We start from the raw sequence: 71,715 nt of genomic DNA on the forward strand, positions 1-71,715 counted from the left end.
ATCTAGAGGCTAGCAAAATTTGTGGGACTATCTTTGTTTTGGACTGATGCTTTATTTATATGTTTAAGCTATGCAAGAACTCCATTGAAAAGATCAGCAGAGTGGTGCAAGGGTTAGAGTTTTAGAGAGAGAGAGAGAGAGAGACTCCATTGAAGAAAATCAGTTGGGTAGTGCAAGAGTTACTAGTTTCATAGGTCGAGTTGTGGCGATGGCGCTCTCTCAAGCTGCCCAGCCCAGCCCTTGCTTTCTTTCATGGCAGTTCCTACTCAGACAGTGGAGTGAAGCCCTCCCCTCTCTTTGTTTCAGGTACAATTTTCTATACCGATTGATCTCTCTCTCTCTCTCGCTACAGAATAACGCATACATGACACTGTTTCTTGGGTGATTTTTGACATTGTTGTGGCTTCATGTGTTTACTTGCTTTATTTAAAATTCATACTTTTGATGGGTTCAGTTTGTGTCAATAGTTAAGCATTTAAGCATTTTTTGCTTTTGTCCGTTATGACATCGGTTCAAAATATTAGTTGGTTTACCTCCTCTTAATTTAATGGCATGATGTGGATGTGGAGGCGCGACTGGTGCAACTGCTCCTACCTGAGTCCCGAACTCTTGGCCTGGGGTTCCTACTTGATGCACGTGGCATGGATTGCGGTCCAGTTTTTGCCCCTGCTCCTAGCTCTTATGGCTACTCTCTCTCTCTCTCTCTGTTCGTTATTTTTTTTTGTTTTGATGTGTCCCCTGTTTCTACTCTGGTTTTATGTGTATTAATTAATACATACTGGTTGTTGATGGGTGATCTCTCTCTCTCCCTCTCCTTTGTTCCTTGTTTTTTGAAGAGATGCTCTGCCTTTGTATAGTTCTTACTTTATCTGATTTAGTAGTTTTGATTGCCCCTCTCTCTCCATCAGATTGCATCTCTGTGTGTTTTCCATTATTTTTTATTCTTTATTTGATGAGTCCCTTGTTTCTACTCTAGTTCTATGTGTAATAATGAATGCTGGTTGTTGATGGGGTGATCTCTCTGTCTCCATTTAACTTGTTTCTTGACAGAGTCGCTGTATAGTTCTTACTTCTGATGAGATATGGTTAGTTCTAAGAGTGACATTGATTCTAACAGAAAATATGGTTAGTAGCACATGAAACAAGCATCTGATGAGGCACAGGAAACAAGCATCTAATGAGATAGTTGTGGCTCACACTTTGAATGCAATTCCTTTATGAGATTAAGGATCCAAACGGTTTCATAAAACAAAGCCTAACCGGTTATTGGATCCCCATTCTTCAATTTCAAAGGAATAACCTAACAGAAAGGCAACAAAATCAGACAGCTTATAAAAAACATATATGAAATTGCCAACAAAATAATAAAGTAATATTTATTCCCCGAAGGCCTGGGCTATATCTACTTCTATACTTCTCTTATCACTAAGAAGTTTGAAAGGTTTTCATCAGTGCAAGATGCTGCAGAAATCTCAGAACTATGTACATTCTCTTGTTTCTTCGTGAGGGTCACTATTGTTTACACTTGGGATGATGTTTACAGAAGAAACCAAGCTCATAAACTCCCTCAAACTCTGTAAAACTGCAATGCTCACTGTACAGGACTTCATACCTCCATTGAAGAATAAAATTAAAGTCATACACTGACACTAAACTTGATACTCTTATGCAATAACTGAAAGCTAAGCATCAATGGTTCCCAATAGAAAGACTCCTGGACATTATCCATGCACGATTTAGAAGGGATAGAAAAGCTAATTTCATGATTTTGAAAGATATCAAACCATAGTCGGTCATTAATACTCCAGTTACCTTAAAGGATGAAACCTTGAAAAGCATGTCTCTCAGCCATTCTTCTCACCAATAGTACATTCTAGTCAAGCGAGAGAGCCTAATGGGTTTTCTTGTTACCCAAGCAAACAAGCATAGCACTCTAAACCATGAACAATGCATTCCTTTGGACAGAGTTTGTAGTCAGCACTTTGTATGAAAACTCTCTCTCTCTCTCTCTCTCTCTCTCTGCATAACATACACACACATGCACAGAAAAAGAGAAAAAAACCATTTCTTTTCACCAAGAAGTTCGAATGGTTTCATCAGTGCAATTAGCCTTCTTGAGGGCCTCAAACTTTGTCTTCCTTACCTCTCGGAGCCCCTTATTGCTTCGGCCTCTAAATTTTCTCCTCCTCCTTGGAACTTTGCACACATTTTTGATGAGGTTCACTAATTTGCAGGGATAAGCGCACCTCATGGTGGCATATTTGGAGGGAAGGAAAATAGGCGGCGGACACTCTAGCTAAAGATGGAGCAGCTTTAGTTCACGCTTGATTTTTGGGATGGACACCTTTTTGATGGTTGCTTTGTTTTTGTCACTGTAACTACTAAAAAGATATTTTTTTTGGATTCTACTCTCTCTCACCCCCCTTTTCATAAGGGTTTTGCTAGCTTTTCGCCTGTGGAAAAGCACTTCTCTTCTTTTATCTGTACTCCCTTTTATAGTATATAAAAATCAACATTATCTAAAAAAAAAAAAGAGCTCATGAATGACTGCTGGTCTTGAAGTTCTGGAATTCTTGATGAACAGCTGGGTTAAGTGTTTTTTTTTTTTTTTTTTTTACTTTTCCCCCTATTTTTATTGAACTCATGAATGTGAACGGAGCAAGGCTCAATGCATATCATTACTGATTTTAAAAAGCTCTCTCTCAATTAATGTGGTTTGTCTCTACATTTTGCAATCTACTGAAATACAATTTTCTGAAATTGAGTATAATTGGAATTGTAGACAAGGAAAATTGTCTAGAGCTTTGTTGTTTGTTTCTTACATGACTGTATTCAGGAAAATTGGACCAAGGTTTGGAAGAAAATTATACGTTATCCTTGTTTGATAATTGCATGACTTGTTTTCTGTTTTGGGCATTCTAATTGTACCTTTAGCAGTGTGATGGGGTTCATATAATTTGCATCAAGTGGGGCCCATGCCATATATTTGTGGTGAGAAAATTGAAATTAAGCTTTTGTTGCTTACTTCATCCTATTTTGAAATCTAGAGGCTAGCAAAATTTGTGGGACTATCTTTGTTTTAGAGTGATGCTTTATTTATATGTTTCAAGCTATGCAGCAGCTCCATTGAAAAAATCAGCAGGGTGGTGCAAGAGTTAGAGTTTTAGAGAGAGAGAGAGTTTCAAGCTATGCAAGAACTCCATTGGAAAAATCAGCAGGGTGGTGCAAGAATTAGAGTTTTAGAGAGAGAGAGAGAGAGAGAGAGAGAGAGAGAGAGAGAGAGAGAGAGAGCTCCATTGAAGACAATCAGTTGAGTGGTGCAAGAGCTAGTGTACATAGGTCGAGTCATGGCGATGGCGCTCTCTCAAGCTGCCCCAGCCCTTGCTTTCTTCCATGGCTATTCCTACTTAGACAGTAGAGTGAAGCCCTCCCCTCTGTTGGTTTCAGGTGCAATTTTCTATACTGATCTCTCTCTCTCTCTCTCTCTCTCTCTCTCTCTCTCTCTCTCTCTCTCTCGCTCGCTCGCTCTAGGATAATGCATACATGACCCTGTTTCTTGGGTGATTTTTTACATTGTTGTGGCTTCATGTGTTTACTTGCTTTATTTAAAATTCATACTTTTGATGGGTTCAGTTTGTGTCAATGATTGAAATGTCGAGATCTTGAGATTTTAATAACTTTTGTTAAGCATTTAAGCGTTTTTGCTTTTGTGTGTTATGACAATAGTTGAAAATATCAGTTGCTTTACCTTCTCTTAATTTAATGGTAACATGGTTTGGAACCCTTGGCATGATGTGAATGTGGAGGCGCGACTGGTGCTACTGCTCCTACCTGAGTCCCGAACTCTTGGCCTTGAGTTTCTAGTTGATACACTTGGCATGGATTGCAGTCCAGTTTTTGCTCTTGCTTCTAGCTCTTATGGCTATTCTCTCTCTCTCTCTGTTCGTTATTGTATTTTGTTTTGATGGGTCTCTATCCCTCTCTCTCTCCTTTGTTCCTTTTTTTTGGAAGAGATGCTATGTCTTTGTATAGTTTTTACTTTAAGTTATCTGATGCAGTAGTTTTGATTGCCCCTCTCTCTCCATTAGATTGCATCTTTGTGTGTTTTCCATTATTTTTTATTCTTTATTTGATGAGTCCCTTGTTTCTACTCGAGTTCTATGTGTACTAATGAATGCTGGTTGTTGATGGGGTGATCTCTCTCTCTCCATTTTCCTTGTTTCTCTTTCTCTCTCTCTCTCTGCATAACATACTCACACATGCACAAAAACAGAGAAAAAAAACCTCTCTTTTCACCAAGAAGTTCGAAAGGTTTCATCAGTGCAAGTGGCCTTCTTGAAGGCCTCAAACTTTGCTTCCGTACCTCTCGGAGCGCCTTATTGCTTCGACCTCTAAATTTTCTCCTCCTCCTTGGAACTTGACACACATTTTTGATGAGGTTCACTATATTTGCAGGGATTTGCACGCCTCATGGCGGCATATTTGGAGGGAAGTAAAATAGGCAGCAGACTCTCTAGCTAAACATGGAGCAGCTTTAGTTCATGTTTGATTTTTGGGATCGACATCTTTTTGATGGTTGCTTTGTTTCTGTCACTATAACTACTAAAAAGATATGTTTTTTGGATTCTACTCTCTCACCCCTGTTAGCTTTCAGCCTGTGGAAAAGTACCTCTCCTTTCTCTATATTCCCCTTTATACTCTATAAAAGTCAACATTATCCAAAACAAAAAAGAGCTCATGAATGTGACTGCTGTGTAGTTCTTGAATTATTGATGAACCTGCTGGCTTAAGTGTTTTTTTTTTTTTTAACTTTCCCCCTATTTTTATTGAACTCATGAATGTGAACAGCCCACTCTGAGCAAGGCTAAATGCATAGCATTACTGATTTTAAAAAGCTCTCTATCAATTAATATGGTTTGTCTCTACATTTTGCAATCTACTGAAATACAATGTTATGAAATTAAGTATAATTGGAATTGTAGACAAGGAAAATTGTCTAGAGCTTTGTTGTTTGTTTCTTACGTGATTGTATTCAGCAAAAATGGACCAAGGTTTGTAAGCAAATTATACTTTATCCTTGTTTGATAATTGCATGACCTGTTTTCTGTTTTGGGCATTATGTCTGTGCCTTTTGCAGTGTGATGTGGTTCATATAATTTGCATCCAGTGGTACCCATGCCATATATTTGTGGTGAGAAAATTGAAATTAACCTTTTGTTGCTTACTTCATCCTCTTAAGAAATCTACAGGCTGGCAAAATTTGTGGGACAATCTTTCTTTTAGACTGATGCTTTATTTATATGTTTCAAGCTATACAAGAGCTGCATTGAAAAAATCAGCAGGGTGGTGCGAGAGAGAGAGAGAGAGAGAGAGAAAGAGAGCTCCATTGAAGAAAATCGATTGGGTGGTGCAAGAGCTAGTATTCATAGGTCGAGTCGTGGCAGCGCTCTCTCAAGCTGTCCCAGCCCTTGCTTTCTTCCATGGCAGTTCAACTCAGACAGTAGAGTGAAGCCCTCCCCTCTCTTGGTTTTAGGTGCATTTTTCTATCCTGATTGATCTCTCTCACTCTCTCTCTCTCTCTCCCGCTCTAGAATTACGCATATATGACCCTGTTTCTTAGGTGATTTTTGACATTGTCGTGGCTTCTTGTGTTTACTTGCTTTAATGGGTGAGTTTGTGTGTGTGTGATATAGGTATCCTTTATAGGCTTCTTGAATGTGGAAAACAACATCGGAGTGTCACTAAATATGGATGCTTAACTGAATTTAACCTCCACTGTGGTGTTTCCAACTTGGGATGATGCTGGGATGTGAATTTGAATGGTCATAGCTGATGTTTATTAAGCACTTGGTGGAAACCATGTCCTAGATTGCCACTATTCTGGAAATGGTCATATATGATTTGAATTTGACCTTTAAAACTTTGAATGGGTTATCATATTGACATGCTAACTTCTCTTACTGTTTTGTGCATTTATATGGCAATCTGCTAGAGGAACGGTGACATGGCACCTTGTCTGTTTGTGTCGGAGCCCCATTAAATTTGCTTTCGATTTTGTCCCGGCCTTCAACTCTCTTTGTACTAAATTTCTCCCCCTATCATTCTTCTGTTTTTATATGAAATTATGAAATCTAGACTACCACGTTGGTGCTGGTCTCATCAACACAAGGACCACCTGCTCTTACTGCCAAAATATTTAGAATTTAGATTTCAGAGAACTTCTCTTCCCACCCATCAAAGAAAAACACACACACACACACAGATGTTTCCAATTGGATGTCTATAGGAAACGATTCACAAAGGAAACTGCAGTTACAAATTGAGAAGCGTGTGAGGTACCTCCAAAAGATGGTCGATGAGCGACATATATGCTGTGAGAATCTAGTTAGAAGCCAGAATTTCTACATTCCTTGTTCAGAGAAACATCTCATAGATCTTGAAACATTGAATCAAGTTTAAATTATGAACTTTTGGACTGGACTCCATCGAGATTCAGTTTAGGAGATGACCAAGAGTCATGAATGAGCTGGTGGCAGTCTTAGACTGCATCCGGGTTGTGGCTCTTACTTTAGCATAAGACAATGTTGCCATCAGAGTTGGGTCGAGTCAATTCATCAATATATATTGTCTGGGGGTAAACTATCACAATTTACCACCAATTTTTCAATCTTATGCAGTATTTACCTCATGGTGTATATATTTTGTAATCATGTTCAATACCTATTGCTTTTTTCGCTTATGACAATGGATGAAATGTTGAGATATTGTGATTTTAATTACTTTTGTTAAGCATTTAGGCATTTTTGCTTTTGTTCCTTATGACAAAATATCAGTTGGTTTATCTTCTCGTAATTGAATGGTAACATGGTTTGGAACCCTTAGCATTACCACTGGTGCAACTCCTCCTACCTGAGTCCCGAACTCCTGGCCATCATCCATGGGGCTCCTAGTCGATATACCTGGCATGACTGCAGTCCAGTTTTTGCCTCAGCTCCTAGCTCTTGTGGCTACTCTCCCTCTCTCTCTCTCTCTCTCTCTCTCTCTCTCTCTCTTTCTCTCTCTCTCTCTCTCTCTGTGTTCGTTTTTTGTTTTTGTTTCAATGGGTCCCCTGTTTATACTCTGGTTCTGTGTAGTTGATGGGTGATCTCTCTCTCTCTCTCTGTTCATTATTATTTTTTGTTTTGATGGGTCCCCTCTTTCTACCCTGTTTCTGTGTATTAATGCATACTGGTTATTGATGGATGATCTCTCTCTCTCCTTTGTTCATTGTTTTCTGAAGAGATGCGCTGTCTCTGTATAGTTTTTACTTCTAAGTTATCTGACATGAATAATGTGAAGGCTAATAAATCTGCACACAAAGAGTCTGTTCGTGATTTGAGGTACGTGTTAGTGACTCTCTCTCTCTCAAAAAAAAGAGAACAGAATGTTAACTTTTGATCGATTAACTGTTAGTTGCAAGTAGGCAGGTATTTATTAATCTTTCATGGGCAATATATGGACTTATTCTTTTACACAGTTTCTCATGGATGGACTTGAAATTTTTCTCTTGCTCTGATGATGGTACTATTAAAGTATGGAACTTTGCTTGATGCCAAGAAGAGCAGACACTAGGCTTTGGAGAATCTGTAATTTTCTGTGTTTAACGTACTAAATTTTGGGAATGGGGTTGAGGTCGTGGTGGTAACACCATTTGAGCCTCCTCAGCTACTTGTCTAGGTTTCCATTCCCACTGATGCATTTGAAAACGGCTAATTATTTGTAAAAGTTGGTAGGGGCCTGTATTTTATGTGTTTTAACATACTAATACAGCGTCGCACAAAGCATTGCATGTACCAAGATCAATGAACTATGGAAAAATACGCAAATCAAAGCAATTAATAGTAAAATTTGAAAAATAATATGAACTAATGCAATAGGTTTTTGGTAGAGAAAACTTTCATTGTTAATGAGATTATATTCATTGTTGAAGCTGATATAATAAGCATCAATATACAAATAGATCAGGCTTTGATGAACGAAAATAAACTCATAGAACTCTGAAGTCTGAAGCTTTCAAAGATAAATCTACAGGAAAAGGTAGTCTAATCAAAGTACTCTATAGAAGAAAGTGGAGCAAAAAAACAAAGAAAAGCTAAGAAAAGCTAAAAAGGGTCTTCTGCACACTCATTGTTAAACCTGACAAAATGTTTAGACAAATTGATTATTTTCATGTAAATATTAGATTCATGTTATCATGTGCTATGGATAATCCCATTTGGGGATTCTTTTGTGTGTGTGTGTACCTGAACTCTACCTCTCTGTGTTGGGTATCTATCCTATATGCTCTGTCATATTAGGTCTCTCATATCCAACCCTTAACAGTGGCGTTATATATGATAATAGATAAAATAATGAAGGGATTGTGGCAAATAATACAATTGAGACCACGTGAGGTACTTGATCCCCTGGACTATGTAGTTCAATAAGACACATTTTTATTGAGCGGGATCAGCTAACTAATATGCCTTTGTAATGTATCGAAGCTAAAATTATATCCATTCATGGAGAATATTGGTCCGGATTGCAAGTTTAAGCATACCTTATTCTCATAAAACTACCCCAATATTGTGAGCGCACAAATGCTTCACTGGCCGCATCATTTCCTTCTGAACGGCTGATCCGGTCCTTCCCCGATGCCTGTAGGTCCCTTTTAATACATTATTTAAATCTACACATCATTCGTTTTCTCCTTGGGGCTTCACCTTACGGACTCAAGCCTTTATCCTTGTGAAATACCCAAAAGCCCCCAACTATGTATTAATCTCTACCCATACTCCTCCGTGAGAATCTATTAGCATATGGTTACTTCACATTTGGATGTTAGTTCTTTTTATGGCTCATTACTTAGTTATATACAATTATTTATCTATTGGAACTCTCTTTTGGCCACACTAGAAGATGCATGTGATGGGGTTTGGAGAACATCTCTCCTCCGATTCAAAACTACATCTTGATTGCTTTAGAGTTGCTATTTAGATTATTTATCCTGTTTATATCATTTATTCCATTGATATTCCTGTTGTTTAGCTTTCTTATAGCTCATTGCTTGGTTTAAAAAAACGCCGAGTCGAACTGCACTCGTCCGATTCGACTCGAGAATCACCATGGGGGGATCGAATCGGTTAAAAAAACGAGACGGCTCTAGAGAGAACCGGACGATTTTGTACAGTGACTCTCCGATTCACTGTACAGAATAGGCGAGTCCGTGAAGAACACGGGTTGCACAGTGTTCTTCACGGGATTCTTCGAAATTTGTCATTTGTGATCATTTTTCTTGTTTTTTTTGGCATGTGATCTAATTTGTAGGCTGTAAACAGCTTTATTCAGCTTTTACACGGATTAAATAGTTGAAAAATTTAGTGTTTTTGGATCACGAAACTTGCATTTTTAGGGTTTCCACCTTTCCTTGTGTTTCATGCCAAATACGGCATGAATCTTTCAAAATTTGCAGGCATTTTGATCGTAAAGTTGTGCATCAAAACCTTTTGTTACTAATTTGTGATAATCGTTGAGAAAAACAGAGTTTTTTGGAAATTGAAGGCTTCGGTTCACAAAATCAGGTAAGAAGTTTGGGTTTTTTTTTTTTTCCGCCATATGATTTATTTCACGACATATTTTAAAGATAATGAGTTCAATAATTAGGGTTTTTAATCTTTATTGTGTCTATTATGATTTAAAATTTTCAATTTTATGTAATTTGGTTAATTACAGTATGAAATTTGAGATGAACACAGAGATGTCTACGGAACCAAAATTCCGCTGTTTTTTTTTTTTTTTTTCACCTTTTGATTTTTTTTTCATGATATATTAGAAATAATGTGTTAAAAATTTAGGGTTTTGATTCCTTATATTGTTGTTTATCAGAAAATATAATCAATTGGATGTAATTTATTCACTTAGAAGTGGATTTTTGAGTTAAAATGGCTTATGTAAAATGACTCTTTGAAGAACATAATTTTTTTTTTTTTGTTGTAATCCATGATCGAATGTTTTGTAATACTTGATCGATTTTTTTGTAATCCATGATCGAATTGTTTTTTTTGTTTTTTTTAATCCATGGTCGTGATTTTTTATTCTTTTTTTTTTTTTTGTAACCCATGATAGAATTTTTTGTAATCCATGATCGAATTTTTTGTAATCCATGATCGAAATGTTTGTTTTTTTTTCTTGTAATCCATGAGCGAATTTTTTTATTTTTTATTTATCTTTGTAACCCATGATAGAATTTTTTGTAATCCATGATTGAATGTTTTGTAATCCATGATCAAAATGTTTGTTTTTTTTTTTGTAATCCATGATCGAAATGTTTTTTTTTTTTTTTGTAATCCATGATCGAATTTTTTGTTTTTTGTTTTTTTTGTAACCCATGATAGAGTTTTTTGTAATCCTTGATTGAATTTTTTGTAATCCATGATCTAATTGTTTTTTTCTGTTTTTTTAATCCACGATCGAATTTTTTGTTTTTTTATGTTTTTTTTTTTTTTGCAATCCATGATCGAATTTTATGTAATCCATGATCGAATTTTATGTAATCCATGATCGAATTTTATGTAATCCATGATCGAATTTTTTGTAATCCATGATCGAATTTTTTGTAATCCATGATTGAATTTTTTGAAAATTTGTGATTTTTGTTTTTAATCTATGATCGAATTTTTTTTTGTAATCCATGATCGAATTTTTTGAAAATTTGTGATTTTTTTTTTTTTAATCCATGATCGAACTTTTTGAAAATTTGTTAATTTTTTTTTTTAATCCATGATCAAATTTTTTTTTGTAATCCATGATCGAATTTTTTGAAAATTTGTTGTACTTTTTTTTTTAATTTCTTTTTATCCATGATCGAATTTTTTGATTTTCCGAAAAGATGTGAAAATCGTGATAAGGTTTTGATTATCTATGATGTATTAAACCTAATTTTTAATTTTTATTGTTCGAGTATGCTGTACTTTTTTTTTTTTTTTTTTTCCATGATCGAATTTTTTGAAAAATGATAATTTTCCGAAAAGATGTGAAAATCGTGACAAGGTTTTAATTGTCATGAGGTATTAAACCATATTTTAAATTTTTATTGTTAAAGTTTTTGTTGAAAAAATTGTATGTTGATAGATTATTTATGCAAAAAAATGCATGTTATTATATTTTTAATGCAAAACTGTGTTTTTTTTATCTGTTGTTCATGGATTTTTTAGTTGGACTGACTGATGTTAGCTGGCTCTGTGAAGAATTGTTTTTATTATTAATTTTTTAATGCAAAAAATGTATGTTCTTGATAATTGAGTTGTAGCCATATTTGGAGCTTGCATTTTGTATTATATTATCCTGAATGTTTGTAATTGATATGTACGAAAATATTATTGTCAATAAATGTATTTTGCAATAACAAATAACAACAAATATGACTACATGAACTACCGTAACATATTATCACTACACATGGTGATTATTTTTCTTTTTGAACTGTCAGGTTAATTTTATGCTTTTTACATCTTAAAACAGTTGAATCATGTCAAGATCTGCAGAAGACCCTGCATGGCAACATGGGGTTAGACTTGATCCCAACAAGAAAGACAAAATTATTTGTAATTACTGTCAAAGAGTGATAAGTAGTAGGGTACATAGGTTCAAACAACACTTGGCAGGGGTTAAGGGAGAAGTTTCTGCATGCACTAGTGTCCCTAGTAATGTAAAAAAACAGATGGCGACAATTCTTAATGCTAACAAAGGTAAAAAAATTGCCAAACATAGGATGAATGAGGAGATAGCTAGTTTATATACACCATCAAGCAGGAATGATACAGAAGAGCAATACAATAATGACCTAAAAGAGCAATATAATAATGAGCAGGACATGGCCACAAGATTGAGTTTACATGAACAATATCAGAGGGAACGTGGGTTTAGAATGCCTGGTGAGTCTAGCTCAGACATGCATGGTGGGCTTAGCTCAGATATGCATGGTGGGCCTAACTCAGATATGCATGACGGGCCCAGCTCGAGCATGTTTGGTGAGCTCAGCTCAAATATGTATGGAGGGGTTGGTGGCAATATGTATCAAGGAGAATCAGTTGTTGAAGAAATTGTTTCTAGGTTACCTAGGAGTGCCAGTATTACAGGTCATAGTCGTAAAGACCCATTTCTCTCAAAGCCTAATTCACAACAGATGACCCTAAAAGGCATGGTTAAAGGTACAAGAAACATGTTAGGGAGATATATTGGTAAATGGTTATACGATAAAGGGATTCCCTTTGATGCAGCCAATAGCCCATATTTTCTACCTATGGTCAGTGCAATCCAGAGAGTAGGGCCCGGGTTAAAACCCCCGACGGCATATGAGCTCAGTGGGCCAATATTAGATGAAGAGGTGGAAGAAGTTAAAAAGCAGATTGAAGAATATAAATATAGTTGGCCAAGGACAAGCATTACTCTCATGAGTGATGGTTGGTTGAATAAAGTTAGCAAAAAGGAGTTTTTAAACTTCTTGGCCTATTCCCCAAAGACGTATCACGGACGAAGAAGGATGCAAACTTCTACGTACGACTATATGATCAGATAGTGGAGGAGGTGTGAGATAAGCATGTAGTCCAGTTTATTACGGACAATAAGCGTGCATGTGTTTCTGCGGGCAGCAAGTTGATGAATAAGAGGAAGCATCTAGTATGGACCTCGTGTGCTGCACACAGCATCGATCTTATGTTAGAGGAGATCGGTGAGATCAAAATTGTGAAGGAGACTCTAGAGGAAGCAAGGTTGATATCGAGATTTATATACAACCACTCTAAACTTTTATTTCTGTTTAGAGAACACTCTAAGAAAAAAGAGATAATCAGGCCTGCCATAACCCGCTTTGCGACCGATTACTTAGCTGTGGACTCCATTCGAGAATCTGAAGGTGCATTAAAGAGATTGTTTACCTGTGAAAAGTTGTTAAATGACCGCCTCTCGAAGTCCAGTACCGGTATAAAAGTAGACAACTTAGTCTCAAATAGGCGGTTCTGCTCTCGATGTTCCAGTGTTGTAGAGGTTACTGCCCCTTTGGTCAGGTGTTAAGAATGGTAGATGCTGACAAGAAAGCTACCATGGGTATCCTTTATGAAGGTATTGAGAGGGCGAAATCAACTATTGGGGAGAAGCGTAATTTTGCTAGCAAAGTGATCGAGATTATAGAAAGGCGGTGGAACACCAAATTTGGACGTCTAATTCATTATGCTGGTAAATATATATTTATATCATTACAATATTTCAGTTTAAATCATTTTTTTATGAAATTGTAAATTACATTTTTCTACCTATATATTTGTTAGGCTACTACTTCAACCCAAAATTTTTCTATTTGACACCTGAACAACCCCACAAGATTATGGAAATGGTCAGATACATTATTGCAAGGTTGGAGAGAAGCCATCGAAACCAAGTAGCAGCAATACAAGAGGTATTATTTAATGTTTGGGTAAGAACTTCATTGAGTTGTTATATTTGTGAGGAATAATACACTAAAACGTAATATATTTGTTTTAGCTTGCTATGTATAGGGATGCTATAGGATCCTTCGGAACTAAACTTGCCAGAAATTCTCGAACTATGATGGATCTAGGTTATCCCCTCACTAATATTTTGTTCATTCATATATTTAATCTTATGAATTGTTCTTGCCCTTACAATGCTTTTTGCATTTTAATCCAGCTGAATGGTGGGAGATATATGGTACTGATGCACCTCACCTAAAGAGGATAGCAATCAAGGTGCTCTCTCAAACATGTTCTGCTACTGGCTGTGAGCGCAACTGGAGTACGTTCCAATGGTTGCACACTACTAGGAGGAATCGACTCGCTTCTGAGAAGCTTCATAAACTAGTCTACGTTCATTATAATTTAAACCTCAGAGAGCGACAAATAAGAAGGAAGCTTGAAGACTATGGGCCGATAGACTTAGACACAATATTTGTCACAGACACACCAGACCAATGGGTAGTAGAAGAGGAAGAGCCAGTGTTGCACAAGGAGTGTTCCTTGAGGTTATCGGTGATGAAGATCTTGAAGAAAGTGATGAGCAGCATGAAAGAGGAAGCAGCCAGCCAACGTATCCACAATTCGTCGGAGATGTCGATGCTATTGTACCTAATGAGGGAGAGTGGGAAGGGGGTCTAAGAGAAAATGAGAGAGATGATGATTCTGAGGCCACCCTATCCCAGCCATATTATTCACATATCGAGTCCCAACAGCAACAGTGTAGGGATGAGCACGACAGTGCAGGTGAGCATGAAGGATGGACAAGCTTCTGGGATTTTGGATTGGGAACACAACAAAACACTAACACTCAGGGATTTGGGAATAGTCAGACGCCTGCTAATATCGATGATTCGTTTTTAGATCGAATCAATGAATTGTCAAACGAATTCAATCAATGGCACCAGCGTGACCAAGAATAACAACAACGTCGTCTATCATTTTATTTTTAGATCGTATGTTACTAATTTTATGCTTTATTGTAGTCCATATATGTTGATATACTTATTCCATGATAATTCTATGTTTATCCTTTTGTGTGATGTAAATTAAATGCTGAATGGCTGTTCATGCAGGGAAAGAATATATCAATATTCGCATATTCATTCAAAAACATGAAAATTCTTAATGGAGTACCCTCATTTCTTATTGAATTCCTAAAAAACAATATTTATAATGAATTTTAATAATTTTTTCGGATTTTTTTGAAGCTTTATTCTGACGATTCACCCGATTCCCGATCCGGATCGCCGATTCGCCGATCAGGATCGGTTTTTTGGTGCCCGATCCGGGTCACTGATCCCTTTTTTAAACCATTGCTTGGTTATATAAGATTATTTATCTGTTGAAACTCCTGTTGAGCTAATGTTCTTTCCTTGGTGAATGTACGATCACTAATAGATCTTTTCTCGATGGTACTTCATATTAGATTTATTGTGCATGCACTAAAGTGTGATTTTTATGTCTTCCATAATTATTTCTTATTTTTGATGTCGCAGTATTTTTTATTTCATTGATACATCCTTCTTTCTGTTTGTCTTTCCTTATTTTCTTCGTAATCCTCAAGCCATCATACACTTTCTCCTTGTTCCAAATATTCTTCTGAAGCCTAATCTAGAAATATGATTACATCCCTGCTAAGAAGTTGTTTGATAACTAGACCTATTGCTTTGAATTGGAAGATGCAGGCCTTGGACATTTTAGTAGTTTTATCACGTTAAAGGGATGATACATGCAATTACTACAAACAAGGGATAACTTGAGAGTCTCTTTTGTGTTTAAACTCAGACAGGTCACCTATGGGATGTAAAGAGTGTTGATTGGTAACCTACAAAATCTTTGCTCGTTTCAAGTTCGGATGTAACAATTGTGTTATATATCCTGCACTTTGCTTCATTGCTAAGCAGTGCTATTATGATGTTTTATGTACCAGAACGGTTATAGGTGGCAAGGAAAGCTTGTGAAACTTTGAGATACAAAATTAGGGAAAGAACTTTGTTCGTTGTGGGTTGGAACACATTTTCACTGAAAGAGCATATTTACTTCCATGAAAATTTAATGATTTACTTCTATTTAAATAAAATAAATACAACTTGGCATTTATAAATGTGCAGACATGGTCACAAGAATTGGGTGCTTTTTGTCAAATGGAATCAAAATTGTAATTGGGTGCTCACTTCTTCAAAAGATCGGATCATTAAAGTCATCATCTTCTAAGCAGGCTGTAACGATCCAAACTTTTCCCAGCTAGATAGAAGGCTTGGCGGGATAGGGAGGCTAAGGATGAGGCCAACGTCGGTTGGAAGTGTCAGCGCAGGGTGAAGGGACCAGCGCCGAGTGAAGAGCCAACGCCGGGTGAAGAGACCAACGCCGAGTGAGTTGGAGAAGAGACCAGCACCGGTTGGAAGAGGCCAACGCTCGTTGAGTTGGAGAAGAGAACCAGTGCCAGGTGAGTTGGAGAAGAGACCAACACCGGTTGGAAGAGGCCAGCGCCAATTGAGTTGGAGAAGAGGCCAGCGCCGGTTGAATTGGAGAAGAGGCCAGCGCCGGTTGAATTGGAGAAGAGGCCAGCGTCGGGTGAGTTGGAGAAGAGATCAGCGTCAATTGGAAGAGCCAGCGCAAGGTGGATTTGTGTGCAGGCCGGCTGTGTCTCTGACTTGCATGAGTTGTGTATGCCACTTGTTATATGCATGCTGATTGAGTGCCACATGTCCAGATCTCACAGTCTTTTGGCGACACTTGGCCAAACACCTCAACCCAAGAGTACTTAAGCCCCCCCTTCCTCACCCGTGCCACTCATTCTTACTTCATTTCTCTCTCTACACAAGGTGGGAAGAAGTGACTGTTGGTGGTCAGCCACTGTTGGGTGAGTGAAAGCTGTGAAGAGAGGAGTGAAGAAGACACAATTGTTGTTTAGGTAAATGGATCCATCACCATTGCATGATAGTCATAAGGATACATGAAGAGAATGAAAGTGTATGTGATGTAAGAAAATCCTTACGCCCTTTTATTTAGAAATTGGGGCTCTTGTTCTATGATAATGGTGAATGTCAAGAATGAATGCATGATTATTAGATTATGTAAGAAATGCATGTTATGCATGATTATGTGTGTGTTCACATTGTGAGAGAATGGCTGTTATCATGTGCCTCACCATGAAATGAAGATCATGGAATGTAAGCTTGAGCATGTTATATGCCACTGTGAAATTCCAGAAGTTTACATGTTCTTATAAGAGGCCTTTGAACAGTCAAATGGGGTCCGATTGACCTCAAACTACCCCCATTGGAAAGATATATGAGTCTAGTCAAATGTTTGCTTTTATCTATTGCTAAAATTCTTCACAAAAGTGAAGTTATATTTCAAAATGGGAAGGTATATCATTATTGACTGTTTTCGTGGATTTTTCATTAATGCCACTGTGGCCACTGATTTCAGCTAACCAAACAAAGTTCATTTTTGGCAAAGCGAAAGCCATTTGAAAGATATTTTAATGACCTAAAATTTGAATGTAGAAACTATTTTGAAAAGCTTCTAGATCGAAAGTTATACTTTGTTTTATGAAGGTATGCCATTATGGGCAGTAGTGATAAAAATCAGAACTATCGTCATGTTTACCACGAATTTTCAAACCACCAAATGGAATCCAAATGCTTTCAAGTTTAGCTTGTTAGAAATATATACGTTTTGGATTAAACTTTGATTTTGAAATCATCACAAGTTGCTTTACGGTTTGAATGTTATAATGGTTTGAAGCAGGGTACGTTGCTATCCACCGTACACAGCAGGGGGCAGATAGTTAACCCTCATTTCCTCAAACCTTTAAGAGGCCAAATAGAATCCTGTTGTTTTTAAACCACTCCCAAGTGAGAGATAGGCGTGTTTGGTATGAAATTGATTTTGGAATCATCTTCAAACTCTAAATGGTCCAAAAGTTAGGAACCCAATTGTGAGCGCACGTACGCATGCATGATAATGAAGTTATGCTTTGCAATGACATGAAAGCATGATTATGATGATTGCCCTATTGCATTATGAATTGCATGATCTTAATGATGCTTATGCTATATGTAACTGGATACCTACTATGTGAATGATGGTATCATAATGCTTATGTTATATGTTAATAGATGTCTACTGTGTGAATGATGATATCATAATGTATATGCTATATGTGAATGGATACTTACTGTGTGAATGATGATGTCATGCTGCTTATTCTATATGTGAATGGATACCTACTGTGTGCATGATGGTATCATAATGTTTATGCTATATGTGAATGGATACCTACAGTGTGAATGATGGTATCATGATGCTTATGCTATGTGTGAATAGACACCTACTGTGTGAATAATGGTATCATAATGCTTATGCTATATGTGAATGGATACCTATTGTGTGAATGATGGTATCATGATGCTATATTATATGTGAAAGGGCACCTACTATGTGAAGGATAGTGCAGACAGCTGCGATTTTTCCTGATTCCCCATGATAGGACGAGACTCAGGATGTGAGTAGTTGGGAGGGTTGTGCCCCCCAGATCTATGTGGGCACTACACATTGGATCACCTAATGGTAGTGTAATGCCCTATCATCAAAAAGGCGCAAGGAGAGTGTAGTGTCTTGCAAGGCCTCTGCCTATTGAAAACCCCAAAGCGCGCTGGGGATGTGTGTGTGTGTGAGAGGGCCTTATAGAGTGGGTCTTCCACTGTCATGGTCCACCCTCTTATGTGGGGGCAGAAGTCCCAAGTTCAGGATTGGCTTAGCCTGACTGATGTGGTTTCTACTTCAGGAGTAGATAGATCTATTTGCTTGACTTATTTATGCTTTCTGCATGAGCTTTTAATTGAAATTGTGATCTACTGTCTTTAGTACTCTACTGTGAGAAAGGTGATTGTGACTTATGTATTATATATATTGAACTGCCTTTCTCACATTTCTGTTAGAGTGTGAGGAGCATGTTCAGGGACTTTATTTAATACATGTGCATATGTATGTATGCGTGTGTGGCATATTTTGTTATCACTATCATGCTAGTCGCAATGCAATGGTGTAGATCTACTTACTTGGCTGTTAGCTCATTCCATCCTATTTTCATAACTGTAGAGTAAAGAGTGTTGACACTCGTGCTTAAGGTGGGTGACCATTGGGGATTTGAAGCTAGAAGTCGAGAGGAGGAAAGCCATCCTTTGAAGACTTTCATTGTATGTTTTGGATGTCTTAGTAGTGTGTGGCGTACTTCATTTTTGTGTATTTTGTTTTTGGGCTAGTAGTGCCTTGAAGGAGTTGTAAAGATTTTATAACACTGATATGGAGGAGTTGGCTGTACTTTTGAATGGAGGAGTTGGCTGTACTTTTGAATTGTTCTTTGTTTGATGAATGGTTTTATTCTAGCTTTATTTTGTGGTTTGCTCTAGATTCCACGTTTTCATCTTTTGAGCCACTCCCATCTGAGTGACGTTCGTGACCTCCGGTCTTGATCCCACACTCTGTTGCCCTCCGACAAGGGTCAGGGGGCGGGGTCGTGACACAGGCCTCCGTAAGTTCATTATTTTACCTTTCTAGGTTACTCATGTTTCCTAATGTTGCATCTTGAATATGGCTGTAGTAAATAATCTGGTGGTTGCCCGAGATCTGGCAATTTCGATGACTATCTATGGCCTACTTTGAATTAATGTGTTCTTTTAGCTATGAGCTTATCTTCTTGTTCTTGATGAAACCATTGCTTCATGATCTCATATTATAGTTTGCGTTTTCCATCTCAATATTACTGTACTAAGTTCAAAACAGATGTAGTAATATGTCTTCTTTGTTGAGATTGGTGCTCAGCATGTTTTCTACAAATCATGTTTCTTTTAGTTAAGGAAGTAAGGTTGGGAACTTGGAGCGTTCATGGATGAAAGTGGCCTAATAATTATAGTGCTAATGATCAACTTTGGGGTCACTACTTTCTCAAAGACTGGGGCGTTGGAGACCATGCAGTCATGCATTTTTGTATGAGGCCTCTTAGGATTGCTTTTTATACAGGGAATGCTATCAATGTCATTTAATGGGACATGATTGGTCTCCCATATTCCCATTATGTTTAGCACTATTATTTTATGGTATGAAGGATATTTCGTGGTTGATTGCTGGATAGTTATCTCTGCATATGGCCCAGCTAATGATGTGGTGGCAGGTTAGCAAATCATGGTTGTCTGGATGACCAAGAGGGGCATTTTGATCATATATACATTTTCTTTCATTTGGTGATGATATTCTTTTGCTTTAAAGAGAGTTTTTTTAAATATACCTGCTGGAAGGATCTCTTGCTTTTTGTTACATCAGCAGATCTTTGGGATGCATTTTTTTATTTATTATTTTCATCTTTTGAGAATTTCTGCATGAAGGCTCATAGTGCAAATTGATATGCTTTGTTTGAGTTCACCAAATACTATTGCATTGATTCTACATATAGTTATACAAGCACACATAGATGTTCGTTGACGCGTAATCCATGCATGATTTTTTAAAGGCTTGTTGATGCATGCATAATTGTTTGTCAGAAATTCTTTTTCCTTAACAGTGTATAATAGTCCATTAACTGATTCCTCAGTGTTATTATCTAGACCCTGCTCACCATTTAAACCTTTGTCATATTTTCAGTTTTATGATACTATGAAGGAGCTTGAATCTTATCATGGACATCGCAAGGATGTGACTGGTTGCTAATTTGTTTATAGCTTATTCTTTTCTAATTTATTATTTTATACATAATAGAATCATCCCCACTAACCATTATACTTTTGCACTTTTAAGCACTTGTAATCCGTCCGGTGGACTCTTTTTTTTATTGTTTACTTCCTTACATGCTACTTGGTTTTACTTTGTAATAAGTAACAAATTGAGTTGTGTGCTAATTGTGGTTGTGTGCTAATTGTGGACTCAATTGGTATGTGTGGTAATTTCGTCCTTTTTGTTATTATTGCTTCTCATGCTTTGAACTCCAGTTTATGGCTTCTTCTTCCTAAATCTTTATGTATATCTATTTATTCTGTTTGATGGTGCCTGTATTTAACCAATCAGGGATGAGTTTCAAGTTGTGATTTGTACAAGAATTTCTTAGTATCTTATTGTTTACGATGAAAATCTGATAGATCCTCCGATGAAGATCTCTCGGATCTGGACACCTTAAACTGATAAAATGTAGTAGTATCGAAAATGAGACAAATCGAATTCAGATCTGCCCGAAAACAAGCAGACCTGCTCTCAGATCTGTGGTACAACCAGCATGATCCAGAGCATCAAAACACGATTTCAAAAGCAATAAACAGATCAAAATAATCAAAATACGATAAAAACAGTAAAAGAAGAAGAAATAAAGGTGAATAAAACAATACCAAATCGGGCCGGATGGCCCGGGACTCCTGAGCCTTCAAGGGCTTGCCCGTATCAGCATCAGTGTCCTCTTTGCCTCTCTGATTTGGATGTTGACCAGCATATCTCTAGTATAGAAGGATTGTTGTGCCCTAAAGATAGTTTAGATCTAGGGTTGTTGTGCCATAGGTCTAGGTTTTCTAGGCTTAGGGTTTGGGTCTCAGGAGGCTAGGGTTTCTGAAGCAAGTCTATCCTCTAAGGTTTCAATTCTCTTCTAAAGCCGTGTCTAAGGTTTCTATCTAGAGGTCATAGCATTTTTTTTATCTCTGGTCTCTAACTTCATTTGCCCTTAAGTAGCCATGAAAAAGAGATATACAAGGGCCCAAGACCTGTTGGAAAGGATATACATCCATAACCAACAAATCCTAGTCAAACACATCAAATTTTGGGGTACGATTTTGGGCAACATGCCTAGTGTCACCCAAAAAAAATCATTAAAAAACCGACCCAAAATAAAAACATTAGTTTGGGGCAAAAGGAGTTGGGCGACACAAGTACTGTCGCCCAAATCTGAGCGACACCAGCTGTGTCGTTCAAACCAAAAGTGCTCCAAATTGAGCTTTTTATTTTCAAGCGTGTTCCTCAGCCTCTTGTGAAGCTCTCAAAGAAAATGTAGGTCAAAATGGATTTTTTTACTATTTTTAATGATTTTTTTGGTAAAATAGGGCGTTTACAGAATTTTGGGTCAAAACAGGGCTCTTGCAGGTTTCCGGGCAAGCAGACTGGTTCCGAGTCACAAGGTAGGCTGTGTGAACTATGGATTTTGGGTTTAGTAGGATAATGTGGTTCTAAGGGTTTAGAAACCATAGAATTTGCCAAATTAAAAATGAGGTGTCTACAGTTGCCCCTCTTTGGCACTCCATGTCCTTCGAGGGACAAGTGAGTGGCAAAGAAGTAGACACTTTGGCGTTCCCTGTCCTTCGAGCGGCAAGTGAACGTCAAAGATATTGTTGACATTTTAAATTTCTTTTTGAGGTCACGTGGTTAGGGGGCGCACCTAGGGGGCTCACCAACTAATCCTTCAAAGTCATTGCGCTCATCGAGCTCACCCACCTAGGGCATTTTTCCTTCTAGGGTTTTCGGCTTGAGATGTCGGTGAGTTACACAAGTTGAAACTCAACTTGGAATTTCTAGCTATGCCACTTAACGTCAGGGGTGTTCACAATTTGAATTTTTTTAACCCTGGCATATTCTTTGATTTTCTTAGGGTTTCCTAAGGCTGTGAATAGGAAAGGGCTTTCTATGGGAAGAGACTTGTCTGGTTGTTTCTAAAGAGAGAGATGAGGCAGCAACACGGTAATCATCATATACGGGTGTCCAAGCTCATTCATTTTAAAAATATTTTTATAATTTTTGAAGATAGGGGAGATTTGAAATGGAACCCGGGGCTAGGATAGGTTACGATTTTAACAAAGGAATTAAAGGTTTTTGAAAACAAAAGACATATAGTGAAAATTTTGAAAAGAGAAATATATTTTGGAAAATAAGGTTGGTTACCATTTTAACAAAGGAATTAAAGTGTCTGCAAGAGTTTGATGTTTTTCCGTGGAACAGGGTGGTTGTGCCCTGGATAAACCCGACCTTTTGGGTCATACGCGGCTAGACGGTACCTGCCTCAGCTCTTTTATGTTACACGAGTTTGACGTCTTTCATTGAACAAAGTGGTTGATCCATAGATACACGTGACCTTTTGCATCATACGGGGTTGGACGTTACCTGCCTCGGCTCTTTTACGTCACACAAGTTTGACATCTTTCATTGAACATGGTGGTTGTGCCCTGGATACACCAGACCTTTTGCGTCACACAGGGCTAGACAGTACCTACCTCGACTCTTTTACATCGCACGAGTTTGACATCTTTCATTGAACAGGATGGTTGTGCCCTGGATACACTCGACCTTTTGCGTCATACGAGGCTAGACGTTACTTGTCTAGGCTCTTTTACGTCGCACGAGTTTGACGTTTTCTGGATTGGACTTTGGTTGGCAGTTTAGGCTAGTGCCATCTAGGAGCATTTTCTTTTTTATTTTTATTTTATTTTTGAAATTTTGAAAATCGGTTGGCAGTTTAGGCTCATGCCACCAATGAACGTTTTCTTTTTTATTTTATCTTTTTGAAATTTTTATTTTCTGGAAAAATGGTTGGCAGTTTAGGCTCGTTCCACTGAGGAGCGTTTGAAAATGAAAATTAATTAAAATGTTTAAAAAAAGTCACAAAATACATGATAACACCAAGATCGATCCCCGGAAGACCCCAAAACTGAGTGGGGTATTTTTGGACAAAATATTTTTGGGTGACACTGGTCGTGTCGCCCGGGCGGCACTGGTGATGTGCCTCAGGTCTAGGCGACACAGCTAGTGTCGCCCAGCTAAATATTCTTTTTTTAAAATGTATTTTTCTAGAAATTAAAAAAAATGGAAAATTTGGACGACATGAGTAGTGTCGCCCACATAGGCTGGGCAACACCAGGCGTGTCGCCCATGTAATTTATTTTTTTTACTAAGTGGAAACATGGGAAATTAAAAAAAGAAAAATTGGCAAAAAATATAGGCAACACGATGAGTGTCGCCCTCACAGGCTGGGCAACACGGGTAGTGTTGCCCATATAATATTTTTTTTTCTTGTATTTGGAAAATGGGATGAGAAAAGGGGCTTTGTTCAAAACAATGTGGGTGACACGGGTGGTGTTGCCCATGTCTGAGTACAGAACTAGGCGACATCAGGCGTGTCGCCCAGACCTCCGACCTTCAAAATTGATATTTATCATTTTTTTGGGTTTTAGGGTTATCTAAATCCTCTGTTGGCCGAAGTGGATAGCTACAGGACATGTTTTTGGTCGGATTTCTTTTTTTCTATAAAAATCATCCCCCTGCCCAGTCTTCTCTCATCTTTTAAACTCATTTTTTCTTTTTCCGTCTTCATCTTCTTCTTTCTTCATCATCTTCCCTCTGATCTTGCTGGTTTTTCTTGTACTCATCCTTAGGCTTTCATGGCTCCTAAGAAGGACAACGCGATCTCCAAGGGTAAGGGGAAGGTTTTCGAGCAGGTTGACAATGGAAGAGAGGAAGAGGCCTCCCCTCTTTTTCCTAGAGTTAAGCACTTCCTTGAAGGTCAGCCCTCCCATATCTCGCAAGGCCTTTGATAGGGTGAAGTCCCTCGATGTGTCAACGACTTTCCTGTCATCGGGCTCTGGTTTAGGGATTGGTTTCTTTCTGCTCGGCAGTGTCCTGAGCTCATGGCCTTTTTGGCTGCAGTTTCGATGATAAGCATCTTAAACGGCCTCTTGTCATATGAACTTCCCACTCCTCGAAGCTCTTGTTGAGAGGTTCAACTATCAGACAAACACGTTCTTCCTTCCTACAGGCGAGACAATGCCAACTTTGGAGGAAATTGCCAGGATTTCTGGCTTGAGCTTGGCCGGGATTGCGTATCAACCATCTACTGCCACCGACGATCATTCCATCATGGGTGCGCGACTGTTAGGGGCTTCTTACTCTTCACATGGTCAGTGGGTTAGTATGGAGTTGCTGGTTTGGAATCGAGAGCGGTCTTGAACCGTCGAGCAGATCCATATTTTTCTTTTTGTGCTGTTGGGCTCCGTTCTTTGTCCAAGTGGTCATAAGATGGTTCAAAGGTTCCTTATTCCTTTAACCCATGCCTTCTAGGAGCGAGCGGGTTACACCATTGTTCCGACCGTGTTGGCGGGCATTTATCGAGGTCTTCATGATCGAGTCACTCGAGGTGACCGATGCATTGAGGACAGTATCCTGATTTTGCAGGTATATTTTCAAACTCAATTTTATTTTATTTTGCCCTTGTAACTCAGCTTTTCTTCTGGTTTTTGTCCCTGAAACTCGTAATTTTGCCATAAGAATTAACTGGAAAAATCCCAAACGAAACCATGAGGGGCGACACTGGTGGTGTCACCCGAGCGACACCACTAGTGTCACCCGGGCGACACCACTAGTGTCACGCAAACAATCTTGTTCCGGATGGCTCCGGGATCCTGAGGTATTGTTTTGTGACCTTTGGGGTGATTTTGGCTCCTGTTTTCTGCAGATTTGGGCCTATGAACACACCGCCATTGTCCGTCCTCCTCGATCCACAACAGTTGTGTCTGCCGCTATGGGTTTGGCATATGTCAGTGATACCACCAGACCTCGAGACATCAATTATTATCGCCAGATTCTTGACGAGTTGTCGTCATTCGATTGGGTGATTAGGGATCTTGAGAATGTGCCCCTGTTTTTGCCTACTATGGGGCATTCATGTCTCATTCTGGTGGGGCAGCACTTCACAGAGGGGTATTTCCCTCAAAGGTTGCTTCGCCAGTTTGATAATACTCAGAATTACACTTCTCCTAGAGAGGCGATCGATCGTCGCCCTATCTTTTCGCTTCGACGACACTCTTACACACTTCTTGTTAAGGAAGGTTTGTTGTGGACGGGGAATAAGTCTTCTGCTAGTGAGGGATTAGTTAAACAAGATGAGCCCATGACCACTTCCAACCACAATTCTTGTTGGGAACGTGCTTGTCCTCTTCCACTATGCCCCAGATCTTTGAGACTTCGTGGAGAACCTTCTGTTCCTGCTTAGGATCTCGTGCCTCCTTGAGAAGATGGCACCTCTTGTTCAAATAAACGAATCAAATCCAATGAGGACGCGTCTGACATCAGCTTGGAAGAGGCTGAAGTCGAATTGACTCGATTGATGGCCTTCATAGCAGAACTCAAGGAGAAGGATGTTGATCCGAAGCCGAAGACTGAAGAGCCAAATATTTTCTTTTTCTTTATTTTTTTCTTAGCATGAATAAGTTGATCTCATGATCAACATTATTTTTTAGTAGTTTTAATTTTTGTTGAAGCCTGTTAAGATAGTAGAAATTTTGGTCATAGGACCAAGTTTGATGGCGTGAACACCTGTAATAAACCAATTTTAATGGATAAAGTTGGCATTTTGAGATACTCGGAATTTTATTTCTCATTTTGATTGGTCCTCTGGGATTATGGAATCCCTTCTATTTTTTATTTTTTCTTTATTGCTGCCCCTGTTGGGGGGTTCTTATTCATCTTGCCCCTGTTATGGGAGTTTGAAAAGATTTTTTTTTATTGCCCCTGTTGGGGGTTCCTTGTTCAACTTGCACATGTGCAATTGATTCGTCGAAGTATAGTGGAGCACTTTCTTTGCACACACTTTTCAAACTGAATTCTTAGACATTCAGTTCCCTAGTTGAAGGTTTTTTTGTTTCGAATTCCTGGTTATTGGACTGTCGTACACACACACGGGGATGAACTTGCCTCATTTTTCCTCAGGGGATCCAGTCAAGAGAAAAACTCTCCCAGACTAGCCAATATCGTCATTGACGAGGTTCACACATTTTCGACATGTGGTAGTTGGTAGTTATACAACCATAGAGTGCCTGACTAGTTTCAAGCCTTCATAACAGGCGTAGGAAGTTGGCTTCAAGAATGAGGCCAAACGATTAACAGTTTAACCTCTTGTAGTGATGGAGGAAGTCATTTCTAAAAAGGTTTTGTTTTTTAAAATGGATGATTTTAACATTTAATTTGAAAAGCATTTTCAAAGGGATGGGCCTTACAGTTTTGCCACCTGTGGCCCCTTTGTTGGTCATTTTCTTTATTATGTTTTACTCGAAGATGATGAAAGGATTTTCTTGTGAGATCGTGAGAACTCAAAAGTCTCGGAGTTTTCCTTTTACCTTTGGAACTTTCATCTTGTGCTTCGTGGGTCCATGAAGAATTCTCTGGATTGGAGAGCTCTTGACGTTCTTCTAGGGTTCGTCGAAGTCACTTTGGTCTTCCATTCATGTCACCCTCCTGCATCTTTCTGAGATGGTTATGTTGGGAACCTGCAGAGATTAGTAGGAGTCCTCGTCCTCAGGGTCTGCTTGTGCAATATTGTTGGAACTTGCAAGTACTTATTTGTACTTGAGTGTTTTGAATCGAAAGCTTCTTGTTGAAGAATTTTTTTTTTTTCTTTTTTCTTTTTTACCGGTGATGCCTTTTCAGGTTTTCACCTCGTCCATTTTTCTTGCTTCTTTTTCTTCTGTTTTTTTTGTGATGCCTTTTCATGTTTTCATCATGCTTTTGAGCCAGTTATGGGTAGTAGTTTCTAAGATACATCGCATTAATGGGGCCGTTGAGTTGTACCCCTTATGATTTTTTATCTTGTAAGAATTGCCTGTGTGTACTCTGGTAACCACGAATGGCCCCTCCCAATTAGGTTTGAACTTGCCTAAAGGGTGTGGATTTGCAGGAGTGTGGAAGATTTTCTTGAGTACCATGTCCCTTCTTTAAACTGTTGAGGAACAAATTTTCTTTGGTATGCCCTCTCGACTCTACATTGGTAAGCACCGATATTTTGTGTTGCTCATAGTCGTCTTTCATCCAAAGTAACGAGGGCAACAATTCGCACTTCAATCTTTTGTTCCTCATTTGAATTTTTGTGAACAAGCACTCGGAGAGATCGTATCTCAATTTCAATGGGTAGCACTGCTTCCATACCATATACCAATGAGTACAGGGTCATGCCAGTAGGAGTCTTCTCAGTTGTCCAGTAGGCCTATCGGGCGTCGTTTAGCTTTTCATGCCAATCTTTGCCACCTTTTATTATTTTGTCTATAATTATGAGAAGTCCTTTATTTGTGGCTTCTACTTATCCATTTCCTTGAGGGTAGTAAGGTGTGAAGAATTTTTACGTTATCCCAAACTTTTTTCACGCCATAGCGACCCTTTCATTCTTGAAACTTGATCTATTATCAGTAATGATTGACTCAGAAACATCGAATCTGAATACAATGTTGTTCCTTATAAAACAGGCAACATGTTGTCCCTCAATTTTGACAAATGATGTGGCTTCTAGCCATTTGGTGAAGTACTCTGTAGCGGTTAATATAAAATGGTGGTTGTTTGAGGCTTTTGGTGAGATCATTCCGATGATATCAAGACCCCACATGGCAAATGGCCATACGGGCGGTGTTGAGTTGAGTGGTACAGACAGTGCATGGATGAGGTCTCCATAAAGTTGACATTTGAGACACCTCTCAACGAACTTCCAATAATCTTCGGCCATGGTGGTCCAGTAATAAACTTGGCGCCTAATTTTCTAAGCTAAGGCAGCTGCCCCAGAATGACCTCCTTCATTGTGTAACTCTGTTTATACTTGGTCGATTTCTGACTGATCAAGACACCATAGAATGATGCCATCAAATGATTTCCTGAACAAGAGATCACCTCTTACTAAAAATCCCATAAAAAACCTTCGAAGGTCTTCTTTATCATTTTTGGTGTCTCCTTCGGGGTATAACTCATCTTTTAGCAGAGACGGAACATCGTGGAACCATGGTTTTACGTTAACTAGCGCATCTGAAGCCATGAGAGACACTTCCCCATTGTTCTCATTTTCTTGCTCTATTTCTTCTTCGATCCTTGGTGGGGAAGGGTCATGTTTGTTCATGATGAAGAATAACAACGTGGTGATTTCTAAAGGAATATCATTCATTGAAGCAAGGGTCGCAAAGGTGTCGGCGAATATATTATTTTCCCTAGTTACGTACTGAAAGGTGATTTTCTTAAAATATGGGTTCATCTTTTCCACCTTTTCTTGCTAGGGTTTAAGCTTTTCTTCTTTCACCTTGTAGATCCCTTGAACTTGGTTTATGACGAGTAACGAATCAGCAATCACTAGTATTTAGTGGATTTTCGTTCTCATGACATTCTCGAGCCCGACTATCAAGGCTTCATATTTAGCAATGTTATTAGTACATGGGAAATTCAATCTGATGGTTGTTGGCATTAAAATCTTCTCAAGTGAGCATAATACGACTCTTACACCTGACCCGTATTCATTCCTTGCACCGTTGAATTATAGCTTCCAAATTGAGTCCTCAATTGTGAAGAGGTTCTCATTAGGGAGATCCGTGTTGACGAGAGTGTTATCTGGCAGTACGTGTTCAGCCAAGTGGTCAGTAATGGCTTGTCCTTTGATCGATTTTTTAGTAGTATATTAGATCTCGAACGTGCTCAATAGCATTATCCACTTTGCCAAACGTCCATTAAGGACTGGTATTTCCAATAGGTACTTGAGTGGGTCTATTTTTTATATGAGCTTGACTGAATGAGATAAGACATAATGTCTTAACTTCTACATGGCCCACACAAGTGTCAAGCAGCGCTTCTCCATATCTGTGTATCTTGTCTCGTAGTCCACCATGGTTTTGCTGATGTAGTATATCGTTTGTTCTTTTCCACGGTCGTCGTATTGCCCTAACATTGTCCCCATGTTCTTATCTTTCACATATATGTATAGGAATAGGCATTTATCTGGACTAGAAGGACTAAGGATGGGAGGTTTGGTAAGGTACTCCTTGATTTGATCGAATGCTTCTTGGCATTCATTATCTCATATGAATGGGGTATCCTTTTTAAGGAGCTTATTGAACAACACACACTTGTCTGCCAGTTGTGAAATAAAACGCCTTATGGCTTGTATGAGACCTTGAAGCCCACTGATTTCTCTGATGTTCTGGGAAGGGGGAATTTTAGTGATAGCTTGTATTTTGGACGGGTCCACCTCGATGCCCCTTTGGCTTACTATAAAACCTAGTAATTTTTCGGATTCAAGTCCAAAGGCACATTTCTGTGGATTGAGTTTGAATTGGTGTTTTCGGAGTCTATCGAAAATGATTCTTAGGTTGGTGAGATGATCAGACTTGGTGTTCGACTTGACCCGAATGTCGTCGACATAGTCTTCCATGATAGTGTGCATCTAGTCGTGGAAGATGCTAGTCATTGCCCCGCTGATAAGTTGCTCCTGCATTTTTGAGGCCAAAGGGCATGACACAGTAGCAGTAGGTTCCCCATTGCGTTATAAATGAAGTCTTGGCTTGGTCTTCTTCTGCCATGAGGATCTGGTTATAGGCTGAGAAGTTGTCCATGAATAACAACATCTCGTGCCCCGTAGTGTTGTCGATCAAGGTATCTATGTTTAGTAGTGGAAAATTATCTTTAGGATATGCCTTGTTGAGGTCTCTATAGTCGACACACACTTGAATCCTCTTGTCTTTCTTAGGTACGACCACTATGTTGGCCAACCATTCTAAGTAATCAATGGGGGTAATGAACTTCCCCTTGAGCAGTTTGTTGATTTCATCCTTAATTTTGAGCTTAAGGTGGGTCTTTTGACGTCGGAGTTTCTGCCTTACAGACTTTGCCCCATTGTTGAATATGAGGTGATGTTGCACTAATGTGGGATCTAACCCTGACATATCATCGTATAACCAGGTGAAGAAATCGCAATATTCCTTGATAAAGAAAATCATATTTTCACACTCCTCAGGAGATAGGTAGGTTCCAATCTTGGTTAATCTTGTGTCCTTCTCAATTTCTAGGTTTACGTCGATCGTCTCTTTGATGGTAGTTGTTGGGTCACCATCGAACCTCTGCTTGAATTGCTGAACATGGGAAGTGAGTTCCTCAAGTTGAGGGATTTCTTCAAACTCTTGGCTCTCTTGATCTTCGTCTTGGTTGTCCAATTCGTCGTCTTGGGTATTATGCACCATTATTGGGTTATCTTTAGTGTTCGCCATTTTTTAAAATTCTTTTTCATTATTATCAATTTTATATGTTTTGAATTTTTAACGAATTTTGAAACATTGCAAGAGGTGTCCCTTATGGTACTCGCGAGAGAAATGTTGGGGACTAGACGTGCAGGGTACCAGCTAACCACCATACGCCTATCCATTTTTTGGCACCGGAACTTGAAGGTACCACTGGTATGCTTCCAGCAATTCTCGAGATAGAGAAATGATCGACCACTTTCGTTCCTGGGTTTGAATAGGCGGATGAGCACAATTAGCTATGTTAGAGCCGATTGTGCATAATTTCCAATCCTGGTCAGTAAAAAAGTCTTCAATTCCTAGTTCTTGTGTGTGTTGAGATGTGGAAGAAGTGTTATTCCTTATTGGGGATTCAAGGATCACATTTGGCCATTTCGAAGGACGGGCATTGAGAGGGTCGAGGCTTTGAATGCCTCCAGATACAAAACCCGGATAGCTTGAAGGCTTCATCGGGCTTTGAAATAAGGTGAGAGAACACTCGAGACCTCTTCGATCCCCGTTTTCAATTTTGGCTTGAAGTGATTCAGAAATTACCTCCGTTACGCCTTTCCCTCGACTCCCCAAGCCTTGGCCTGGTTGGAAGCCTTGGGAGAAGAGCATGTGCCAAGCTTCGAGGGACCTGAAATCATATCGACGTTGACATTGGATAATGTCATCCATCAATACAGAAGTTTTCAAAATTTGAGGAATAGGGCCGTCGGCCTCTAAGCTTAAGGTGGCACAATCGGCTTGTTCGAAGGAAGCGAGTGGGATTTCTCTGAGCTCGACCCCTAAGGCTAGCTTCCCGTTATGTATACTAGGATTGATAAAAGCAGGGGGCTTAGCACATACCTTCGCGATGCCATTTTTAGCCAAAAATTTGAGGCATTAATGGAGTATAGAGGTGACCACGAGGTTTTCATGCAGTCACAGTCTTTCTAGCAGCATGTTGAATGAAGGTTTTATATCGAAGACATAGAACTTTATCACTTAGACGGTAAGGTCGATCTTGAGTATGAAAGGCAATATGCCTTCAGCTTGTCTCTTGGTCTCGTCGTATGTAGCGATAGTTAGTTGACATGGCTCGAAGTCATCTGGGCTTTTGCCTATCTGCTTCACTATTTTCATAGGGCATATGTTTAAGGCTGCCCCATTATCAACAAGCACTCTCTGTATCTCATATCCTTGCATGAAAACGGTGATGTGCAGAGGTTGGACATGAAAGCGATTGAAGCTGGCAGGGATGTTATCATCCATGAATACGATTGGTGTTGGTGCTATCAGTTGGTTGATCATTACACACAACACATTCGGCTGTGTGATTCTCGGGATGTGTGTCTTGGCGAGGACCCTTTCGATCTAGGCTCTGTGTGCTGGTGAATTGGCGAGCAGCTACAAGATAGAGATTTGAGCTTGGATCTTCCCAAGATGAGCCGGTAGATCGTAGATGGTTGTGGATCCTTGAATTTTATTATTTGGCTCGTAATCTAGGACCCCTGATGGTTGTCTAGCTTTTGAGGTGTTTCCCGTTGTTTCATCTAGAGTATCAGCCATCAATTGAATGAGTTTGAACACTCAGCCTCTTCGGGTTAGGGAATCAACCTCGCTAGCCTAAAGCTCGATAGGGTCAGCCCTAGCAAGAGTAATGGGAGACTTTGAGAAGTTGGTCCCTTGTTTAGAAGATGGCCCCTTCTCGTTGATCCTGACAATATTGATCTCTAGCGTATCATCTTCACCATATTGGTCCCATTTGGGAAGGTTATTAAGGTCCGGAGGTGAAGGGCTTCCTCTTAGAAGGCTCAAAAGATCAGCTTCGGGTTCTTGAAAGTGATGATCACAAGCAAATATGAATTGACTAGGATCATCTTCTTCGTCTCCAGTCTCAACCAAGTGAATGACGATGTTCTCTTTTGAGTTGTCTTGAGCTCCCAGCTTTTCGGTCGTGGTGACCATATTTTTAGGGAGAGGATTTATGAAGATACCCATCTTTTTTATTAGGCTCTTCGACATGTTGATTTCTAGGTACGATAGTGATGTTCCCCCTATTAATTAACCCTTGCATCAACTGTTTTAAATGCAAGCAATTTTGAGTATCATGAGCATGGTTTTGATGCTGTTTGCACCACTTGCTATTATTCGTGACTTGAAATTGGTTTAGATGGTGGCGAAAGATAAACCAACACCTTTTCTAATGGGTCTTTAAGAGGGGTGAAATTATTCTCTCTCCTTTGGTTATTATTTTGAGTGTTGGCTCTTGGATGACCCCTTTGGTTTTGGTTCTGATTATTGCATTGAGCAGCTAAACCTTGGGCCAGTCCGTTAATGATAATTTCATTAACTTGACCGGAAGCATTCCCCTTGTTATTGTTTTTGTTCTTATTTTGGGGAGTTGTTATTGGTTTGTTGTCGGGCCTGGTGTTGAGGGGAGTCCCTTTGACCCTTTCAGGTAGCGCCACCCACTCGATCATGGAGTCGAAAGAGTGGGGGATATGACCTTGGCTGAAGAAGGTCTTGTATTCAGGAGCGACATTCTCTAATACTATGGAGATTTTGGCTGGGTCTATAAGTTGACATTCTATGACCCGCATTGCAGCCTCGCGGAATCAACTGATTAAATCCTCGAAGGATTCTCCTGGGTTTTGTTTCATTGCACTGAGTTTGCCTAGGGAGAGAGGTCTTGGTGTTGACCCGCGGTAGTGAGAGATGAATAGGTTGAACATTTCGTCTGGAGTGATGTGTGGTCGAGCGGATATTGTTCTTCTATGCCAATTCAAGGCCTCACCGGTCAATGTTTGTGAAAATATGGCCTTCAGTTGGTTTGGCATGTCTCACAAAGCTCGAACGGAGAGGGGATACGCGTTGACGTGAGTATCTGGATCTCTTTTCCCATTGAACTTGTTTCTAACTTCTGAGACAACAAATCCCAGGGGAAGGTCTTCCATGCCTCCAAGGGTCTCATGACCAGAGGCCTTTGGGGGTAGGATTTCATGCTTGCCCATTCTTACAAGAATATCCTGCATTGCTTTTAAGGTGTCTTCTTATTGAGTATTTAGCATGATTGCAGGCCCACCAGTCGGTAGGTTCCCAAGCGTAGACTGATGAGTTGAAACTTGGGGTACATGTTGGCCTACATGGGCCTGAGATTGAGGAGCAACAGTCACCGGGGCGGTTTGATACGTTTGTGTCTGAGAGGCATATTGACCCCCAGGTGTCACCACCAGTTGTAGAAATTGCACGGTTTGTTGGACTGGATGAACTAGAGGGACCAATTGAAGAATCGGTTAACTCGGTTGTTCTAGGGGTTGACCTATACCACTAAGTTGGTTTGGCATCAACCCGTAAGCTGGGGTGTGAACAGTATAACCTAGGTCAACTGGACTTTTAAGGGTAGCTTGGATGCCCATCTCGCCTAAGGGTCAGTTTGGGTTGATACCTTTGCTCGTACAGTGTTCAGGACATCATGAGCTATACTATGGCGGCTTGAGGTTGGATTGGATCCCCTAGACCTATGTGGGTTTTGGTTTTCATATCACTGCATCTCGAGGTTATCTTTGTTCGAGTTATGGGAATTGGCGTTAGATGCTGCATGAATTTCTTCCCTCACTTGACTTCTACTTTGGTTGTCTAAAAGCCCCTGTAGGACGACGCCCGGTCAGACTCCCTGACTATTCAAAGTTTTTTGGGCGAAACCGACTTTTTGGGCCACACAGGTTTCAGGATTAGGGGTGGACCCATGGGATTCTACCTCTAATTGAACACTTGGGCATTGAATAATGGATTAACCTAAGGTCTGTCAATAATCCCAAGGGATCGCAGCATACTGGTCCCTAGGTTTGGGTAGGTTAGGCTTAGAGTCAGCCGTGGAGCAATCATCATGGTCAGCTTGAGTAACCGACATGGTGACTCTCTTTGGGGTTCTAGAACTTGGACTTAGGTAAGAGCTAGACTCGACAACTTAGGGCAGACCTAGCCTGACTCTAGAGGCAAAACTTTAACTAAGACCTAGGCTAAGACTAGACTGGAACCTGGACTTGCTAGACTCAATGGGTTTTGGGTTCAGACTCTTAACTAGGGTAAGCCTAGTCTGGCTCTAGAGGCATCTTTAAACTTAGACATATACTTGAACCTAGACTAAGACCTAGACTAGATGGGTTCGAGTCTTAGCTAGGACTAAGAGTGGGTCTAGGTTCGGACCTGAGTGTGAGCTTGGTTCGGACCTGGACTGAGCTGGGTGCAAGCTAGGGCTTGGACCTAGAGGGTTGTGAAGATTAAACAGAGTATGGACCCATACTGGATCAAATATGAACTAGGAACGAGCCTTCGGCTCAGACCAAGAGGGGACCTAGGTTCAGACTAAGGTGGAACCTGGTTCTGACCTAGGCGAAGCTGGGTAAAACCTGGGACTTGGACCCAGAGGGTTCAACTCGAACCAAAAGCGGGTCTGGTCTGAGATCTAAGATTAGTCGAAGAAATAAGCAAGCACAGCACACGAAAACTTTTGACCTAGTATTATAGGTAGGCTTAGCTTGAGAGTGGGTTCCTATCTATTGAAATGCAGCTAGGCTAAAATAGGTCCCCACATAGGTCCTTGCCTCCTGTTATAGGATGTTCACCCGGTCCTACTATACGAGGAGTTGCTTTGAGGAAAAGGATTACAGAGGGGCGCTCACAGTTAAAGTTATGCGAATCCCAACCACCTCGACTATCAAAGCTAGGTTCCCCTCACACCATTAACACAGATTTTGGGGGTTTTCGAAATATTTGTTTGCTGGTTTCCCGAGCATTCCTGGTCCGGTGTGTACTGGAGTGTGTAAAGAAGCACACAATCAAAAATAATTTTCAAGCACACAATGCACACAAAACAAGAAAGAAAATAAGCGAGCGCTCTGCATTTATCGCGCCTAGCCATGCACGCTTAGAGGCGAAACTCGCTCGAAGCACAATATAGATGGAGGGGTAAGAAAACCTTAAGAAGGTACAATCAAAACAGTGACACCAGGCACAATTCGTGCAAAGTCGAGCATGACCCTAGTCGAGGGTGACTCGAACGGGACACGGTTCAGGGAGGGTGCAAGCAATCCTCAATATTTTTTTAAAATTGTTTAATTATTTTATTTTTTTATCCTTGATGAAATACAGTTAAACTAAACATGGTTAAAGTAGAGAAAACATGATTTCAGTCAAAATTAACAAACTAAAATAAAATCAGAAAGCTAGAAACAACATAGACCTATTTGAAGCAAAATATTTTTTTTATATTTTTAAAAAATTTATTTTAAGCCAAAAATTTGTCAACATGGAGCCAAAAGGCTCTGGAATAGGCTTGTGCAGTCTCAGAATTTTTCTGGGACACTTACAGTTGGGCGACACGGGTAGTATTACCCGGGGCGGCACAATTGTTGTCACCCTTGCAAGATGCGCGACACCGCTAGTGTCGTCCAAAAATTATTTTTATTTATTTTTTATTTATTTTTATCTTGTTAAAATTGATAAAATAAGGCTAAAATAAACAAGAAGTAGGAAAAAAAATATTTATGATGAAATGAATTAAAACAGATAGAACATATTTGTATCAAGTAAAATATTTTTTTGTATTTTTATAAATTTTATTTTGATCTAGAATTTTTTGAGTAGTCACAAGAGAGACCCTAGAGAAGATCCACAAATTTTCAAAATAATCTGAAACTTTTAAATTTCAAAGACACTGGGAGATCTGGACACCACTGATGGTGTCGCCCAGAAAAATCAGGGTTTCACAGAACTGAACCCTGGATCCTGTTTACTACTGACTTTTGGGACCTTTTCTGACTGAAATCAGTGAAAAACAGTGAATAAAAATCATATTTTGGCGCTTGGATCAAGCTCAAAAAACCCCACAGTGAGCACCAAATTGTTTACGATGAAAATCTGACAGATCCTCGGATGAAGATATCTTGGATCTTGACACCTTAAACTGATAAAATGCAGTAGTAGATAAAATAAGACAAATCGAATTCAGATCTGAGGCCCAATCTGCTCGAAAAAGAGCAGACCTGCTCTCATATATGTGGCAGAGCCAGAATGATCAAGAGCATCAAAAAACGATTTCAAAAGCAATAAATAGATCAAAATAATCAAAATAAGATAAAAACAGTAAAGAAGAAGAAATAAAGGTGAAGAAAACAATACCAAACCGGGCTGGGTGGACCGGGACTCCCGAGCCTTCAAGGGCTCGCCCGTATCAGCACCAGCATTCTCTTTGTCTCTTTAATTCAGATGTTGACCAGCAGATATCTGGTGTAGAAGGGTTGTTGTGCCCTAAGTCTAGGTTTTTTAGGCTTAGGGTTAGGGTTTTAGGAGGCTAGGGTTTCTGAAGCAAGTTTATCCTCTAGGGTTTCAATTCTCTTCTGAAGCCGTGTCTAGGGTTTCTATCTAGAGGTCATAGCATTTTTTTATCTCTAGTCTCTAACTTCATATGCCCTTAAGTTGCCACGAAAAAGAGATATCCAAGGGCCTAGGACCTGTTGGAAAGGATATACATCCATAACCAACAAATCTCAAGTCAAACACATCAAATTTTGGGGTACGGATTTGGGCGATACTGGCAGTGTCGCCCAAAAAAATCATTAAAAAATCGACCCAAACTATAAAAAAATCAGTTTGGGGCAAAAGGGGTTGAGCGACACTGGCAGTGTCACCCAAATCTGGGCGACACCAGGCGTGTCGCCCAGTCTAGGCTGGCCGACACTGCCAGTGTCACCCAAACCAAAAGATTTCCAAATTGATATTTTTCTTTTCAAGTGTGTTCCTTAGCCTCTTGGTAAAACATGGCGTTTACAGGATTCTGGGTCAAAACAGGGCTCTTGCAGGGTTCCAGGCAGGCAGACTGGTTCCGGGTCACATGATAGGTTGTGTGAACTATGGATTTTGGGATTACTAGGATAATGTAGTCCTAAGGGTTCAGAAACCATAGAATTTGCCAGATTAAAAATGGGGTGTCTATACTTTGTACAAGTTTTTTGTTATTATCATTGATAATATATACCTTTCTCACAATTCCTTTATCACCACAAGCACCGTATTGCTTCATCTAAGTGGCTAAATTCCAACCCATGGCCCTAGAATATCTAAGGTCCTTCTTAAATGCATTGATGCGAGTTCACCACAAACTTGTCTCATTTTCAATGTAATCAATGAATGAATGGGAAACATTAACAATTTCATGTAAGCTCTGATCATTTTTATCAGTGTTTGGTATCAATATAGGAAGACCATATCTGATAGTGTATCTTTAAAATAAATAATTACATCTGATCATATTGGCATACTTATTTTGCTAGCTTTGGCATAGCGTCCATTTCATGAAGAGTATTTTGTGAGTGGGAGTTACGATGGATTTATCTTTCACTGGCTTGTTGGGTAATGTCTCTTTCCTTTCAATTGAAGCCACATGAAATGAATAAATCACACAAGTTACTGGCAGTATAAGCTTGTGTCTCTTTCTGTCCTATATATGCTAAGTGCTACTGAAAAAGGTAAATTGATTCCAAATTTATCTCAATTTTCCTCTTATTTAGGTAAATAGATTCCTGATTTATAAGTTGTTGATCCAGTGAGCATTATTATTTTTAATAATTGTGATGTAGAACTAGAAAATTAAACATATTCCAAGTAAAGCATAAACAACAATTTTGAAGGGAACCAAGGTTTCCTCCCCAAAACCCTAACTAGGGAGTAAAAAGCTTCTTTTCCTTTTTCCCCCTTTTCAAAGTCATGTGAATATAGGTTCCAATCCCTCCATGCACTTATTTTTATATCTTAAATGGAATATAAAAGGCCCATAGTGCCCTTCACCAAAATAAGATTGACTAAATAGTCCTAAATTAAAATAAAATTCATAATAACATGCCTACAAAAGCTATACTTGATAAGACTAAATGTTCCATATGCACTCTCTAACGACTTTTTTAACTCTAACTACTTTTTTAAACAACTCCTAAAACCCAAAAAATATAGAAAAACCCTAGAATCCGTAAAAGACTTAAAAACAATGAAAATAACCCTAAAAATAAATTAAAATATATATCCTTGAAAATTAAACAAAAAATGAAATTTAGAATAATTTGGTCCTACATCAGACACCCCTAATTGGAGAAAACTCATCCTCAAGCTTTGAAGTAGGCTTTCGCATTAGTTCCAAAACCTTCTTCAAACCCAATATTAGGCTTTGTGATTATGCATTGAGATTGGGGCTTCGAAATCAATAGACAAGCACATTTTGAGAACACCTCAAGTAGAGTGTCATTATATGTTGATGGAGTTTGTCCAACCACATAAAGCTGTTGAAATTGCCTAAGTTCAGCCATAGAACATACTACGTGGTCATCTTTGAGATGACGGCCGAATTCGATGTCGAACCAACAACTTCATCTATTGATTCTCCTTGGACTTCATTGTTTTCTTTCCCAAAGATTGGCTCAACCATGAAATGTTGTTCATTGTCGTATATTAAATTTTCTACAAGATATGTTCTTCAACTGAGCAAGCTCAAAGATTGGTTGAGAATCCCAATATGCAGCCCATTGATTTTGGAGACAATGTGTGTTAAAATCATGAATGTCCACCCTCAATTTGAAGATCCTAAAGTAATGTCCACGACGTCTAGGTCTTTTATCACTTGTTCTTCACTCGACTCCTCATGCAAAGCATGGGCTTGTACTTTACATCTTATTTGCGGAAAGTTCATCGTCTTGCCCGTGATTGATAGCTATGAGTTGTTGTGCATATTGTTTAACTTGCCTCCTGAGATCCTTAATCTCTTCATCTTTGGCATCTCAGGGTAGGTCTACGGGAGCTCTCCTTCCACGATCCCTTCTTTCTGTCATAGGTTCATCAAAATCACAAATCCTAAGCAAAAATCAACAAACTCTAAGCTGACTTCAGCAAGTTCTAGGATGAAATTAGTAAACATGGGCTGAATGAAATCAACAAAATCTAAACTTGACCGAAGATTTCCACCCATGCTACTCAAGAATCAAGTGTTCTGATACCAATTGATATGGAAATTTATGAAGAAAAAAAAATTAAAATTTTCCAAGTAAAGCACAAGCACTAATTGACCAGAACTAAGGTTTCCTCCCCAATAACCTAACTAAGGAACAAAAGCTTTCTTTTCTTTTCTTTTTTCCTCTTTACAAAGTCACATGATCTAAACCTCCACCTGCGTCGTTTTATATCCCTAGGATCTCTCCCGAAAACTCTGAATAGCTTGATCTATCGTGAAAACTACTATGCTTCCTTGCATGTTCATGTCTTTGGTGTTGTTTTTTTTGTTAGAGAAAATTGTGTTTCTAAATATTTAAAAAATAAGGGCCCAAAAATTTTGATTTACTCTATTTCTTTTCTACCTCACTTAAAATATATTTTAAGATAAGCTAGTGCTTTGTATAGAGAATAAGAAAGACCCATGTGAAGTGATGGACAAGTGGCTAATGAAAGGCAATACTTGTCATTTCTATCTCTACATGTGTCTCAATTTTCCCCTCTTTGTAGCTATATTTATAGAAATGGGTTTTGAGAGGCTGAGTACCAAGCACGAGCTCTCTTTCTCTTCCAAAAAGCTCTTTTTCTTTCTTATACTTCCTTGTGAGCTGGGTGTAAGGAACGTGCCTCTCATCTTTGTGAGAGCCCTCTAGTGTCACATGATCAATTCCAGCACTGTGTTGCATCTCGAAGAAGCTTTATCTCTCTAGATTATTTGCCAATATCTATTTTGTAAGAAACTTGTGTTCTATTTGGTACTATATATTGCTAAAAAACTCATTTTCAGCTACATTCTCTCTCTAGAAAAGCTATCAAACTGTGCCTACAAATTCATATGAATTTGATGAGGTTGTTCTAACTTTCTTCTTCATCTTTTGCACCTAGAAATACTACAATAAGGTTGTGAAATATTGTATGAGCAAGGAAAAATTTATTGGACATTATCTTATATTATTAGAATGGTTTATGATGGGTTTTTGATGAATGCATGCTTGCTGGAAATTCTATTGGGGTTGCTTAGAAGAGCTTATCAATAGTTGCAATTGATTTTTGATTGAGAATCTTTAGTGGATTACAAAGTTAGTGATATTTGTACATCCTCTTAAGTTTTAAAGAATTTACAGCAACTTTTTGTGGGTATTTTCATTAGAATTTCATGCCATATGTTTGTGGATATTTCTGATTGAGTTCAAAACACATCTTGCATGTTGATATAGCTCTATTTACTTCTGAACTTAAAGATCCACTGTATTTGGGCCAACACCTTTCACGTACGATGATCCATGTCGATGTGTTCCCTCGGCTCCCTTCACCAAAATAAGATTGACTAATAGTCCTAACTTAAATCAAAATTCGTAATAATATATCTCACCTAATAAAACAATTATTCCATAAGCAGTCTATCTACTTTTGTAAACAACTCCTAGAATTCTAAAAATACAAAAAAAACCCTAGAATCCCTAAAACACTTAAAAGTCTTAAAAATGTACCCTAAAATTAAAATTAAAACATTACATAAGAAAAAAAGAGAGAGTAAATTTGTCTTTCATCACAATACTAATAATGGCATTTTGTTTTATGGTTCCAATTTGTTTATACCTCATCTTGTGGAATTCCAGCTGCCAGCCAATGGATAGGCATGAAAAACCTCAGGATGAAGTGAATAATGCATATGAAAGCAGTGTGTTGGACCTTGCTTGGCATCCTATTGGCTATATCCTTTGCAAGTGATCACTGATCTTGCTCTGGTTAGTTAAGCAAAATGTGCCTCACCATCTTTAACTTAGGACTTCTAATGCTTTTCGCAATTATAATCAATGATGTATTTTTGATGGAAAACAATTTAACTTCCTCTGATACTTTGCCAAATTGCTGTACTCTCATTCTCACCAAGCCAATCTGACATGAATAAGGCATATTTGCTATTATATCTGCTTCTTTATACCTAAACCAAATGGATTTCCTTTCTGCTCAGTAGAACATTTGAATTTTTGAATAATTTATTGGTCTGATGAGAATCTTGCACTTCCTGTTTAAAACATGGAATGACTATAGAGTTCAAAATAAATGTCTAATAGCTGAGAACAGGCTCTAAAGCAGAGTGGTCACAATCTGCTTCTTTATACTTTAATCAAAATGGGTTTCCTTTTTGCTCAGGAGAACATTTGAAATTTTTAATAATTTATTGGTGTGATGGAATATTGCACTTCCTATTTAAAACATAGAATGACTATATAGTTAAAAAGAAATGTCTAGTAGCTGAGGACAGTGTCTAATAGTTGAGAAAATGCTCTAAGCAGAAGTGGTCAGGGTGGTGAGTGCCACAACATGATATCTAGAGTTCGATTCTCACCAGGTTTTAAGTTAATATTAAAAAACAAAGAATGTTTAATATATGTATTTATGGGAATATTTGAACTCTTTGTGCGTTTGCTGACCTTGTCAGTTAATTCTAGTGAGCCAATGTTGAACCATATTCGATAATCACTGAGCATTGTGCATTTTCCCCTTTAACATATTTTGTGGTTAATTATCAACTTCCTGTGGCAAGAAACTTTAACCATCCTTGCTTGAAGCTCTGTTCCATAACGGCAACTTAATTAACAGTCATTTGATATAATGCAGCGGCAGCAATAACCACACAACAAGGTTTTGGTGTAGAAACTGATCGGAAGATACTTCTCATGAGAAACATGTTGCTGGCTACAATCAAGGCATGGGTTTATTACCTTACAATCAAGATTACCTGAGAGTAATAATCATACTAGCAAAACAATGACATTCTTTATGATTGTTCAGCGGAACGTCATTTCTTTTTAACACATGACCAGGGTAGGACACTCTCAAAAACAATTATAAGGGTTCCTTGTTCTGCCCTTGTCTTAAGTTGGATCACATTGTACTTTGATGTGGATATTATCCTGATATATTTATACTGCTTCCAGGCAAAGAAACATATATTTCTAAGAGGTAGAGAAATATATATTTATTCGGCTTCCAGTCTTCCATGGTTTCATGTCTAGTTCTTTCCTAAGTTCCAAAATAAAATAATAATGTTTGGTTCATTTCTTGAACCGGTGATGTTGGTGTTCTTGCGGGCCGCCTATCAAACAATTTCCCATTTTTGAAAGCCCCACCCGTAAGTAATTGCATGAGAGATTATGTATGTGGAAGTGTCTATCAATGGAAAACCTACTAAGGCTATGATAGACACCTTTCAAACAATTGGAGGGAATGAGATACCTTTCAAAAATACAAAATGGACGGTATGAGATGGGTAGGAAAGTATGAGGAATGAGGGATGAATTTAAGATATGTATAATACCTTTTCTAATGGAAACTATGGTTTACTCTGCAACATGTATATACCCGAGTTACATTACTTCTTTCTTAAGCATAATAATTGGTTTTAGATGTGTATTTTTACTTGGAGAACACAAATCCTATGTTTTGCATTCATGGCTTTAGAGTTAAGAGACTTGGAATTTTGTGAACTGAAACTAGGACATGAGAACATGCAAATTCACATGCAAACTGACAAGAAGATATGTAGACAAAAATGTAATGGAACTAGTTTTATTTGAAGGCTCTTGATAAAATTAATTTTATTTTTCACATAAAAAGGAGATTATACTTGTGATTTTATAGAATCACTACAACAATATTTATGGCCACATCTTAAAAATATGATAAGAAATTATTTGCTGATAAATAAATAAATCATCTACACATACTTTATCACGGAACAAATCAAAATAGTCATGAATATTGGAATCCATGAATATTTGAACTCTTTAGCAAGTATTCTAATTAAATTGTTTAAATATGTTGAATTCAAGGACATAATGAATGTGGTTTTGAAAGGAGGATGCAACATTCTTAGATACTGCTTTATTATTCTAGTGAATCACTGTAAAACCGTATTAGCACCTCTTACTCTCTCACACACAGACGCAAAAGCAAGCTTCTACTAACTTGGGTATGTTCTATGAATATGAAAAAAAAACAAAACATGAATTCTCAAGTTAACAGCAAAAACAAAAATGAAAAAGGGAAAATAGAAAAGAACAACAAATGAAAAATGACTGGCAAGGGAATTTGATTTGGAAAGTATACAAAAGAGTGCAGACACCCCATTTTAAATGTGGCAAATTCTATGGTTTCTAAACCCTTAGGACCACATTATCCAAGTAAACCCAAAATTCATAGTTCACACAGCCTACCCTGTATCCTAGAACCAGTTCGCCTGCCCAGAACCCTGCAGAAATCCTGTTTTGACTTAGAATCCTGTAAATGTCTTGTTTTACTAAAAAAATCATTAAAAATAGTAAAAAATATTTATTTTGACCCAAATATTTTCTGAGAGCTTCACAAGAGGTCAAGGAACACACTACAATTGGAAGTTTTCAATTTGGACACCTTTTGACTTGGGCGACACTAGTAGAGTTGCCAAGCCTGGACTGGGCGACAGATTCGAGACCCTCAAAACTTGGATTTTTGGATGGGGATGTGTTTGTTACACGAGTATATCCTTCCCAATGGATTTTAACCCCTTGTATATCCCTTTTTCATGGCTACTTAAGGGCAGATGAAGTTAGAAACGAGAGATAGACAAACTTATCTTGAAAAAGGCTGAAAACCCTATGACGCTTCAGAAACCCTAGCCTCCTGAAACCCTAACCTTAAGCTAGAACCCTACTTCTAAAACAAATTCCAGGGCACAACAACCCTTTTAGACTAGAGATCTGCTGGTCAACATCCGAATCCGAGAGGCAAAGAGGACGTCGGTGCTGATACGGGCAAGCCCTAAAAGGCTCGGGAGTCCCGGACCGTCCGACTAGCTTTGGTATTGTTTCTTCTTCTTTCTTTATTCTTCTTTTACTGTTTTGATTCTATTTTATTGATTTTGATCTGTTAATTTTCTTTAAAATTCATATTTTCGTGTCTTGGATCATGCTGGCTCCTCCACAGATATGAGAGTAGATCTGCTTGTTCCCGGGCAGATCTGGCCTCAAATCTGAATTTGATTTGTCCCACTTTCTCTATCACTTTATTGCCTTCATTTTCATCAATTCAAGGTGTCAGATCCAAGAGATCTTCATTATAAGATCAGTCAGATTTTGCATCATAAACAGTTTGACACGCATCGTGGGGTATTCCGAGCTTGATCCAAGTGCCAAAATACAATTTTTATTCATTGTTTTTCACCGTTCTAAGTCACAAAAAGTTTCAGAAGTCGGCAGTAACCAGGATCCATGGTTTCGGTGCTGCAAAACCTTGATTTTTTTGGGCGACATTCCCCGTGTCGCCCAAATTCAAAAAGTTTCAGAATCATATGAAACTTTGCATATCTGTTCTAGGGTCTCTTTTGTGACCGTTCACAAAATTTCTGAGAAAAATAAAAGTTCTAAAAATACAAAAAAAAAAAATATTGTTCTGCTTACACTATTCTACTTTACTTTGTTTTAATTTATTTCATCATAAATATATTTTTCCTTGCTTCTGCCAAGTTTAAAGTTGTATTATTTCATCAATATTAACAAGAAAAATAAAAAGTGTTAGTGTCGCCCACCCTGCAATGGCGACACCACCCGTGTCGCCCAACTACAAGTGTCCCAAAAAAATTCTAGGACCCCACAGGCCTATTCCAGGGATGTTTGGGTCCATGTTGACCAAGTTTTGACTTAAAATAAAATTTTAAAATATAAAAAAATATTTTTCTTCAGATAGGTCTACGTTGTTTCTGACTTTTTTTATTTTATTTTAGTTTGTTAATTTTGACTGAAACCATGTTTTCCCCGCTTTCACAATGCTTAATTTAACTATTTTTCGTCAAAATTAAAAAATATATAAAAAAAAACATCGAGGGCGGCTGCTTGTACCCTCCCTGAACCGTGTCCCGTTCAAGTCACCCTTGACTCGAGCCATACTTGACTGAGCACGGACTGTGCTTGGTCTCATTGTTGTGACTTTACCTTCTGAGGGGTTTCTTACCCCTCCATCTATATTGTGTTTTGAATGAGTTTCACCTCGAAGCGTACATCGCTAGGCACGATCAGTGCCAGCGCTCACTTATTTCCTTTCTTGTTTGTGTGCATTGTGTGCTTGACTTTATTTTAATTGTGTGTTTTTTTACACACTCCAGCACACACCGGACTGAGATTGCCCGGGAAAGCAAATAAATATTTTGAAAACCCCCAAAATCCGTGTTAACAGCGTGAGGGAAACTTAGCTTTGAGAATCGAGGTGGTTGGGATTTGAAACTTTAACTGTGAGCGCCCCTCTGTAATCCTTTGCCTCAAAGAAACTCCGCGTATAGTAGGAACTGGTGAACTTCCTATAACAAGAGGCCAGGACCTATGTGGGGACCTATATCAACCTAGCTGCATTTTAATAGTTAGGAACCCACTCTCAAGCCAAGCCTACCTATAATCATACTAGGTCAAAAGTTTTCGTGTGCTTGTCCAATCCCGACTCGCTTTTGGTTCGAGTTGAAACCTCTAGGTCCAAGTCCAGGCTTGTACCCAGCTTTGCCCAGGTCTGAACTAAGTTTCACCTTGGTTCGAACCTAGGCCCCTTCATGGTGCGAGCCGAGGGCTCATTCCTAGTTCATCTTTGATCCAGTCCGGGTCCATACCCAGTTTGATCATCAAACCTCTCTGGGTCCAAGTTCAGGCTTAGACCCAGCCTAGCCTAGGTCTTAACCAGGTTCATACCCAGGTCCGAACCTAGGCCTCATTTTGGTCCGAGCCAGTGCTCGTGCCTAACCCAACCTTGGTCCAATCCGGGTCCATACTCGGTCTGACTTTCACAACCCTGTTTGTCCAAGCCCAAGCTTGCACCCAGTTAGTCTAGGTTCGAACCAGGCTCACACTCTGGTCCGAACTTAGACCCACTCTTGGTCCGAGCCGAGACTTGTACCCATCTAGTCTAGATCTTAGTCTAGGTTTTAGCATAGGTCTAAGCATAAAGTTGCCTCTAGAGCTAGACTAGGCTTACCCTAGTTTAGGGTATGAACCAAAGCCCATTGAGTCTAGCAAGTCTAGGCTCCCATCTAAGTCCTAGCCTAGGTCCCAGTCAAGGTTTTAGCCTTAGAGTCCAGCTAGGTCTGCCCTAAGTCATCGAGTCTAGCTCTTACTTAAGTCTAGATTCTAGAACCCAGCCAAAGAGAGTCACCATGTTAGTCACTCATGGCGACTGTGATGATCACTCCACAGCCGATTCTAAGCCTAACCTGCCCAAATTTAGGGACCAGTGTGCTGCAATCCCTTGGAATTATCAATAGACCTTAGGCCAATCCATTATCCAATGCCCAGGTCTTTAGTTAGAGGCAGAGTCCCAAGGGCCCACTTCTAATCCTAAAATCGGCGTGATCCAAAAATTTAATTCAGCCCGAAAGACTCTAAATAATAAGGGGGTCTGACTAGGTGTCATCCTACAGGGGATTTTAGATAACCAAAGTAGAAGTCAAGTGAGGGAAGAAATTCATGCAGCATCTAACCCCGATTCCTACAACTCGAACCGAGATAACTCTCGGGTGCAGCGATCTCATAACCCTGACCCACCTAGGTCTAGGGGATCTAATCCAACCTCGAGCCACCATAGTTCAACTCATGATGTCTTGACCACTGTGCAAAGTAGAGGTATCAATCTAGACCAACCCTTAGACAAAATAGGCATCCAAGCTACCCTTAAAAGTCTAGTTGATCTAGATTACGTTGTTCACGCCCAGCTTACGGGTCGATGCCAAACCAACTTAGTTGTATAGGTCAACCCTTAGCACAACCAAGTCAGTTGATTCTTCAATCGGTCCCTCTAGTTCATCCGGTCTAACAAACCGTGCAATTTCCACAATCGGTGGCGACACTTATGGCTTAGTATGCCCCTCAGGCACAAATATATTAAACTGCCCCAGTGACTACGACTCATCAATCTTAGACCCATGCAAGCCAACATGCACCCCAAGTTTCAACTTATCAATTTACGTTTGGGAACCCACCAACCGGTGGGCATACTGTTGTGCCAAACACCCAACATGAAGGCACCTTAAAAGCAATGCAGTATATGCTTGTTAGGATGGGCATGCGTGAAATTCTACCCCCGAAGGCCTACTTTTACGAGACCCTTGGAGCAATGGAAGGCCTTCCCCAAGGATTTATCATCCTGGAATTTAGAAACAAGTTCAATGGGAAGAGTGATCCAGATACTCACGTCAATGCGTACCTCCTCTCCGTTCGAGCTTTACGAGATAGGCCTAACCAACTGAAGGCCATATTTTCACAAACATTGACCTGCGAAGCCTTGAACTAGCATCGGAGAACAATGTTCGCTCGACCACACATCACTTTAGACGAAGTGTTCAACCTATTCGTCTCTCTCTACCTTGGGTCGACACCAAGACCTCTCTCCATGGCTGAGCTCAATGCAACAAATCAAAACCCAAGAGAATCCTTCGAGGATTTCATCGGTCGATTTCACGAGATGGCAATGCGTGTCATATAATATCCACTTACGGACCAAGCCAAGATCTCCATAGTCTTAGAGAATGTCGCTCCTGAATATAGGACCTTTTTCAACCAAGGTCTTATCCCCCACTCCTTTGACTCCATGATCGAGCAGGTGGTGCGACATAAAAGGGCAAGAGGGACACCCCTCAGCACAAGGGGAAGGCTTCCGGCCAGGTTAATGAGATTGTTGTTAACGGACCGGCTCAAGGTTCAGCCACTCCGCACAACAATCAGAACCAAAACCGAAGGGGCCAGCCTAGAGTCAACGCTCGAAATAATAACCAATGGAGAGAGGATAATTTCACTCATCTCAAAGACCCACTAGAAAAAGTGTTGGAATTACTCTTGGCTAAAAACATGGTTTACCTCCTGCCACCATCTGAACCATCTGCTCATGATACTCAAAACTGCATATATTTGAAACGTGTAATTCAAGGGTTAATCAATAGGGGGGACATCACTATCGCACCTAGAAATCAACCCGTCGAAGAGCCTAATCAAAAGATGGGTATCTTCACAGACCTTCTCCCTAAAAATATGGTCACAATGATTAAAAGGCCGAGAGCTCAAGATAACTCAAAAGAGAACGTTGTCATTCACATGGTTGAGAGTAGAGACAACGAAGAAGAGGATCCTAGTCAATTCATACTGGCTTGTGACCATCACTTTCAAGATGCCAAATAAGATCTCTTGAGCATTCCAAGAGGAAGCCCTTCGTCTCCAAACCTCAATAACCTTCCCAAAAAGATGATACACTAGAAATTGATATGGTTAGAATCAATGAAAAGTCGTCATCTCCCAAACAAGGGGCCAACACCCCAATGTCTCCCTTTACTCTTGCTAGGACTGACCCTATCGAGCTTCAGGCTGATAAGGTTGATTCCTTAATTCGAAGAGACCGAGTGTTCAAACCCATTCAATTGATGGTCAATACTCTAGATGAAAGAATGAGAAACACCTCAAAAGCCAAACAACCAGCAGGAACTGCAGATCACGCGTCGAATAAAGAAACTCAAGGATCTGTAACCACCTACGATCTACCAGCTCATCTCGAGAAGATCCAGGCTCAAATCTCCATCTTGGAGCAACTCGCCAACTCACCAGCACACAGAGCCCAAATCGAAAGGGTACTCTCAAAGACACACATTTCGAGCAACACATAGTCGGATGACTTATGCAGAATGATCAACCAATTAATGGCACCAATGCCAATCGTGCTTACTGATGATGACATCCCAGCCAGCTTCAATCGCTTTCATGTCCAACCTCTGCACATCATTATTTTTATGCAAGGGTTGAAATATGGAGAGTGCTTGTTGATAATGGGGCATTCTTAAACATATGCCCTATGAAAATAATGAAGTAGATAGCCAAAATTCCGTATGACTTCGAGCCGTATCAACTAACTATCGTCGCATACAACAGAACCAAATGACAAGTTGAAGGCATACTGCCTCTCACACTCAAGATCGGCCCTACCGTCCAATTGATAAAGTCTTATGTCTTGGACATAAAACCTTCATTCAACATGCTTTTCTCAATTCTAGTATACATAACGGGAAGTAAGCCGTAGGGGTCGAGCTTGGAGAAATCTCACTCGCATCCTTTGAGAAAGCCGATTGTGCCACCTTACGCCTAGAGGCCAGCGGCCCTGTTCCTTAAATTTTGCAAACTTTTACATCGATGGAGGACATCATCCAATGTCAACATTGATACGGTTTCGGGTCCCTCGAGGCTTGGCACATGCTCTTCTCCCAAGGCTTCCAATCAAGCCAAGGATTGGGGAGTCAAGGGCAAGGCGTAACGAAGGCAATTTCTGAATCATCTCAAGTTAAAACTGAAAATGGGGATCGAAGAGGACTCGGGTGTTCTCTCACCCTATTTCAAAGATGAATGAAGCCTTTAAGCTATTCGGGCATTGTATTTGGAGGCATTCAAAGCCCCGACCCTCTTGATGCCCGCCCTTCAAAATGGCCAAAGGTGGTCCTTGATTCCCCAACAGTCGGGAATTCTTCTTCCACATCTCAACACACACAAGAATTAGGAATTGAAGACCTTTTTGCTGACCTGGATTTGAAGGTATGGACAATCGGCTCTAACACAGCCAAGTGTGCTCATTCGTTATCCAAACCCAGGAATGAAATTGGTCGATTACTTCTCTATCTCGAGAATCGTTGGAAGCATACCAGCTGCACCTTCAACTCTTGGTGCTAAAAAATAGATAGGCATGAGGTGGCCACCCTGCGCGTCCAGTCCCCAACATTTCTCTAGCGAGTTCCATGAGGGACACCTCTTATGTTATTTCAAAATCCGCTGAAAATTCAAAACATGATAAGATTGATAATAATGAAAGAGAATTTTAAAAAATGGCAAACACTCAAGGTAGCCCAATAACGGTGCACAATACCCAAGACGACGAATTGAACGAACAAGACGAAGATCAAGAGAGCCAAGAGTCTGAATAAATCTCTCAACTTGAGGAACTCACTTCCCATGTTGAGCAATTCAAGAAGGGGTTCAATGGAACGGCTATCATCTAAGAAACGATCGACGTAAACCTAGGAACTGAGAATGACCCATGGTTAACCAAGATTGAAACCTCCCTATCTCCTGAGGAGCGGGAAAATATGATTTCTTTTCTCAAGAAATATCACAATGTCTTCCCCTGATCATACAAGATATGTCAGGGTTAGATCCCACATTGGTGCAACATCACCTAATATTCAACGAAGGGGTAAAGCCTGTAAGGCAGAAACTCTGACGTCATAAGATCCACCTTGAGCTCAAAATTAAGGAAGAAATCGATAAACTGCTCAAGATGAAGTTTATTACTCTTGTCAATTACTTAGAGTGGTTGGCCAACATAGTGGTCATATCCAAGAAAGACGGGAGGATCCGCGTGTCTGTCAACTACAGTGACCTCAACAAGGCATGCCCAAAGGACAATTTTCTATTATCAAACATAGATGCCTTAGTCGACAACACTGTGGGGCATGAGATGTTGTCATTCATGGGTGACTTCTCAGGATACAACCAAATCCTCATGACAAAAGAAGACCAAACTAAGACTTCATTCAACACAATGGGGAACTTACTGCTAGAAAGTCATGCCCTTTGGCCTCAAAAATGCAGGAGCAACGTATCGGCGGGCAATGACTAGCATCTTCCATGACTTAATGCATACCACTATGGAAGACTATATCGACGACATTCTGATCAAGTTGAAGACCAGGTCTGATCATCTCACCAACCTGAGAACCATTTTTGAAAGACTTCAGAAACATCAACTCAAACTCAATCCACAGAAATGCACCTTTGGAGTTGAATCCGATAAATTACTAGGCTTTATAACAAGCCAAAGAAGCATTGAGGTGGACCCGTCCAAAATACTAGCCATCACTAAAATGCCTCTTCCCCGAAACATCAGAGAAATCCGTGGGCTTCAAGGTCACATACAAGCCATAAGGCACTTTATTTCACAACTAGCAAACAAGTGCACGCCCTTCAATAGGCTCCTTAAGAAAGATACCCCATTCATATGAGATAATGAATGCCAAGAAGCGTTCGACCAAATCAAGGAGTACATCACCAAACCTTCCATCCTTAGTCCTCCTATTCTGTATAAACCCTTGTTTCTATACATATCTGTGAAAGACAAGACTATGGGACGACCATGGAAAAGAACAAATGGTATACTATATCAGCAAAACTATGGTGGACTACGAGACAAGATACACGGATGTGGAGAAGCACTACTTGACACTTGTATGGTCCATGCAGAAATTAAGACAATATGTCTTATCTCATATAGAAATAGACCCACTCAAGTACCTATTGAAAAGAGCAGTCCTTAATACGTCTGGCGATGTGGAGAATGTTGTTGAGCAAGTTCGAGATCGAATATGTTACTAAAAAATTGATCAAACGACAAGCTATTACTAACCACTTAGCTAAACACGCATTGTCAGATAACACTCTCGCCAACACGGATCTCCCTTATGAGAACCTCTTCACAATTGAGGACTCAATTTAGGAGCTATATTTCGATGGTGCAAAGAATGAATACGGGTCAGGTATAAGAGTCATACTATGCTCACTTGAGAAGATTTTAATGCCAATAGCCATCAGATTGAATTTCCTATGTATCAATAACATTACTGAATATGAAGCCTTGATAGTTGGGCTCGAGAACGTTATGGGAATGAAAATCCAGCAAATATGAGTGATTGGTGACTCCTTACTCATTATAAACCAAGCTCAAGGGATTTGGAGGGTGAAAGAAGAAAAGTTCAAACCTTATCAAGAAAAGGTGGAAAAGATGATCCCATATTTTCAGAAAATCACCATTCATCTTGTAACTAGGAAAAATAATTAGTTCACCCACACCCTTGCGAAAATAATTAGTTCGTCGACTCCCTTGCTTCAATGGTTGATATTCCTTTAGAAATCACCATGCTGCCATTCTACATCAGAAACAAACATGACCCTTTCCCACCAAGGATCAAAGAAGAAATAGAATGAGAAAATGAGAACGATGGGGAAGTGTCGCTTGTGGCTTCAGATGCACTAATTATGGCAAAACCAAGGTTCCACGATGTTCTGTCCCTACTAAAAGACGGGTCATACCCCGAAGTAGCCACCAAAAAGGATAAAGAAGTCCTTCAAAGGTTTTTTATGAGATTCTTAGTAAGAGGTGATCTCTTGTTCAAGAAATGCTTCGATGGCATCATTTTATAGTGTCTCGATCAACCAGAAATCAACCAAGTACTAACAAAGCTACATAATGAAGGAGGTCATTCTGAGGCAGCTGCCTTAGCTCAAACAATCAAGCGTCAATGCTATTACTGGACCACCATGGCTGAAGATTGTTGGAAGTTCGGTAAGAGGTGTCCCAAATGTCAACTTTATGTAGACCTCATCCATGCACCGTTCGTACCTCTCAACTCAACACTACCTGTATTGCCCTTTGTCATGTGGGGTCTTGATATCATCGGAATGATCATACCAAAAGCCTCAAACGACCACCGTTTTATATTAATAATTACAAAGTATTTCACCAAATGGGTAGAGGCCGCATCATTTGTCAAAATTGAAGGACAACATGTTGTTCGTTTCATAAAGAATGACATTGTATTCAGATTTAGTGTTCCTGAGTCAATCATTACTAACAATGGATCTAACTTCAAAAATCAAAAGGTCACTAAGGTGTGCAAAAAGTTTGAGATAACGCAGAAATTCTCCACACCTTATTATCCTCAAGGAAATGGACAAGCGGATGCCCTAAACAAATGACTTCTCAGAATAATAGATAGAATAATAGAAGGTGGCAAAGATTGGCACGAAAAGCTGAATGATGTGTTATGGACCTACTAGATGACTGAGAAGACTCCTACTGGCAGGACCCCATACTCATTGGTGTATGGTATGGAAGCAGTGCTACCCATGGAAGTTGAGATACCCTCTCTTCCAGTGCTCATTCATAAAAATGTAGATGAGGAACAAAAGATCGAAGCACGAATTGCCACTCTCGTTAATTTGGATGAAATAGGATTACGAGCGACACAAAATATCATTGTTTATCAGCCTATGATCGAGAGGGCATACCAAAGAAAAGTTGTTTCTCGACAGTCAAAGAAGGGGACATGGTACTCAAGAAAACCTTCCACACTCTTGCAAATCCACACCCTTTAGGCAAGTTCAAACCTAATTGGGAGGAGCCATTTGTGGTTACTCGAGTGCATGCAGGCAAATCTTACAAGATCAAAAATCATGAGGGGTACGAGTTTAATGAAACCCATTAATGCGATGTATCTTAGAAAATACTACCTGTAACAGGCTCAAAAGAGTGGTGAAAACCTAAAAAGGTACCACAAAGAAAAAAAAAAAGAAAAAAAGAAAAGAAAAGTGGACGTGTTGAAAACCTGAAAGGGAACCATGAGTAAAAAAGAATAAAGAATAAAAAAAACAAATCTTCAAGGAGGAACTTCCGATTCAAAATACTCAAGTACAAACAAGTCTTGCAAGTTCCAACAATATTGCACAAGCAGACTCTGAGGATGAAGACTCCTCCTAAACCCTGCAAGTTCCCAACAGAGCCATCTCAAAAAGATGAGGGAGGGTGACATGAATGGAAGACCGAAGTGACTTTGACGAACCATGGAAGTACGTTGAGACTTCTCCAAGATAGAAGCTCAGCGAGAATCCAAAGAACTCTTCATGGACCCACAAAGCACAGGATGAAATCTCCAAAGGTAAAGGCACAACTTCGAGACTTTTGAGTTCTCACGATCCCACAAATAAATCATTTTATCATCTTTGGGTAAAACATAATAAAAAAAATTTACCACCAAAGGCGCCACAGGTGCAAAACTGTAAGGTCCGTCCCTTTTGAAAATGCTTTTCAAATTGACTTTTAAATCATCCATTTTAAAAAACAAAACCCTTATAGAAATGACTTCCTCCATCACTACAAGTTAAAAGACCCTCCAATAGAGGCACTAAAAAAAAAAAAACGATCAAGCAGAACGAAAAATATCTTAAAATTATAACTTTATTCATCAATCCAAAATGGGCTTATTACATGCATCTATGCAAATTAAACTTGGTCCTATGATCGAAATTCCTACTGTCCTAACAAACTTCAACAAAAATAAAACTGCTGAAAAATAATGTTGATCATGAGATCAACTTATTCATGCCAAGGAAAAAAAAAAGAAAAGAAAATATTTTGGCTATTCAGTCTTCAGCTTCGGATCAACATCCTTCTCCTTGAGTTTCTCCACGAAGGCCACCCATCGAGCCAATTCGACTTCTGCCTCTTCAAATCTGATATCAGACGTTTCCTCGTTGGATTTGATTCCTTTATTTGAACAGGAGGCGATATCTTCTCGATGAGGCACGAGATCCTAAGCAAGAGCAGAAGACTCTCCACGAAGTCTCGAAGATCTGGGGCATAGTGGAAGAGGGCATGCACGTTCCCACCAAGAATCATAGTTCGAAGTGCTTGTGGGCTTGACTTGCTTAGTTAACCCCTCACTAGAAGATGACTTCTTTCCCTTCCACGATTGATCACTTCCCCAGGAGAAGTGTAATTCTAAGTATGACGAAACTGGTGAAGCACCCTTTGGGGAAATACCCCTCTGTGAAGTGCTGCCCTGCCAAAATAAGGCATGAATGCCCCATGCAGGTAGCAATAGGGACACATTTTCAAGACCCTTAATCACCCAATCAAAGGACGACAACTCATCATGAATCTTGCGATAATGGTTGACGTCACGAGGCCGGGTGGTATCATTGACATACACCAGTCCTAGAGCAGCAGATATAGCCGTCGTTGATCGAAGAGGGCGGACAACAATGATGTATTCATAAGCCCAAATCTGTAGAAAACAGGAGTCAAAAGCATCCCAAAAAGTCACAAGACAAGAACCAAGACCCCGGAATCATTCGGGATAAATTGGTTTGGGAGACACTGGCAATGTCAGCCAGCCCAGACTAGGTGACACTAGGCGTGTCACCCAGACTCGGAGTGTCGCCCGGCCGACACCACCCGTGTCGCCCAATTGAGACCTTCTCGGTTCAATCCGAGCTTTTTCTAGTTAATTCCTGTGGCAAAAATATGAGATCTAGAGTCCAAAACCAGACAAAAAATTGAGTTACATGAGCAAAATAAAACAAAATTGTGTTAAAAAATATACCTGCAAAATCAGGACATTGCCTTTAATAAATTGGTCACCTCTCATGACCCGGTTATGAAGACCCCGGTAAATGCCCGCCAACACGGTCGGGACAATGGTGTAACCTGCTCGTTCTTCAAAGGCATTGGATAAAGGAATAAGGGAACTATGAACTGTCTTATGACCACTCGAAAAAAGAACAGAGCCCAACAACACGAAAAGAAAAATACGAATCTTTTCGGTGGCCCGAGACTGCTCTCGATTCCGGACCGGCAACTCCATATCGAACCCACTGACCATGCGAAGAGTAGGCAGCCCCCAACAGTCGCACACTTAAGCGACACCACCAGTGCTGCTCGGGCGACACGGCCAGTGCCGCCCAAAATGTTTTGTCCAAAACTGCCCTAGCTCATTTTTGAAGTCTTTTGTCGTGTCGCCCAAAATGTTTTGTCCAAAACTGCCCTAGCTCATTTTTGAAGTCTTTTGGTGATTAAATTTGGTTTTATCATGCGTTCATGACTGTTTTTTTAACTTTTTTCTTAATTTTCAAAAAATTTCAAATGCTCCTCGATGGCAAGAGCCTAAACTGCCAATCAATTTTCCAAAACTAAAAAAATAATTTTCAAAAACATATGATAAAAAAATAAAATGCTCCACGGTGGCATCAGCTTAAACTACCAACCAGCTTTTCAGAAAATTAAAAATTTCAAAAAATAAAAATTTTAAATAAAAAAGAATAACATGCTCCTCGGTAGCATGAGCGTAAACTGCCAACCAAAGTCCTATCCAGGGCACAACCACCATATTCAATGGAAAAATGTCAAACTCGTGTGACGTAAAAAAGCCGAGGCAAGTACCGTCTAGCCCCGTATGATGCAAAAGGTCGAGTGTGACCTGGGCACAACCACCATGTTCAATGGAAAAGCATCAAACTCGTGCGACGTAAAAGAGCCGAGGCAGGTAAGTCTATCCCCGTATGACGCAAAAGTCAGGTGTATCCAGTTCAAATGTCAAACTCATGCGACGTAGCACAATCACCCTGTTTAATGAAAACGTCTAGCCCCGTATGACGCAAAATGTTGGCTGTGTTCAAGGCACAACCACCCTGTTCAATGAAAATGTCTATCCCCGTATGATGTAAAGGGGTCAGGTGTATTTCGTCTATCCCCGTATTAACGTAAAAGGGTCAGGTGTATGGTCCATCACGGCTCTATGGTTGCAAGAGTTAAAACTGCTAACCAATTTTCTTTGTTAAACTAGTAACATGTCCCTGCTCTGGATTCTATTTCAAATCTCCGCCTACTTTCAAAATTTTTAAAAGACTTTTAAAAACGAAGGAGCTTGGACACCCGTACATGATGATCACCACGTTGTTGCAATTGCCACGTTGTTGCCTCACCTCTCTCTTCGGAATGGCCGGACAAGTCTTTTCCTATAGAAAGCCTTTTCCTATAGACAGCCTTAGGAAACCCTAAGGAAATCAAAGAAAATGCCAAGGTTAAAAATTTCAAACTGCAAAATCTTTGAAGCTAAGTGGCATGGCCAAAAAATCCAACTCGAGTTTCAAGCTTGTGTAACTCACTGACATCTCATGCCGAAAACCCTAGGAGGAAAAATGCCCTAGTTGGGTGAGCTCGGTGAGCGCAATGACTTGGAGGGATAGATGGTGTGCCCTCTGACCACGTGACATCAGGAATAAATCTTTGATGTTCACCTGCCACTCGAAGGACAGGGAATGGGAAAGTGTTTACTTCTTTCGCACTCACCTGTCCCTTGAAGGTCAGTGAGTGCCAAAGAGGGGAAACTGTCGACACCCCATTTTAAATATGGAAAATTATATAGTTTTTGAACCCTTAGGCCCACATTATCCTAGTAAACCCAAAATCCATAGTTTACACTGCCTACCCTGTGTCATAGAACTAGTTCGCTTGTCAAGAACCCTGCAGAAATCCTGATTTGACTTAGAATCCTGTAAATGTCCTATTTTACCAAAAAAGTCATTAAAAATAGTAAAAAAAATCTGTTTTGACCCAAATTTTTTCTGAGAGCATCACAAGAGGTCAAGGAACACATTGCAATTGGAATTTTTTAATTTGGACACCTTTTGACTTGGGCGACACTAGAAGTGTCACCCAACATGGACTGGGCGACACGCCTAGAGTCTCTCAGATCCGATACCCTCAAAACTTGGATGTTTGGATGGGGATATGTTTGTTACGTGAGTGTATCCTTTCCAACGGATTTTGAGCCCTTTTATATCCCTTTTTCATGGCTACTTAAGGGCAGATGAAGTTAGAAATGGGAGATAGACAGACTTCTCCTAAAAAAGGCTGAAAACCCTCGAAAAGAGTTAGCTTCAGAAACTCTAGCCTCCTGAAACCCTAACTTAAGCCAAAACCCTAGTTCTAAGACCATTTTCAGGGCACAACAACCCTTCTACACCAGAGATCAACTGGTCAACATCCAAATCAGAGAGGCAAAGAGGACGTCGATGCTTATACGGGCGAGCCCTAGAAGGCTCGGGAGTCTCGGGCCATCCTGGTATTGTTTCTTTTTCTTTCTTTCTTCTTATTTTATTTTTTTTATTCTATTTTATTTATTTTGATATGTTAATTTGCTTTAAAAATTATATTTTAGTGTCTTAGATTATGTTGGCTTTGCCACAGATCTGAGAGTAGATTTGTTCGTTCCTGGGCAGATCAGGTCTCATATCTGAATTATATTTGTCCCACTTTCTCTATCACTTTATTTCGTTCATTTTTATCAATTTAAGGTGTCAGATCCGAGAGATCTTCAATATAAGATATGTCAAATTTTGCATCATAAACAAAGAGACAATTTTATTTAAATACAACGAGGTTGCAATCACTCTCGTCCATCAGATTTCGAATCGGGTGATTGTGAGTACATTATTCATTAGGCTCAAACTTAAAAAAAAAAAAAAAATCCTCAAAATTTATCACACGCCCGAAGCTATAGAATTTGATATGTAATGCCTAGTACCAATCATGATCTCTTTGAAATAATATAAATAGTCTTATAGTATAGAATTCCATAAAAATCAATTTTAGGGTGGGGTGGGGCTGATCCAACATATAACAATTTGTGCCCATATATCAAATGGGAAATAATGAACCTACGAAGGAATGTTATTTTATTATTTATGGAATTGTTAATTAGAAGTTTAACATAATGAATTTAAAGATGTTCCATCATTATTTTATAAAGCTAAACAAATTTCATTCCCCTGTGAGAGTATAAATTGTTCTTTGACTCCCTCGGTTAAGGCTCAATCTATGATAATTTATCTTTAATACATGGAGTTTTTTTTTTGGTGGTGCAAGGAGATTACAATCACCTATGACCATCAGACTTACCTATTACCATCAAACGTGAAATATAACATGTTTCGTATGTCATAAAGTTTGGTTAAACTTTGTTTTAGCCTAGTCAATAGAACAAACTCAACCATCCAATTTCACATCCAACGATCAAGTTTGATTGTGACATCCATATACTAAATACAAGAGCGGTCTTCCAGTTTATTTTCCCATAAAAACCATCAGCCGCCCCCCTCTTCTCTCTTAATGGGGGAGACCAAAAGGCATTCAAATAGATACGTCCCATTCCCTCTCTTCCAATTTTGGCTTTGTTGTGGCTTCATTTTTTATCATGTAAGGTTCCACTTTCCAAAGGTTTCAACCACAAACACAATCTTCTCCTTTTTCTACATTCTCTCTTTTACTAAAATTCAGATCTCATTATCTTAGCCACCTACTCAACTTTCTCTCACTACAAATGTCAACTTTCTCTCACTACAAATGTATGTACATGTCACCCAATCACTACACATTCAAATCTCACCTACATAAACCGTCCTCTCACTAAACAAGACAAGCCTACCCACACAAATCATTCTTTCTCTCACTACACTTCTCTTAACTCACTCACCCCTCAATTCTCTATCCCTCCTCTCTCTCTCTCTCTCATTGTGGAAGTAAAGGCATGTTGGCCACACACATTCTCTCTATCTCTCACACTCAAACATAGGCATCTTGGAAACAAAGCCCCTCGGGGTGTAAACAGGTAGGGCGGGCCCAACATGGTCTTCATGTTGCACATTGGCCCGATTATGACTTTTCTATTTAGAAAAGTATATTATGAGACTATTGTTCTTTGTACGCCCATACGTAAATGGGCCAGATTGAATCTGGGTCATTCTGTGACCGATATGACACTTACAGATGTCCGATAGTGTTTGAATTTTAATTTTATTTTCTACAAATTCAAATCATATGAAATTTTAGGTGTGTTCTTCTCATCTAGTCGCACCTAATAAAAATATAAAAAAATAAATCACAAAAAATAAATTGGCCAAAATACCCCCAGAAACGTTTTGGGGGTATTTTCGTCAATTTATTTCATGTAAAATTTTTTTTATATTTTTCGTAGATTCGCCTATTTTTTGAAGAAAATAAGCCTAAAATTTCAAGTGATTTGAATTTATAAAAATAAAATAAAATTCAAACACTATCAGACATCTGTGATCATCAGATCGACCTAGATTCAATCTGGGCCGTGGGCTTTTACTACAGCAGTACACACCTGGGCATACAACATCTTTTCCATATAGATATATATATATATATATATATATATATATATATATATATATATATATATATATATATATATATATATATAAACTGGGATTATCTCACTAGCTCATATGAACGTATGAGCCCAACGGCCAAAATTGAATCTGAGCTGATCTGACAATTATGGATGTTTGATAGTTTTTTAATTTTATTTATTTTTCTACAAATTCAAATCACTTGAAATTTTAGATGTATGTTCTTCTCATCAACGCGCACCTAATAAAAAAATAAAAAAATTATTTGCAAAAAAAATAATTGCCAAAATACTCCTCAAAACATTTCAGGATTATTTTGGTCAATTTATTTCACGACAAATATTTTTTTGATATTTTTCAAAGATTCACCTATTTTTTATAAACATATGCCTAAAATTTTAAGTGATTTAAATTTTTTAAAAAAATAAATATAATTTAAACACTATAAAAAATCCTTGATTGTTCGATCGGCCCATGTTCAATCTGGGCCGTTGGGCTCATATGTTCATATGAGCTAGTGGGATTATCCCATCTTTTTCCAATAGTGTTTGAAAAAACATTGGGCTGTGTAAAATATTTTTTAGATATTTTTCAAATATTCACCTATTTTTTATGAACACACACTTCAAATTTCAAGTTATTTGGGTTTGTGGAAAAAACAATAAAAATCAAATACTACCAGACATCCGTGATCGTCAGATCGACCCAGATTCAATCTGGGCCGTTGGGCTCATATGTTCATATGAACTAGTGGGCTAGCCCCAGCTTTTTCCTATAGGCGAAAATGATAAGTGATGTCGCCTACCCTCATCATCATCCAAACTTCATCGCATAGTCACAGTTATCTAGTAGTGTTTCGATTTTCATTGTTTTTATACAAATCAAAATTAATTGAAATTTGGAGTGTGTGTACATCTTAGTGAGGCGTGCCTAATAAACTATTAAAAAAAATAATTCATAAAATATAAATTGATCAAAATACTCCTCACTAAGATGTACATACGCTCTAAATTTTAGATCATTTCGATTAGTAAAAAAAATGAAAAATTGAAACAATATCAGACAACTATGACCGTGCGATGAAGTTTGGATGGTGATGAGGGTAGCCGAAATCACTATTCATTTTTGCCTATAGGTATTTTGTAGTATCTTATATATATATATATATATATATATATATATATATATATGGAAAATGATTCTGTGAGTCAATTGGCTCACAATAAAAAATGAGTCCAACAATCCAGATTAAATCTAGGCATATCTGGCGATCACGGATATCCAGTAGTGTTTGAATTTTAATTTTTTTTTTTTTTATAAATCCAAATCACTTGAAATTTTTTATGTATGTTATTCTCATCAAGCCGCAGCTAATAAAAATATAAAAATAATAATCCACAAAAAAAAGACAACAATAACCCCAAAATTTTATAGGGGTATTTAGTCAATTGTTTTTATGTAAAATATTTTTTTGATATTTTCAAAGATTCACCTATTTTTTATGAATATACGCTTAAAATTTCGAGTGATTTGGATTTATAGAAAAAAAATTTAAATTAAAATACTATCGAGCATCCGTGATGGTCATATTGGCTCAGATTCAATCTGGGCCGTCGGGCTTATTTTTTCTTGTGAGCTCATTGGCTCACAGGATCATATATATATATATATATATATATATATATATATATATATATATATATATATATAGTAGTAATTTTTCTTCCATATTTTTGTATTTTATTTCTTCTTTCAGATGGTAAAGAAATTTTTCTTTAGAAGAAATCTCATTTTTAAATATAATTAATTTCATGAATTCTAGGTTTATCAATAAAGGTGAATTTAACCTTATGTCCTTCAATACTAGCCTCTATCCCTGTGTTATCAATTTTTATTGGATAGAGCATGTTTAAGAAAGGAGTCCCTAGAATAACAGGTTGACTTAAACCTTTTACCATTATGAAGGGGAACTTAAAACAAGCATCATTATTGCATACTGCAGCATCTGATAATTTATAATTAATAAGCATGTTGCTGGCGTCGGCAGTGTTAAGAACTTGGGCAATCTTGCTAAAGTATTTTGTAGGAACTAACCCTTCATTATTGCAATTTAAGTCAGCTCTTGGATTTATCAGGGCAGTAGTTTGAAAACTGTATTCCTTTTGAACTACAATTTTGATATTAGTAAACCATTTTTGGGTTATTTATTTTGTCTACTAGGTTTATGTATTTGCAATCCTGGACCTTTTCTATCACATTCATATTAGCTTTGGAGGTTTCAGTTTTTTCTTTAGGAAGGGTATTTTAAACATCGGGTGTTAACGGGGTATCATATTCAGTTACCAGATTATCAAATTCAAATGTTTTCTTCTTCAGTTTCTTCTTTGAGAGGTTTCTGAGTTAATTCTAAGATTTGAACCCTAGTTTTTAGAGCTATCAACTCGTTTCTTAACGCATTGATTTCATGTTTGACCCTGAACGAATCATAGAATACTCTGACGGAGAGATAGAAATCTGTTTTTCATCTTCCAGAAGGACCACACTAAGACTTGATAATTCAAGTATTAGGGATCCTCCTTGGAGTTCAACATCTTCAGTTCCGCAATCTGAATATGAAAGAATACCCACTCAAAGAAGAACTATTATTGAAAGACTTAATAAAAATCCAAACCAAGTTCAACAACCAGTCTATTTTCCTGCCATAAACATAACAACAATAAACATACAACAAAACAACAAGATACATAATCAATATCAAAGTAACAATAATCAAGAATAGAACTATAGATCAAGGCTAATAAATAAAAACAGCAAACTTACATTTCACAGATACAGAAGCCGGCAAATAACTTTAACTGTTCGGGAATATACTCTGGCATCTCTTTCCAAAAGCAATCACACATGAAATTCTCACACTTTTACAGACTCACAAAAGAGAAGTTGGATGGTATGATACACCACTAGATATACAGACTAAGAGAGAGAGAGAGAGAGAGCGAGAGAGAGAGAGAGAGAGAGAGAGAGAGAGAGAGAGAGCACTCAACACACAACAACATTAACTTCAGCTCTTTTCAGCTTAAAACTCTGACTCCCTAAATGAAGGAAGCACTCCTCCTTTTATAGTTGGCAAAGTGAAGCGGATTTGAAAATTATTTAAAATCTCCACCGACAGCTTTTTCAAAGATGCTTATCTGCTATAGTGAAAAGCAAGTTCTGTCGGTGGTGGCTACAATGGAAAGCAGATTATGTCGGTGGGTGGCTATTGTGAAAAGCAGATTCTGTCGGTGGTGGCTACAATGAATTTTGTCATTTTCTGGGACACGTGTCCTGGATAGTGGTGGAGTCGTTTTGGTCCCTTTTGTGAATTTTCTTTATTTGAAGAAAACTTAATACCAGCACAATCATCACCGTTCATTGGGTTGTAGTCTTCTTGTACGTCACTCTGAGTAGAGGTGGACATTTTTTCCACATTATCTTCTATTGCACTCTAGAGCTTCCTTTTAAGCTCTTCTTTGGATAGTTTGGGGTTTTGTTGCTGTAATATTGCAACATATTCTGATATTTCCAATTTTTGCTTTTGAAGTGAAACTGAAAGTATAAATTCCGTTTTTATTTTGTCTGGATTAGGGATTCATTTTTATAACTGTCCCACCATTTGATATGGATTTGTCTTCTTAATTCGGGAATATAATCCCACCTGTCCATGTCATCTTTTGAGACTTGATAATCCCATTTTAAAATCCACGACACCTGATATAAGGTCATAAAATAGATATGATAATATCTTTTAAGACTTTGACTATTATAATAAGAGAATTTTCTCTGTGAAATTTGTAGATCAATTGGGAGAATTTGGCTTGATGATCCCCATATAGAGAACCAATTTTTAAATCAATTTGGGAACTCATTTGGCTCAGTTATATTAAACTGAATATACCAGCTATGTGAATTTTTTGTATTCTGGTATGAAAAGACTTCATCCCAAGCCTTTATATATTCAAAGTAGTGATATGATTTAATTTTAAATCTTTTGGATTGATGACCCTTGGTTTTAAAGGATGTAGTCCCCATTCTCTGTAAGAAATAACTTTTTTGATTTGGAATTTGGAGTATGTTATTTCTGTATCATTATTTCGGTAATGGTAAACTATAAATACCGAACCTGTTTCCATAAGGATAGTTTCATACCATTATCTGCATCTGTCACCCATATTAAGATGTATGTATTGCCTGAGATATAAGGTAGCTATTTTAGTCGGATTTTTTGACTGATAATCATTTTCTATAATCAGCAAAGGAATATATGTTGTTTCCAAATATGTGGTTTTAGTAGTAGGAGTTTGAGTACTTATTGGCGTTTAAAGGGGAGATATATCAATATCTTGTATTTCCCTTCTTATTACAGCGTTTGATATTAATGGTGATGTCAGGGATTTCCTTGGGCTAGGGATTATTTCCCGCGATTGCCTTTGTGACTTCTTATGCCCTTCCTGCAAAAATTCTCGTGCCAAAAATCAGGCAAATAGTTAGTGTTTCCATTAATATGTTCTATAGTAAATTCGAAAGCAGAGAGAATACCTTACCACCTCTCAAAAATTTGCTTTGAAACGAGATTTTTTATATCTTTTTACAGAATATCCTTGGCTGCTTTACAGTCAGTCCGTATAATGAATGATTGGTTGAGCAGATCACTTGAAATTTTGTTACAGCATGGCCAATAGCAAGCATTTCTTTTTTTACAGTTGAATAATTTTGTTAGGCCAGGTTCCAGGTTTTAGAAGTAAACCGGACCAATTGTTCTTAATTATCGATTTTTTGTTTTAATACTGCACCAAGTCCCTGTTCCGAGGCATCTGTTTCAACTATTTTAAATGTTGTAGGACTTGATAGGGCTAAACATGGTAATTCCTTAGCTTTTATTTTAATTTTTCTGACTGCCTTAGTATGTTCCTCTGTCTAGTCAAGATGATACTTTTTCAACCTTTGGAATAAACGTTTTGCATCTAAAGCCAAATCTTTATAGAAGTCAGAAATATAGTTTAAACATCCAAAGAATCTTTGTAGCTCAGTTTTTTCCGTAATCACATTTGGGAATTTAGATGTAAATTCTATTGCTCTATCAATGGGAATGATTCTTCCCTGAAAAATATTATGTCCTAGAAATCTAATTTTTGTTTGACAAAGATTTATCTTTTTTGTTGAAACTACTAAGCCAGCATTTTTTATTGCTTTTATGAATGTAGCTAAGTGTTTCCAATGTTGATCAATTGATTCTGAGAAAACAAGTACATCATCAATATAAACAATCATAAATTTAGTATATGGATTAAACATTTCATTCATGATATTTTGAATTTTGATGGTGTATTTTTTAATCCAAAGAGCATAACATTCCATTCAAATTGTCCAAATGGGACATTAAAAGCAATTTTGTATTTATCCTTTTCGGCAATCTAAATTTACTAGTAGCTTGATTTAAGATGAAATTTTGAGAATATACAGGCTTTAATCAATCTATCCAGGAGATCTTTTTTATTTGGGAATGGATATCTGATCCATCTCAGAACTTTGTTGAGTAGTTTATAATTTATAACCAGTCTAGGAGCTCCTCTCTCTATCTCGGAGGCTTTCACTACATAAAGGCTGAGCAACTCCAGGGTGATGAGCTTTTTCTGATGAGTCTTTTGTCCAATAACTCTTTTATTTCCTTTTTATAGATTTCAAGTATTGTTCATTTGAATAGGCCTTGCTTTAGTAGAAATTTTTTCTTCTCGAAAATCTGGTTCATAAGGAAGTTCAACAATATGTTGCTTTCTATCCCAAAAAGCATTGGGGATATCAGCACATATATTTCTTTCCATATCTTTTTTAGAGATTTAATTTTATTTTGAATCTCAAGAAGTAGTAATTTTCCTTCCATATTTTTGTATTTTATTTCTTCTTTCAGATGGTAAAAAAAAATTTTCTTCAGAATAAAACTTATTTTTACTATTATTAATTTCATGAATTCCATGTTTATCAATAAAGGTGAATTTAACCTTATCCTTCAATACTAGCCTCTATCCCTGTATCATCAATTTTTATTGGATAGAGCATGTTTAAGAAGGGAGTCTCTAGAATAACAGGTTGACTTAAACCATTTACCATTATGACGGGGAACTTAAAACAAGCACCATTATTGCATACTGCAGCACCTGATAATTTATAATTAATAAGTATCTTGCTGTCCTCGGCAGTGTTAAGAACTTGGGTAGTCTTGCTAAAGTATTTTGTTGGAACTAACCCTTCATTAATGCAATTTAAGTCAGCTCCTGAATCTATCAAGGCAGCAATTTGAAAACTGTATTCCTTTTAAACTACAATTTTGATATTAATAAACCATTTTTGGGTTATTATTTTGTCTACTAGGTTATGTATTTGCAATCCTAGACCTTTTCTATCGCATTCATATTAGCTTTGGAGGTTTCAGTTTTTTCTTTAGGAAGGGAATTTTCAACCTCGGGTGTTAACGGGGTATCGTATTCAGTTACTAGATTATCAAATTCAATTTCTATGTTTTCTTCTTCAGTTTCTTCTTTGAGAGGTTTTTGGGTTAATTATAAGATTTGAACCCTTGTTTTAGAGCTATCAACTCATTTCTTACCTCATTGATTTCATGTTTTAATTCAGATATCGAAGGTTCTCTTTCAACCTGAGTTTTATTTTGAACTCTTTTGAAAATGTCATGAAAACTATAATCTTCTTTTATTGGAACAAGAGAAGACTTTGTTTTTCCTGATGGGGCCTTAGACATGTTGATGTATTGGACTAAGGCTTCTCTTTTAGCCTCTGAATTTGATATTTTGTCAATGAGATCTGTAATCAAATCTTCCTCTTTCGTAAGGGTGTTGAGACTTAACCCATTCACATCCATTATTGCCTTGTAAAAATTACATTGGCAATTCTCCTCATTTGGATTATTTTCATCATTAGAGTCTGAATCATAACTGCTGATAATGATATCTTCATCATTAATTTCTCCAACTAACATTTCATTTTCTGAATCAGAAGTTTCATCTTTTATTTGGAGTATTTCAAATACTTGGGTTTTAATATTATCATATATTTCCAGAGAGTTAATCGTTCTTTTAACTCTACATTTATTTTTGTAATGGCCTACTTTGCCATAATTATAACAAACAGGAATTCTTCTTTTTCCTCTATCTTTAAAGGATGGTTTGTTTTGTAAGAATTTTCTAAAAAAAATTTCCCTTTTCTTTGAAGATTGTTTAAAATTTTTCTTTCTGAATTTTTCATGCTTTTCTTTATGAAAGGGTTTTGAAGGGGGTAAGGTACTATAACCAAACTGTTCACAAAGATCTTCTAACTCCTTTCTCCCCGTTATTCTCTGTTTCTCTAATTGTCTTTGAAGTTTTAGGTCTGTACATAAAGTTAGACCTTCAGCGCATATTTCTACTGATAATTCTTCTAGAGTATACAGAGAATAAGGAATAATTCAACCATGCTGATTTTTATGCCTTGTTTTTATCTTTTCTGCAAAGAGGTGTGGTAGACCAGCTATAAATTTTTCTTTCCAATGGTCTGATTTACTATCCTCTCTTGATAGTAATCTTGAGAAAAATACATCTTTATACCATTTATAATGAGAGGGTATAGGACATCTCAGATTTGATAAAAGATCTTCAGACCTTACCGCTAATAAAGCAGTGCTTCCTACAAAATGGAGGGTAATTGTATATATTAGAGTATTGACCGCATCTCCTTATTGGATTATATTGTCTTGGCCATTTTCACTTTTGACTATCCATTGTTTTGAGGCATTTAATATTTGGTTTGTTTATTCTTCATCCATATGAAAATCCCACCAATCTCCTACCCATCTTGTAAATCCACATATTATGGCTTTGGCTATCTCATGCTTTTGATTCCCGCTTGCCTTATAGGCAGTGGCATATATAGTAATGTGTTTCATAAGATCTAAGATTTGACTCTCAGCCATGCCATTTATATTCCAATTTACTATGGATTTTTTTGAATAGGAGACAGAGGTAGAAATTAGGTCTTCTTCTATTTAAAGATCTACTAAGGTAGGTCTAGGATAATACATTCTAATTTGGGATACAGGCCTAATTTTTCTCTCGAAATCAATTCTATTAATGTCTAAGTTCCCCGTTTTAAAAGCTTTCTCCATTTAAGAAATTTATTTATCAGGTTCTTTTTGTAGGACTTAAACATCTCCTTCTTTGGTTTTAGAAGACTGACTTTTTTCTTTTTCATTGATATTCAATTTCTTCAATCGTCTAACCAATTCATCTAATGATTCACTATTTTCCTCTTTTTTCTTTATTCCTTGTAAGCTAAACTTTCCTGTTTCAATAGTTGGAGGAGGTTTGAATAGAACAGCTTCTTTTTGCTTAAAAGATTTTTGTAGTTGGATTTAACTTATTAACTACATTTTCTATTCATGTAGTTTGTTTCCCTATTGTTTGGAGAAAAATATTTATATAATTATTTTATTCAATAATGTGTGGTATCCCTTCAAGCTTGGCCCTATTATGGTCACTTTCTTTAGGACTTATTTTAAAATGTGAGGCTTTGACTTCAATTTTCTCCCCGAACTTTTCTCCTTTAAGTTGTAGACTAGTTTCAGGGGGATGAATAGACTCAATTGTCTCTTCTTTAGTAGTTTGAAATGTTTGAAAAGATTTTTCAACCATATTTACCTCAAATTTTGGAATTTTTATTCCATAATCTTTTGCTATGTATTTTAACCATTTAAAAAATTTAACAGTTGCTTTGTACTTTATCATGAACCTACTAAATTTTAAATGAAAGGCATCCTGAAGAGGTTCTTTAAACTCTTTGAAGAACCATTCTCTTATATGTCTATTTTCTTCAGAGTAAAAGTCTTTTTTGATCCATTCTTTATCAATCTTGAATTCTTCTTTTTGAATAACACATATATCAAAATCAAGATCTGAGGGTGTCGGCTCCTCTAATTCAGAAGATCCTGGAGTGTCTAGTTTAGCTGGTTGTTGAACTTGGTTTGGAGTTCTATTAAGTCTTTCAATAATAGTTCTTCTATGAGAGGGTATTCTTTCATATTCAGATTGTGGAACTGAAGATGTTGAACTCCTAGGAGGATCCCTAATACTTGAATTATCAAGTCTTAGTGTGGTCCTTCTGGAAGATGGAAAACGGATTTCTATCTCTTCATCAGAGTATTCTATGATTTGTTCAGGGTCTTTATTTTCAAGATTTTTAATTTGAGATTCAGATTGTAAAGACCAACGCTCTGGTAATTTTACCTGAGACCATGCCACTGACTTAGGCATAACTAACTTTGATTTTTCCATGTTTGTCTAGAAAAATAAAGTTTGTCCTTTTAAGTCCATCTGCCTGGCATTTGGGCATAAAGTGTTCATTACTTTGTAACAGATTCTATAAACAAATGGCAAGTTTTGAGAACCTGTGTCCATTTCAAAACCTTGAGTTTTAAGGTTTAGAGTTAGGACTTTTAACATATTTTGATCTGTTAAGGCCACAGAGAAATTTGGAAAACCATTAAAGTATAATTGGTCATTGCAGAGACTAGATTCAACTATTTCTAATAAAGAATTAGTGATTCTTTTGTGTCTACTGTCTCTTAAACAGAGTAAAACATAATTATTTAATCATATTCTTGTCAATGGTTTGACAGCTATTTGTACCAATCCAATATGCAAATATTTGTAATATTTCTTCTTATGATCATCGATTATTCTTTGAGAAAGTAATTGGAATTTATCTTGAGTTTCCATAACATGGATACTTTTTTTAATTGTTTTGATTAAAAAACTACTTTTGAAATAAAAAAGTTCCCTTATTATAAACATATGTTGTGGGAACCTTGGTATATTCCAATTTTTGATTTGTTTTGCTATATTATCTATTATTACTTCCTCTCTATTATTAACACGAAGTGTATTACTAGTAGCAGCTGATCTATTAGATATTGATTTGATGAAATTTTCCATTTAGTTTGAGTCAACTAGAAACAGTTCCTACACTTTCCTGGCTCTTTTTGACCTTAGTGATCTTTGGGTCACAACGACTTTGAACTATCCTTGCAGATTTTCAGACTTCTTACTTAATCGGTCAGTTTCCTACAAATATATATATATATAGCAAGGCTCTGAACAATCAAATTAGGGCGTACTTGAAAAATTCATTAGAAGAGTTTGTTTTAATGCCCAAAATTCATCAAATTAATCATCTCAACCTAAAGATTTACGAACATGATAAAAATATAGATTTCAAGTCATGGAACTAGTGAATCTTGTAATGTATCTTTGGAGCGTTAATTTTGAAGATTTTCGAGTATTCATAGATATGCTTGATCTACACTATTTTTTTAAAGTTTAAGTTTTATAATTAGATATGAAAATAATTTTTAGGCCATTACAAAAACTTTCAGTATTGAAACAACATCGTTCGACACTATTTGAAAGCACGCTCTATTGTGATGGTGAAGAGGCTCGGCCTCAACATAAACCACACCCTCAAAAAAAAAAAAAAAAAAAAATGTCCGGGGAGGTCTACGAGAAATAATTCATTTAAGGAAATACATGAAATTGTAATTTCTGGATTATAAAAATTTGAAAAATTATTTAAAATTAAATCTCAGAGTTTGAAATCCAAAAATGATCAATGATGTTAAAAATGTAACTTTTGGATTTTTAAAATCCAAATTCAATTTAAAATTTTTTATTTTTAAATAAAAAATTATTGGGATATTAAAAATGAAATTTTCAAAATCTAAAAAATTTAATTTATCAAATAAATTAATTTTTAAAAAGTTTGGGGGACACTAGAATGTAAATTTTCAGATGTTTAACATCAGAAAGTGGGCAATTTAGTCATTAAAAACCTTCAGGTATTATTGTAATAACAAGTAGAAAATGGGTATAGATCTAATGAAGAAAAATTAACACTAAAACTTAAATAACATTTAAGCAAAAGATAGATACAAATTTTTATTTTAAATATATAAGCTAGTGATCATAGGGTAACGAATGCCATTTAGGTGGGAGTGCACTCAATACGGAATCAAAGCAAACCACGAAAGAAAACAAAAACTCCATAACACACACAGCAAAAGCTAGATAACCTAATCCCCAAACTGTAAATACATTGTACATCAATTTTCAAAGTATTACAAAAGAGTCCCGAACATCAAACACTCAAATCATTGCATAACTTCAAAATTAGATAGATACTATGGCCAAACTACCATCAGAAAATGCAATAGAAAGG

General features: G+C 38.0%; 1 pseudogene; it reads left to right on the forward strand.

Annotated features, from left to right (window-relative positions):
- The first annotated feature begins 7,016 nt into the window (after positions 1–7,016).
- Positions 7,017–42,272, forward strand: LOC148783569 (uncharacterized; annotated as a pseudogene).
- Positions 42,273–71,715: the final 29,443 nt, after the last annotated feature.

Source organism: Amborella trichopoda, chromosome 1 (assembly GCF_054954075.1).
Source record: "Amborella trichopoda isolate Santa Cruz 75 chromosome 1, AtrichopodaSantaCruz75HAP2 v2.0, whole genome shotgun sequence".
NCBI lineage: Eukaryota > Viridiplantae > Streptophyta > Magnoliopsida > Amborellales > Amborellaceae > Amborella > Amborella trichopoda.